Below are 60,948 nucleotides of genomic sequence, written 5' to 3'. Positions count from 1 at the left end.
CTACGAGAGAACATAGAGTTCAACGAACACTCTTTTGGTTGAGATGAGGTCACCCTAAACACAATACCATTCTCACCATTTCAAAACCAAATAATAAATTTACCATAAACCGGATTAGAGGTCGAAAATCACTTATTCCGCTGTGCATGTATATGCAGTAGTATATTATTCGAACCTTGTCAGAGGAGTCCTAAAATGTATTTCTGAGCTATTGTTCTCATCTTACAGTTTCATTTTATCGTCAGAACTTTACACACTAGCTTAAACAGATTCAACAGCACAATGGGCGAGTTTACCCCACCCGCGAAGGAAATAAACTTTACTTAATGACGATATTAAAATCTTTACATCCACTTATGAGTAAATAATCACAATATCACAACTGTATATTTTTACTGTCGTTGCATGATTTAACTCGGGAGTATGGTTATGTGTTTTGGAGGAAACCTGTGTTCCAGGAGAAATCCCATTTGTTCAGATTGTTGGCCACAAACTAAACTCACATGCGGCCTGGACAGGAATCTTACCCGGTACGCCTATGTGAAAAGCTAATGTGCTTACCACTGCGCTAACCGCAACTTTTCTATATGCCTAGAAGAGCGTACCTAATTGATTGTAACGCAACGTTACTTAATTGAAATTGTGTTTCAGCCCTGTGAGTTTTAACATAGAAGCAGGCTCAAATTGATATGTATACTGTTTGAAACAGTGACATATCATTTTTACATCACTTATAGCTTAGTATAAACATAATTATTTTACAACGATTGTTAAACAAGTTATTACAACATTATATCAATCACTCTCGTTGGCACGATTTAACGCGAGAGTGTGGTCTTGTGTTGTGGGTGAAACCGGAAAACCCGAAGTAAACCCACTTGTCCGGCTTGGTGACCACAAACAAAATTCACATTCGCCCAAGCCGGGAATCGAACCCGGGTCGCCTAGGTGAGAAGCGAGTGCGCTAACCACTGCGCTTACCGGACAACCATCACTTATATACCCCTATTAACCATTGAACCAATAGAAAGCATATCGTAATTCATAATATTAAAGAAAACGCGTCAGTTTACATTTCACTTGACAAAGATATAATATAGATAAACGTACTGCAAACTGGAAGTCGATCACCGTGTACAAGAAGACATTTGTGATCATTAATGTGTACGGTAGCTTGTTCTATAATCTTCAGCTTACGCCACTGAACAGTGTTATCCTTTTGTGCTACTGGGCTTTCCATTATGATACTAGATACGGTAAAAACCATTTGGTAATTTATTTAAATCATGGTGTTAAATGAATAATGACGTAAAATGAGATATATACTATGTATTGATTTCAGTGTAAGATCGTTATTTTGTTTTTAGAGTGGCCATAGAAAAGAGTGCTTTCCCGGATGTGACGACAGACCTCGTGAAAGGCCTCCTTACGAAGGGAAGTAACTGCTACATGTTGTTTAATCCAAAACGCACGAGCAGTAGGTATATTTAAATCTTTTAACAGGTTTATTTTTTGCATAATAAAATCCATAAAATGGACCACAATTATATTTGCCACTTTAAAAACCTAAGTCGCATCGTTGATGACATAGTGATACATTTGACAGTGTTCAGCAAAATTGAAATTTTAGATACTTTTAACAGTTTATATTTAGTTAAAAGTCGTTTTTCTGAAAGCTTACCTTTGTTTTATAAGACAGTTTCTTCCCTTGTCTTAACATTAGCCACTAAAGATTGACTTTCTATTTGCGATATCACGGGCATTTCATTTACAAACGAGTTTTAATCCTATAAACTTGGACATATAAGTTAGTAGTTCACCTCAATCTTAAAATTAGAATACTGAAATAGCAAACACAGATTATAATTACTTTAACGTCTTGTTCTACAGTTAAATGAGAAAAAAGTGCTGAATCACGCTTAATTTTAGCGATAATAATCACAAGTAATCAAAATCAAATTGCAAGCAGAATGAATTACCAAACAAAAATGTAAGCCTTCTTGGAATAAAGAGCGCATATGGCTTTATTCATAATTATGTTCCTTGCTACTATCATGGATGAATGTCAAAACCAGCAAAGTCCCAGAGAAAAACAGAGTTCATGAATGAAAAAGGGAAATAAGCTTCAATAATCAGGTAAATTAGATACTAGAATGGTTTTAATTAAAATGTCGTAATCATTGAAACACATAAAATTCGTTCGCACATACAAATAACCAAAGTTGTAACCAAAATCTGAATAAATATTGAAATAAGGGAGAATTCAAGCCGGAGTGAATATGATCAACCAGTAGTATTTGAGCCTTTACTTTTGTATATAATAAACAGTTTGGAAGTATGATCCCTAGCATTTAAAAGAGCAAGCATTGACCTCGAAGATGATAAGTCTATGCTAGATGGAGTGGTTGTTAACCCAAGTTGTATTTTACAAACGATTGTTGGCCATTATAAAACATGAATGTATATGAAAATTTTACCTTATGTTAGATAATATTTTGTCTAAATTCATTGTTTTAAAAACCTAGAACAGAAACTATTGTATGAAAACAATAATAGTTTATGTTTAAGAGAGTAAAGAAACAAAATAATTGTATTGGACTATTCTACAGTGTATGCTGTTTATGAATACCTTTGTTAAATTTACCATATTGAAATCCTGTTATCCATTTAACGATCTCAAAATAAATAGGGTCCATCTGCTGGTCATAATCAACCTGCTTTACCAAGCCTGCGATCCCATGGATCCTTCAGATTGCTAAATGAAGAACAAATAAAAACATTTTCCTTAATTTGTGATGTCTTAATCCTTGTTTACGCAGTTTAAGCAGTTATGCATTCATTACTACAGAAGCAAAACTCATGCATGTCCCTATATACTCCAACGAATCTAACTTATTTCGAAAGAGATACTCCGTCGGTTAAGAACATTGGAACAGCAACATAGCTTACTTTTGTAGCTCGGCCATATGACAAAGCTCAACTTCGTGGCCTGATCATCTGACAATTCGTCGACATTGGTGATCGGCCATATGACATAGCTCGTCTTCTTTCACAGCCATCCTACAGAGCTCGCCCATATTACTCAGAAAATATTAAAATCTATGTTTGACATTAGTTAGTGTTGTTTTTTACATATTTGATTGTAAACAACTCACAAAACGAGTATATTTCCTCGCGCAGATTGGTACCTGTCAGCCTATGAATGTATTCGTATATTGTAATTAGTTCTAATTGCGTAATTGACAAAATTGCCCATGTGTTGAACATGATATTATATTCCTCACGGATGTTGCATTGCGTTTTTATGGAAACATTCTGATTATTATCTCGACCGCATCCGGCTTTTCCTAATAAGCTTTTAAATTCTCACCATTTAATTGATTCAGATGTAGCCAATACCTATTCGACAGCACGCTGTGCTGTGTATAAATACTTCTGAATGTTTTAAAACATCCAGCTTTAATATTGAGCGTTTAAGAATAAATACTTTATAGAAATGAAGCTGCCGGTGCTTTGTTTGTTATTGTTGTCGGTGTGGGGTGCCGTGAAGGCTCAGGATAGGCTGATTTACGACATAAGTTCAAAGGTAACGTTAATTTATTATTATATCATTATATGCATAACTATTAATCCAGTTCGTTTATGCAACGAATCTTTATTTGTATGTCGATGTTTTGTTTTGGAAATGGCACGTATAAAAAATAAAACTATACCATGACCCTAAAGCATGCGATTTTCAGCATGAAAAAATGTTTTGTGAATCTAGCGGTCTTGTACGGAATCTTCGTTGTCTTCGGTGTACTATAACTGCATTAGTTATGCATATAATGCGTTTCGCCAATGATTGATTTAACGGTCTTCCACAGTACAAAAGTGGGTACGGGAGGGGGTGGGGGAAAATAACAGTGTTCAAGTTCTATTTACGTTTGATGATCAATCTTTTTCTGTAGTAAAACATGCATCCTTTGCGACTTGTTTCGCGGTAATAAGCTGTAAACCAACTTTTACAAAGACAATTTTAGTAGATGTTGGATCAAAAAGCATTTGCAGTTTTTGGGAAGAAGTCTTTAAAAAAAAATATTAGTATTTTTTGTGTAAAAGTGCTCGAGACTACCGAGTCAACAATGTCTTGTTTGTTTAATGTTAAGTTTTCTTTTAAGACAAATATTCAAAAAATAGTGGATATGATTCATTTCCTCTATCAAAAATGCAAATATATTTCTTAACAAAAAAGCATTACCACAAACCCCACGTCACTGTTGGTAGCGTAGTATTGATTATTATTATACGCACACAAATTCAATTTGTAATTTAAATAAAGTAATTTAAAAAAATGCAAATGCTTTTTGATTGAAATTTGAATTTTATTTTGGAAAGTTGCTTAACTCTTTATTACAACTACACATGTTGCAAAGGATGTATGTATTATGATTGCAAAATAATGAGCCTAACAACTAAATAAATAAAATGCTATTTTAAACGTTTATGTTTTAGTCCTTCAAACGACTCTAGCAATATGGAAGACCCTTAAACATGTATTTGTTTGTGTTATCTATGTTGTAGATTGTCGATATGTTGAAATATTCTTGTCATCATACATGGATACTTTGCTTTGATTTTTTTGCAAATAAACTCTAAATTCTATCAATTATTAAACAAACATGCTTTCGTGCTTAAAGTTATTACCTTTGGTTTCATTGTACTGTTTCCTGTACATTTTGCTTGTTAAAGCCTGAGTATATAAGATTATCATCATTAAGTTGATAAATAAACTTAATCTGTTTTCAGTCAACCTTTGAGCATTGATAAACTCATTCATATTTCCATGTCAAGTAATTAACTGTGACGCTGCAAGTTTTAATAACGTATCACCGCGTTATCATGTATGCAGGTATATACAGATGAAATACAAACAAATCTTCACAAAGCTTTACGACCAAAATAATCAAATGAAAAAAAGAAAAAAAAAAGAGTTGATGTGAATATTGTCTGTGTGAAATTACTTACAATTCTAAATGTACAATGCTGTAGACAACATGATAACTCAACCTGTTTCTTCATTTTTCAAATATCGAAACAGTGGATAAACCCTCAGCTGTAATATTAGTTCAGTATAGAGAGCCGACAAAAAAGCAATAAAAACGGTAAAAAAGGTAAAAAAATAAATTTCTGTCATATTAAGAAGTGTTGTCTTTAAGGTCCTCTCTATATGAACGGTAACAAATGAACGGAGCTTAACCGTGCAGTTACTAGCGTGCGAATTTATTAGAACACAATTCATTTAAACATAAGCTATTTATGAACTTTGTCTAGGAGAAAGGCTTAAAACAGTACCTTTACCAACAACCGAAGTGATTTGTGTAAACGACTTTAGTTTCGTGCTCCTTAAAAATCAAACTCATGTAGCAGTTGAAGCAAATAGAACAGGACCCACAGAAAGAGATCATATACAATAGTATACATGTATGATCAATTTTCACGCTGCTTTAAAATAACAAAAGTCTTTGAAGTATACTTTGCGACTCTTGAAAATCAATCTTAGAAAACAAAATTATAGTTTTTACTATTTTAGCTTGATTGTAATGTTAGCTAAAATATTACGCGTTCGAGTTTAATTTCTTGTGAACTCATATGCTTTTGTCCTTAGTGATAGGTTTATTTCGTGTAAAACATCTTAACCACAACATCGCTACGACTCACCTTCGTGTTAATTTTGTTTTGTTCTAGCCTAAATGCACGGTAGTCAACCGGGGACCAACCAGAAAATGTCAATGGGCCGCAGGACTAGATATGACAGATCTGGCTGTAGAAAGGGGCCGAATCGTTGCCTACAAGATCCGTTGGTTCAGTGGAAGATGGTCTGGCTGGTATGTCCCGGGACTTAACGATATCGACGAGAAATTCAACCCCAGCTCAAAACCATGTCCTATGGCATACAAAGCGAACAGTATGAGACGAAGATGGGCCAACTTCTACGACCATACGCACGAGTTCATCATTTGCAAACCCAACTAAATTACACAACATGTTGCCAATGATGCAGTACGAGAACTACTTATACATATATTGGGTCTTAAAACATCTTCTTGTTACATGATGTATAATTATTCCGTAAATGTCACTTTATCATTTCAAATATTAAATGATTTGAAGTCTTTCAACAAACCCACTGGAAAAAGAAGTTACATACTTCAGTCTGTATTTACTTTATTGATTGATATCAACTAGAGTTGCCAATAAAAGTTAAGAACTGCATGTAGGCCATTACTTTTTTGTATTAATTCCTTTTAAAAATGGTATTAAAAAATGCACATCCCTGCAATAAAATTTGTGTTATTTAAAAAAACTACAACATTAATCTGATAAATATAATTATATAATTAGCTTAATGATATAATGCTTATGTAACCCCGGGTTATTCAGTCAGAAAAGATTAAGATTGAATTACATGAATAACATGTTCGTGGTGTTTATTGCTGGGATATACAAATAAACCATTTTTTGTTTTATCACAGTACCTGATTCGAGTTATAAATTAACCCTAAATGAACGTATAAAGCAAAAACGCTTCGAAATATGCATGCATGTCAGACGGCAGTAAAATTTATTGTTTTACAACATCTCTCATAGGTTTCAAGATGTATCTTTTTTAAAATGCAGTATTAGAAAATTGCTGTCCATGCATATATCTAAAAAATAGTACTATTTAAGAAACATTTTGATATGAAATGCTACTTTGACGTAATATTTAATATTCAATACCGGTTTCTTTTGTTATTCATTTTCCTTTATATAAGTATATTAACTTAACTTATCTAGACTTAACCATGTTTCTTAATCAAAAAGTCTGAAAGTCCCTATTTTGACGTACAAGTAGCGCCTCCTGATCAAAAAGAAATGCAAACCAAACATGGAACTTATATATTCCAATGACAGATAAATTCTTCAGCAAAATTTATCTTGCTAATCTGTTAGAAACTGGTTTGTTTCCCTTTGACTTGCATTAGATTGAAAGATCGAAACAGAAACTCATCCGATTTCTCGTTTACGTTTGCTTAACTTTTGCATTTTCTACAGCCTTAACTTGGCAATATTCTTTTCTTGATTTACCTTTAACAACTGACTGACTGACATTTGCTGAACTGAATTTGCATTTTCGGAGACATTATTGCGCTACAATTTGACAAAGATTGTGTGAAACAATCCAAAACTCACTATCCAGACACGATGAAGTATATACAAATAATCAGTTTTCTTTTTGCGTTAAAAACCAAAATGGTGTATGTCATGCGGACTTTACAAACCGTCGACGAGTTGCGAATAAGCAATCAGTTGGGTCAGTAAATAAATCTTCAAGTTTTAAGCTCTGAACAAATGCTAGACTCAGACTGACTGCCAACAAAAATGATGACAATGCCACCCAAACGTGGAAAATATGCAACTGATAAATGCCTTTTAACACAGTATTCGTTGTTTAATGGCGCCATATGTGTCTCGTTGAGTGTCTTTCAGGCATCAACCATATGCCTTTCAACAGGGTCATCTGCAATTTTATGTTCCGTAACAAAACTGAGAGTAGCGTAGCAATCAGCTATTATTTTGCCTGGAATGGAAAAATAATATACTACAAAAGCAAAAAAAATTAAGAAGGGAAAAATATACTAGTATAAGATTTTTGCATATTCTATCAGCGGTATTCACAAATTGCATGGTCTGCATACTCTTTTTGTTTTTCGTGAATGTTGTTTACATATTTTCCTACTGTTCCTTTAATTTGTTTGTTATCATTGTATACTACTTCACGCACGTAGTATTTCAGTGTATGTTGTAAACAACTCACCAAAATGTGGTGTAGTTTTTACATGTAATACGTGCATTTCAACCATTGTTTGTATTCGTATAATGTATAATACGTCTGATTGCGGTAGATTATTTAGAAAAAAAAATACCGGTGGTTGCTGAAAATAATGATACTGAGGTAAATATTTAAACTATAACTTGTTTATCAGTTCACCATTTGATTTCAAAACAATTTTGTGTTTTGCATTGACATATCGAGATTAAGTCTAGACCGCATCGTTAATAAATTAGGACTTTCCTTGAACAAAACGCATTTAAATCCTAAAATATAATTGATTATAAGGTAGTCTATCACTAGATGGCAGTCTGCTGTGTTTTGAATAAATACTTCTCAATGTTTTAAAAAATAAACTTTAAAGTTTAAGCGTCTTAGAAAAACATATTTTGCAGAAATGAAGCTGATTCTTAGTTTGTTACTGTTGTCAGTTTGGAGTTTCGTAAAGGCTCAGGATAAAATGATTTACGACACGACTTTACAGGTACTTATAAGTCATTATTTTATTTATATTCATTAATAGTAAAGCAGATTTTTCTGAAACAATCTTTACTTATATTTTGATATTTTTGTTTGGCAAAAACAGCAAAACGGCACCTTTTTGATTGCAAATTGAATATAACTTTTACTGCACATTATATTTTATGATTTCTTTTTTTGTGAATATAAGTCTAGTGTTTCTTTATAGTATAATATGTACTGTGTTGTTTGTCGATTTTTGTGCTGCTGTTTTAAGTTTCTAGTTTGTGATTGTTTGTTTTTGTGTTCTAATTCTTTGATGTTTACCCTATGCATTTTTTGGCTACCGAGTTTGTTTCTGAAGTTGATCGTATAAATATTGTACGGATACATGTTTGTTTCTGTTTAACCATTACTGCATTAGTTCAATATGTGATGCGCTTCGACAATGATTTTGAATTCAATAAATAATTATCGCTTTAAATTGTTATTTTCTTAAGTAGTTGATGTTGTATATTATACGTTAAAATATGTTTGTCAATGCCTCGATGTATTTGTAAATTAACTGTTTACTCTATAAACAATATCACAAACATTCATTCATGCTCCAAATACATTTATGCGTTGCGAACAATACACCTTGTTTGTAAATGTAAATTAATACAGTAGCTGGAGGTATTATACAATATGTAAAATAATGAATAGAGGAAATGTTTTAAATTGCACTTCACAATGATCAACAAGAAAAGGAAATTCAAACTCAAGGTTAAAAAGATCATTTTGATGTCCAAATGCATGTTTATAGTGACACTCTTATTCAAAATCAATACATACACATGTATAACAAACATACATTTTGAGTGATAAACCTTTAACTACTTCTTTTTGGAAAATAATAATTACTGATAACAAGATTATGACCGTTAGTTATTAGCTGAAAATGCAAAAATATTAAATGATAGGTGATTGCTATAATATCTACGCTGATCTACTATCATTTCATGTGGTAGAAATTCCGTGTTTACTGCATCTTTCCTTCAAATTAAACTCGGTTTCCCTCATAAGAACCATTGTTTTTGACAGTTATTCATCCTTTTTGGTATATTAAAACAATTGTAGTAATTTTGGTAATTCTATTTGGGAGTAAGAGTGCATCTTTCACCAATATCGACAGCAAATAAATCAATTTCATAGCCAAACAAAAGCATGTGCATTTCTTATATAGACTAATCAGTGCAAATTCGACCATATGTTGACAACCATACAGCCCATTTAGATTCAAAAGTGAATATCTTTTTGAGACTACGCAATGCCAATACGACCAACTGTTGGCAATCATGAAGCGCATTTAGAGCCAAATAAACTCATCTTTACTCTGATTTCGACTTCTCAGTGCCAAAAATACCACATTTTGTCACCATGTTCAACTCTTAATTAAAATAGTCAGTACCACGCCTTATGTTGCCAACCATACAGCCCATATAGAGCAATGTGTAAGTCTAATTTAGATTACTCAGCGCCAAAAAGACCCAATTTAGCCAGCCATGAAACCCATTTAGAGCCACACATACCCATCTGTAATTATTATTTAGAATATTAATTACCTTAACTAACCACATGTTGGCACAATGAAACCCATTTAGAGCCAAACAAAGGATTTTTGTCAACTCCAACCCGCAAGATGCCAGCTGTCCACCCTCGCTAAAAATTGATTGCAGACATCCCCCGACATGATCGGTTATTTTTCGATAGATTAATAAACAAAATAAGTATTCAGCAAATCTCCGGAAATAGATAAGCTTGTTTAACTAACGATGTAGTTTAATAACGTTATACGGTATAGTGGTGTATAATGTATTTGTTCAAAAAATGTCATTCTTTTTTATGAAAGGATAGTAAAAGGCGATTTTATTTTTAACCCCGGCATACGTAGTCTTCATACCACATTTCTTCAAAGGTGCCGACTTTTATGTAAATGTGAATTAATTCACATTTTAAGTTCTAAAAATCTGTAGATAATATCATTAATTAACAACTTCCGTCCAGCCATAGTCTCTATCACGTCAACTGGCTTGGTGTATTAAGTTTTAACTGGATCACTTCACTTTCCAACAAATAAGCGAGAAGTTAACATATCGGTTATCAAAACACTGGATGACTCAAATTTTCTATTACTTCAAAAGCTAAAATAATAATCAAGTAGGTCAATAATTACATGTTTATGCACCAGTGAATTTTAACCATGGTAGGTTAGAGGGGGGGGGGGTACAATTGCGTGTAGTTACAATTGACTGGTGCGTTACTAACTTTTCTTTTATGTCCATGCATTGACCCCTAGCTTAGGATTGCCAGCAGTTTTAGCTCGATAATAGTGTTATCTGAAAATTTACGCGTTTGTTTTCTATAACGATAATATACTCTTGTCCTTTTTGATAAATTTCTTTCGTATGAGGTAGCCATCTCAACTGGGAAACTACAGAATATTTAAATTAAGAACTGCGTGCTATGTGACTAGCCTGATAGTGGTTTCAAGAGAGGATCTTAAAATAAGACTTAGATTTCAATCTATGATCACATTTTCAATATAATGCCCAATTTAAGATTTCAGATTAAGTTAAGACAGAATCTAAGGGAACGTCTCAGATAGATATTGCATACGTCCCCATATTTTATTGTTGTTTTTCGTTGTTGTTTTCAGCCTAAATGCACGTAAGTCGAGAGAGGAGCAACCAGAAATTGTCAATGGGAAGCAGGACTAGATATGCCAGATCAGACAGTAGAGAAGGGCCGAATCGTTGCCTACCAGATCCGTTGGTTTAGTGGGAAATGGTCTGATTGGTATGTCCCTGGGCTTAACGACATCGACTTGAAATTCAACCCAATTGCAAAGACATGTCCTTCGTCACTCAAAGCAAATAGAGACGAGTATGGGCCTACTTCTCCGACCATTCACACAAGTACATCATTTGCAAACCCAACTAAATTACGCTTGATGTTACCAGTGGCTTATGACAAGGACATGATATATAATTCATAAACGAGATATAGGTCATAACCTGCCATAACGTTAACATTGATCTTTGGAACACAATCTTATTGGATAATTTTGGACATTATGTTTGTTATACTTGTATTCTTAAACAGGACTTCCTTATCATTTCCAATGTTAGATGATTTGTAGTCGTTCAAGAAAGTAATTTGAAGCATAACGTGTTCAACGCTTAGATTACTTGATCATTCACTTAATTCAATAAAAGTTTAGAACAATAAAATGTCATTATGTATTGTAAATGATGTACCCATACTTTTTTACACACCGGTATTTAAGAATCACATTCCTGCTAAAACTTTGTGCTATTTAAAATCAAACTCAAAATTATTGAGGTAACGTGGAAGGTTTAGGATAGGTCTCAATGTTGTACCATGGAGGATCACGTGATGAAAATGCACCAGCCAACATCATTATTGTAAAATTAGACTATAAAATATGTTTGATAAATACACAACCTTTATGGCAAACAAATTTATATCATCACCAAACTCGAAGGCTAAAGTGTTTTACAGCTTAGCGAAGCTTAGGACGTTTACAAGGATGGTTTGCTTATTTAAAATAACCCGATGATTAATAAATGGCTACTTTAAACGTCAATGTCAATTCATTACACATAACAGTATCAATGGTTTATTGTAGTAACTGTACGTTACCAAATAATTACATCTATATAGACTCACACGATAACCCGTCAGCCAATCAAATCGCAGGAATTTCAGTCAAGATACTTCCGGTTTGAGTTTACCCACAAACAAAACTTGCGGTGATATGCTGAATACTGGCATAATCCATTATATAAATCGGATTTCAAGCAATGGTGTTAAGGTGTGCTTAGGGAACCCGCAATACAGATGAACGGTACCCGGTAAGACTGAAAGATTGAAACATTGTTCGTTTCCCAACGCCTAAACAGAGCATCGAGTGTAAGCGTTGGATCAAATCATACAGAAGACGCGTGAACTCCACGAACAGCTGAATACTGGTCGGATTGTCGGATAAAACTGTATGTACGAAGATAAGCCATGTGTTTTGTTATTGTTAAATTTTCGTATTCTGTTATAATGTGTCATTTGTTTTCGATGCTGAAATTGGTCAGACACCGCCCCAATTTACCTGTTGAAGGAACTCGCTCATGTTTTAGGACAAAGCATTAGCTTTCCCGGTAATGTATCTGAAAACACTTTTTTATCATTAATTCAATCTATGATATCGAAATTGCAAAAAAATACAGTTATAATATAAACTGAAATTCCTTCCCCACAAAACCGAAACAATGGTATAAGAAGGCGCTGTTCAGATCATAGTACATTAACGTGTGTTTCCATTTACAATAAGGGGAACTCACTTACGATGTGGTGTGTAGTGGACTGGAAGCTGTTCGTCAATGTTTTCTTCACTCGCACGAGCTTCAACCTCTGTGGAATTTTCATAGATATACGTGCGTTCTGAAATTAAAAAAAGAGAAATGCATAGATTTATTAAAAGATAATGATATATTTCATACTTAGTTCGTTAGTTCTTCTCTCTTCTTAAATAGTTTAATGTAATCAATATGATCAAATACTGACGTATATAAAACTATTTACCCAATATTTCATGCAATTCAACGAAATGATCTTGATGTTAATGGTGTCGAAGCGGTTTGGGTTGAAATACATGTATGCCAGCGCAAATTACTTGTGGGCGGAATCTATCGACCTCCTAACTCAAACAACACACAGTGGCTTAACATGGAACATTCACTCGACCAAGCATTCAACCAGCATGTTGACAACATACTTGTAGCAGGTGATTTTAACATCAACATTAGCTTGAATTCGTCAAATAAAATGTGTAGATTGATAGACTCCCTAAATTCTGAACAGCTCATTAACTCACCAACTCACTTCACCGAGCACTCTAGTTCACTTATTGACCTCATGTTCATTAAACACACTAATCAAGTTATTTCAAGTTTCGTCGCAGATCCTTTTGTTCCAAATCTTGTCCGGTTTCACTGTCCGACTGTTGCTGTCTTAAAATTCACAAAACCTAAGCAGACTCACTTTCAGCGCCAAATATGGTTATATGACAAAGGTGATTATGTAAAATATAACGATAAACTCAGATCCACCGACTGGTCGTTCATCGAAAACAATCAAAATCTAGATGCTACGGCAGACACAATCGCTAGCTCAATCTTAAAATCAGCCTCTGAGAGTATTCCAAATAAAAACGTAACTATTCGTCCAGGCGACGTTCCTTGGATAAACAAAGAGGTAAAACAACGAATCAGAAAACGTAACAAATTACACCGAAAAGCTAAACTTTCAAATAATGCACTGGCTTGGGAACAATTCAGAAACTATCGCAACGAAACAACAAATATAATTCGAAAAATTAAAAAGGAATACGAACATAAAATAATAAACAAAATTAACTCTGATAACATAACAACTAAAGTATGGTTCAAACTAGCTAAACAACTAACTCAAAAACAAACATCTTCACCAATTCCAACTCTTATTGATGGAACAATTAAGGCAGAGTCCGATGAAGAAAAGGCAGACCTTCTAAACTCATACTTTAGCAAACAATCAACCATAGAACCCCAGCAACATCCCCCTTTTACAGTTGAGAACGTTCCATCCACTTTCCTCTCACAAATATTGTTGACAAGCCAGGACGTTAGAGATGCAATTTCCTGTATTGATCCTAGTAAAGCCAGTGGTCCTGACTCGATTAGTCCTAAACTTATTAAAGAGGGCAAAGACGAACTTGCTGTGCCTCTCTCGAAATATTTTAACAGATTGTTGGCAAACTCTACCTTCCCTTCTCCATGGAAGTTGGCGAACGTCTGCCCCATTTTCAAAAAATCTGATCCATCTAGTCCCTGCAATTATAGACCAATATCACTTCTAAGTTGTATTGGCAAACTCATGGAGCGCTGTATCCACAAACACCTCTACAACTACGTCATCTCGAATACAATACTTACATCCTTCCAATCTGGTTTCATTAAAGGCGATTCTAGCGTCAACCAGTTAGCTTTCTTTTACAACGACGTCAGCAAAGCCTTAGATGAAGGGAAAGAAGTAAGGGCTGTCTTTTGTGACGTTTCAAAGGCGTTCGACCGAGTCTGGCATCATGGCCTTATTCATAAGCTGTCATCCATTGGTATAAGTGGTTCACTTCTCCATTGGTTTTCCTCTTATCTTTCTGACCGCAAACAACGGGTAGTCCTATCCAACTCTGCTTCAGGAATCCTCACTATCAACGCTGGTGTTCCTCAAGGATCTATCCTTGGACCATTGCTCTTCCTTATTTTCATTAATGACATTGTCAATGACATTAAGGCAAACATACGCTTATTCGCAGATGACACCAGTCTTTACATTATTGTCGAAGATCCCGTATCTTCTGCAGCCGACCTTAACCATGATCTATCTCAAATATCATCTTGGTCGAAGAAATGGCTAGTAACTTTTAATCCATCCAAGACATGAAGTGAAGTACTACTTGCTATGTCAACAAGAGCTCCCTTTCATGAAGTACTACTTGCTATGTCAACAAGAGCTCCCTTTCATGAAGTACTACTTGCTATGTCAACAAGAGCTCCCTGTCATGAAGTACTACTTGCTATGTTAACAAGAGCTCCCTTTTATGAAGTACTACTTGCTATGTTAACAAGAGCTCCCTTTCATGAAGTACTACTTGCTATGTTAACAAGAGCTCCCTTTCATGAAGTACTACTTGCTATGTTAAAAAGAGCTCCCTTTCATGTAATGACAAACTAGCTTTTTAAATATGTTTAAGTCGATGATTCACTATTTACTGAATGTTGAGCTTAATAAACATAACTCGATTTAAAACTCTAATTACTTAATATATATTATGTAAAGCACAAGTGTCGCAGATGTTGCTTTAAGAAACCTTTCGCCGAATGCAACTTAAAACCATAACAGATCTAATTATCATGGCAACGATACTTTCTCCAACAGATGCAACATGTGTTAAGCGTGTTATCTCTTTCACTTAAATCTCTTAAATATCACAATTGAATTACTATCAGAATACAAAATTAGAACTTGGCTATACGATCGTAAATATCCTTGTTTGCCGACGGTGACAAAAGCAAGGAACTCTTTATTTAAATAACCATGTATTCAAGCATAAGTCAAAACCAGTAGCATGGCTTACCATTATCTCCACTTTTCTTTAATAGCAATCGTTCCGTCAGTTCACGACTAATACCATTCCAAATTGTTAATTGATAGTGTCCATAGTATCTTTTTTTATTATAGTAAGAAAGCTCGACTGTCCATTGTTAAACTTGGACGAATCATGGTAAAGGTATAGGGTATGCTAAAGCAGTGTACATAAACGTCGCATTTTCATTAACTGAAAAGTAAAATACAAGCTTCACATCCACATTGTACGCGCGTCTGACCGAACCTAAAAGAACAAAAATAAACCAAATATTTGTGTTTACGACTTGAATACATGTGATTGGTAGTGCTTAATATAACATGTATAATCTGATATATTTGGAAGCACACACAACATCCAAATTATGTAAAGTGCAGTCTCGGACTGATTAAGACTTTGACTGTAGGTTTAACACGGACAAAACCCCTTAGCACCCACGTATGTGGTCTTCTATTTTGGGAATCATTAAATCATATTTACTTAGTGACAAATATTTAGAAATTAATTTTAAACACTATGAGTTATGAAAACTTGCAGTTTACAAGCATTTTAAAGAGTTCCTTTGATTGGTGATTGCGGTTGTTTCTGTTTGCACTCGTACACGAGTAGAGACCTGCATTTAAGCATGACACATTAGCTATAGTGTGCGTCAGATTGCTTCCATTGTATACTACTTTAAGTCTTTCGTTGCCTTTTGTAATTCTAATTTCAGCTTTGAGTTACTGTCAACCACAAACACACTAGTATTACTGTGTCGTTTCCTGCTTTGGTAACACTATCATTGTACTCCGAACCTATAACAGCAAAGTATGTCACTGTTGATTTGTCTGAAATGGAAAATAAAGAATATTGATGATCGTCATGATAGTGTTTTGATGATAAAATATTGTTTTATATAAATCTGAAGTGAGAGCCATTCGGATAATAAATCACATAACATATGAAAACATCAGATTTGACTTCATTTATACTTTTTATTCATGCATTGACAATAACTGCCAAACCTGAACAGTAGTCTCTTAAAAGAAAATTCAATGATCTGGAACTGTTATAAAATACACACTTGTCACACTTGTGTATGAGTCACTTAAATTATATTTTATCATCTGGAAGGACCAGAACAGACAGATAACACCTGTTCAGTAGTCTCTTTAAAGTATGTGCAATGGTTCAGAAGGACCTGAACGCAAAAGTCAATTAACCAGTTGGGCCAAAACACAGGTCAAACCTGTGCAGCAGTCTACATAGTGTATTAATATCCAATGACCCAATAGGACTACAACATTCACTATTACTACTAGTGTAGCTATACACTTACAATGTACATTTAACTGCATTGTTCCGTTACTGCTTCCATTCACATAAATCCATTCAGACAGTACCACTTCATATATATATGTCATCATCCTACCGCTGAACAGACGTAATTTGAAGAACAGTATCATCCCAACGTTGATTGTTTAATGCTCTGGTCCATACAACCGATGATTCCTGCGGAGGGTTGCCATGGTTATATTTGCATCTAAACGACACGTTACGCCCTTCTCCAACAATGAGTTTCTCCGCTATGTCGACAACGGGGCCATCTATTTGTTGAAATAATGTTGTTGTTTTTTGTAACTGCAATCTATGTTTTATCAATCACAACAGAAATGAAGATTTAAGCAGAAGTTTTCACAACATTGGCCGTATTCATAAATCATCTTAGTGAACAGTTTTAATTTACAAGTGAATTGTGAAAGTGATTTTTGACGACTATATATATATATATATAGATATATATATTTAATATAGTGCTAGATAAATATTGATGATAAAACATTCATTAAAGATGCAAAGGTTTCAATTACTGATGATGACTGTGAATGAAATATTTCGAAATTCATGAACTTACACTTTATGTCTAATATTTTACAGGTGACTTTTATATTTCCGTAAATTGTAGACTTTTTACGATAACATATTTCCTTTCCATTCCAAGTCTTGTCTACCTTCAATATAGAAGCTTTACTGGCGAATGTTTTTGACGTTTGGTTAAATAAATCCTCGTGAACGGCATCAGTGATTGCAGGGTTGTCAACCAATATTGCAATCAACGCTGGTGGTTGTGTTTTTGACACCTCGCAGCTGAGTGTTGTATTTTCATCGTGGTTGTATTTTCGTATGTTCAAAATAGGGTCTGAACCTTTCTTTGAAAATTGAGAACAATATTTGAAATAACATTTATACGGTACTGTTTCAAAGATAAATAATCCCCGTATGTTAAACTGATAGTTATGATTTACTAAAGGGTTAACTTATTTATATCGTGCTACCTATAAAATACTTCATACTCATTATAATACACACTTAGTAATAAACTATCATAACTTTTGGTTCATTCACTCAAAAAGTATTTGCAAAGCAATTATCCCCTTTATGACATATAAAAACAACTTTACCCATGTGACACAATTTAGTCCAGCTTTTCTGATCATAGCATCGTTGGAGATTTTACAAGTCGCAACATCGCCATCATGGTCCCGCCAAATGTTTGAGTCGAGACGTACTGCACATTCCCATGATTCTGTGTCGTCCCCTGGCATTTTTACTTCTATTCTCCCAATAAAAAGCGTCACGCGAGTTTTTCCCGTCAAACGACTTGTGTTGCAATAAATGGTAATGTCTACATTGCCAAATATGCAATCATTCCATATTGGTCCAATTAGCTGCTTATCTAAAAACATGAGTTAAGTGCTAGTTATCATTTCCAAGCACTATATTGAAGTACATCAGACATATTAAACATGTTTCATCTGTCATAATCACTCAGTCTTTTAAAACAAAAATAGTCGAGACTTACCCATTATATGTATGCTTAACCAGTTTGTTGTAAATGCATTTGAATTTTCACATTTTTAAGGGTAACTTCCAGCTTCAGTTCCCATAAAATTGTATATGTTAAAGAGTGTACACATAATTAGACATTTTCCTCTATTTATAAAAGTCTTGTGTAAGATTCACAGGCTGTTAAAACCCTTTTAACCATATACGTTCATTATATAAATTATTCACAAAGGCCAATGAAAGGTCAGAAGGGTAAGAAGCGATTTCAACACTTATTTCATATTTAATGTCCTGGGAGAGGAGAACTAGTCTCCCTCACTCAGTTCTGATTTCTGAAATTAAGATTTTTCAAAGGTTACTATTTCAAGACTTAGATTTGGAGTTTATCAAATCAATACAAAGGGCTAACGATAAATCCAGGACGTTCTAGTAAGCACAAAAATTAACCATTCACCCGTATAAACATGACCGATAAAACACCATATGTATACATACCATGTAAGTGTAGCTTTACTGTGATTGATCTTGTGATCTTCATAACATTACTACATTCAATGTGATAAATCGAATTAATGTATGACTTATCCGCAAAGAGCAACATAGTATCATAGTATGGCCCATAATGAACAGTTGGTCGAACATGTCCCTCCAGGATTTTTAACGTTTTATGCCTAACGTACCTCTCCAGGCAATGTTTGAGATCCATCGATGACGAGGGAGAAATTTCAAGGTCACCTGTCTGTTTACGAACGTCGGCTTAATAATGGAAAGTGTTCCACAAAAAAAGATCATTCGGAGCTCCTCTGCCATTTTATCGAAAACAACCTCGGATGTATGCCGGTACATCAGTTGAAGTAGTTCGTAAAATTTTGAATTATATCATTAATTAAATGCTGTGTTTTAGAGTTGTATTTATTGATCAAAGTTTAAATTGATTGCCATTGAATTGTATTATTGCAAACATAATTAAGAATCCCAATAGTTAAATCACAAAGTTTAACTGCTAAACAAAATTACTACGCGATCTACTTGCAGTGGACGTACCACTTTTTGAGTATGTAAACCGTCCAAATACATCCGAGGTTGTTTTTGAAAATGAATGGCCGAAGAGTTCCGAATGAAGAAGTGATAAGCACATGAGCATTTCCGGAAATAACTAGAATGATAACGAAAAAGCATTAGACATATTGTGCAACAATATTTTGCGAACAATTTGATGAATGATAGTGCGATTTGAAGGTGGCGTTTTTGTTGAAATACCAATCATTTAACAAATGGGATTGCTTGAAATAGCAAACATTTATACAAGCCGTTATATGAAAATACATGTGCAGAACATTTAAAAAACAACATCAATAAGGTTATAAAAACGTGTTTCCCAGAGCATTGATGGCAAACTGGATTCCGGCAGAAGATTGAATGAACTGTGCTGTTCATAATTAATTTGAACAGATACGGTAGAAAACATTATTTTATCATATTTACACCTCAAATTGCATTTCTTAAATGAACGGCCATTCGGCAATTGCTATTGCAATAATCCTCCGATGAACGCAACGTCTTCGTATATTTGAATCAACATGTTGAATAGTGTTAATTTTATTTGTTATATTACTGTTTTCACTAGGGTTTCTATTTTTCGTTAAAATAGGTAGGGTCGTTCTATTTTCCGAATGGGTTTGAAAGAAGTACTGAAAGGTTTTCTTAAATGAAAAAAGTATTCAGCATCCGGTATAAGTTTGCAAATCCGGTTTACTTGCAAACTTAGTTTTTTTATTATCTTAGATATCAACTTCAAAAGCGACACATAGAAAGTTTGCCCATTAAATAAGAAATATTTTGAGTAAAATTAAAAAAAAAGTTTTAAGAAATATGAAAATTTTAATTCCAAAATTGATTTCTCCCGTTGGCCACCAATTGGATTTTAGGTCCCCCGCGGGGTTTTGGCAAACTCCAATTGGAGAATTTTCCATATGAGCCGAAACGGGGGAAAAAATCAGCAATTTGAAAAAAATCAAATATTACAATTTGGAACAGAAAATTACATTTCTATGTATGTCTGTAGTACTAGATTCATAAGCATAATTAAAATCGAATAAATAATCAAAAATTATGATTTTGTAAAAACGGCTCTCCAATTGGGGAAAATTCCAATTGGAGAATTCCACAGTCAATTTCTATAAACAAAAGCCACCAATTGGAGTTCACAGAAGTTGGTGATCACAGAAGTTGGAGGAATCACCAGTTGGAGACTTTCACCGTATAACATCTGCAGGGGAGAAATAAAGTTGTGATATATACATGTCATGATATTATTGCTCATTAATTTAATATTGTAGATTATTCAAGAAAATAACATTGCAAGATGTTACCTGATTTCGAGTATTACATCGGTGTTTTCACTTGTGACGTTGTGTGCAATCTAAAACAGTGATCTTAAATACAACTGCGTCAGATTTGCGAATTATTTATCCTTTTCTGAAGCCTTCTGGTCCTAGATGCTCGAAAATATTAAATACTTTTAAAAAGAATAACTTACTAATTTTCATTTCCTGGTGGGCTCAATTTGTCGTAAACACTAATGATCATAACATTATTCGCTCAAAGATCATAATGTTTATAAACTGTTGTCTGCAGCTTGAACTCTTAGAAAGGAGGTTAAAAACGACGTTCATGGCTGCTTACAGTGTTGACAATGTTGCGGAAAATCAACTCCAACATTCAGGCATATGAAGATTTCAATACTTTGATTCAAGCATGCTTGCTTTTGCCAATGTTTTAGCCAACCATATGGTGATTTCACTGAAAGATTAGTTCTGGGCGATGAAAAATAGCCTCTACAGTGGTTGAAGAATGTCAAGCTCAATGTTTGAGCTCACCATTTATAATTATTTTGTTGTGACAGACTGTCATTGAGTGATGTTAAAAAAGACTAATGCTTTAGATAACCATATACGTTTTAACAGCATTTAAAAGCCCAAATTTATGATAACTGCCACTCGGAAGAAAATTATTATCACTTAATTGTGATGAGAGTGGGTTTGTTTGCTTGTCTGTATGGGAAGTGTTTTAAAGTACTATGGGAAGGATCTATGCATTATTTGATCAGTCATTTGTAACCACGGTCCCCCCAGGTCTGGGGATAGTCGGGAAATTGGCCGTGTTTTAACTTTTAAGGTAGCTCCGCAGTGCCAAGTGAATGTGTTATGCACCAGTCAGTTGTATCCACAGCCCCACCAGGTCAGGTGGTATACTGGAAATGGGTCATGTTTTTACTTCTATGTGGCCCCGCAGTGCCGGAGGAATGCAGTGGTTTTGTCTGCGCCATAAAAGGTGGAATTTGGCCTATCCTAGGGTCCCAGGGGCGTGGGCATTTGGCGGGGATTTCACTGAAGTTAATGATAAAGATAGTTTATATTGAAAGCAACACTATATAATCAACATGTTTATACAAAATATGTATATACATCGAAAAAACTTACTCCCGTAATAATATAAAGGTAAAGGATTTTGTTGGTTAAAAGTTTTAAATAAACAAATGTAAATGTTACAGATGGGGTCAAGTGCAAACATGCTGATTGATTTTAATTTTATTATTAGTCCTCAAATATCGGCAAATGGTAAATGCAGTGCCAGGGTGAATGCCGTGGTTTTGTCTTCGCGCTAAACATAGTGGCGAATGGGCCTTTAACCTAGTGTCCCCAGGGTTCAGGGCATTTGGCGGGGATTTTACATCAGTTCATCCCCACAGGGCGGGAATTTGCACCCAGGGTTGGCTGGAGCGAAAGTCAGTCCCCGCTATTCCCCGGACCTGGGGGGCGGCGTGGTTACAATTGACTGATGCATAACATACACTGGGAGTGTGAAGAAACACCTAAAGGAGAATGTCAGGACACTTTGTCTGCCGGGCATAAGTGTGGCCAACAAAAGTTTTTTCTGAACAGCAGAAACATTCGAAACCACCTTCTAAGGGCTAGAAAGAACATGGACCAGTCGCCTAATGATCTGGAGAATGTAGAAACATATGCTAGAAAGAAACTGGAAATGAAATTTGTCAAACAAAGGACAATATATCAATAATAACAAATTTACAAAGAAAATGATAGAATGGAAGGTATAAATAAAAGGTTACAGCTTTGACAGGAATTTTATGTTGATGTCGGTAGTAATCATGTTGGCAGTGAAAATTAGTTTTCCTACCAATTATGTAATGTACTATCTGCATTGATGATTCACCAGACAAGAAACTGTGAAGCTCGATGAAGTGGATGAAGAGGAAAATAACAACAAAGGAATGGAATTAAAGAATATAATTCAAATAGAAGTATTCACACTAGCTTCGTTGTTCAGATGTCCTTGCTACCTTACATGTATGGTATCGTAATCACATATTGTAAGAGGTAAAATGTATTATTAGCCGGATATTTTCCCAACTTCACTCACATGAGGAGCAGGCTCAACAACATTTCTTTGTATACCTTCTATTCATGTTTCAAATTATTGCTTCAACTGTTTGTGATTGTATACTGTTCCCCACATTTAGAATAAGAAAAAACAAATTTTGAATTTTATAGAAAACAATTTTGGGTAACAGTTTTTTCTATGATCTTCTTTTCATTTGTAATTGATAATGATACATTGGTATGCTTGATTATGCTTCATATCATTTGATACTTTTCAGAAATATTCTGTTTTATAATGATTTGTTTTAAAACCAACATACATAATATTGTATTTTCAGATAAATGTTTAACTACTGAGAAATAGCAGCCATCATTTCATTTCACATACATGATACATATTTCTCTTGAATTGTTATTTTTTTGTTTAATAAAGTTAAAATTTCAGAAGCATCAGAAATTCATGTTTCTGATACAAACATAGCAAATGAAGTATCTGCTACATAAGTATGGAAATAAAGTGACCCGGATGGACATTTAACTGGACTATAAAAAAATCTCTAGTTTAAATCCAGATTCTGTTAATATTTCCATTGTCTTTATTTTTCAGAGGTTTTAATCCATACTGACATAGCAATTCAAATTAAAAAGATAAATGGAATAATTGATACTTTTATTGGAACATATTTTTACATATATATATAAATCATTCTTCAGGTTTATTGATTTTCTTTAGGAATTAAATCATGCAAAAAGAGTCTTTTTTTATTTCAAAGTATTTCACACAAATAATCAAGTGTTTCTAATGTTCTTTCAGGAGGAGCTATAGCCATGCCCTGGAAGTCCTGATGCTTTCTGGTATCCTGAAACACAAACAAAAGAAGATATAAAGAAAAATACTACAAATTTCCATTAGTTTGGCAGTTTTGGTCCATTCATGTATACTTAAGTATATACTGTCCATTTTGGTTGTTTTTGCATTGCGACATGTAAAATAAAATCTCAATGAGATTTATGTCTAATTTGTTAATGAAAATGTTCTTGAAAAGCACTGTAATTTCTCTATCAAAAAACATTTTTGCTAATTTTTGTTCAAAACTAAATTTTTAATATATATATATGCGAATCATGATGTACAATACCTGACTGAAACTATTTTCTGTAATTCAGAAAGTCAACGTCTGCAACTTGCCAATGTGCTCTTATCTGACGATATCATCCGTGAGTTGGAACAAACATTCTGTAAATATAGAGCAGAACATGACTTGCATGTGGCTATATTCCATGCTTGGAAGATAACAACTTTTGTAACTGATCACTTCAAGGTTATTATGCTCATTTATTTTTTGACTGACACTCTTTAAAATGCAAACATTTCTTTCACAAATACATGGATGAATAGTATAAACCTTTGGCCATACTGTAGACGAATGAACCATTACAGAATGCGATAAGGGCCCTGAATGATTACACATTAATGACTAAGGAAGCACTCAAAAGACATGTCAAAAGTCAAATGAAATGTCAATAATTATTAAAGCTAGTAATATTAATTTTGATAATAGAATCTTTATGGAACATAAATAAAGAAAAAGTTAATGATGCATTAAGGTATTATCAAACAATCAGGTCTTTTTAAAAAGCCAATTGCAATGCTTTAAGGATGAGAGCCATGGTTGCTATAGAAACATGAGAATAGTTAAAGTATTAAATCTTCAAAAATTGTAACAATTATCTCCAACGCCCAAAGTTGCACAATGTCACTTGCACATCTGCATACTATTTTTTCAAACAGCAACCTAGCAGCCATTTAACATACCTGAGTAAACTAGTTTCTGCACTGCTGAGTCTCCAACTATTTCCCAATACTCAGAACATGACATTGTTGGTGACATCATGAAGTATGATATTGTATAACATCTAGCCATTTCTCATTACTAGGAACTGTACAATCTGTAATAAAATCAAGTAAATCAAATATTGCACTTAAATATATCACCATTCAGAACGAAAAAGTCACAAACGACAGAAAAATAGAGTTACTGACCGGCTAATATTCATCACTCAGAACGTAAAATTCATAAATAACAAAAAAAACATTATTAATGACGGTCTTTTGTTTATAACTCAGAAAGTTATAGTAAAAAACGACAAAAAATAGTAATATTGACTGGCTAATGATCATCACTCAGAACGTAAAAGTAAAAAACGACAAAAAATAGTAATATCGACTGGCTAATGATCATCACTCAGAACGTAAAAGTCAAAAACGACAAAAAATAGTAATATCGACTGGCTAATGATCATCACTCAGAACGTAAAAGTCAAAAATGACAAAAAATAGTAATATCGACTGGCCAATGATCATCACTCAGAACGAAAAAGTCACGAACGACAGAAAAATAGCATTATCGACTGGCTAATGATCATCACTCAGAACGTAAAAGTCAAAAATGACAAAAAATAGTAATATCGACTGGCCAATGATCATCACTCAGAACGAAAAAGTCACAAACGACAGAAAAATAGAATTATTGACCGGCTAATGATCATCACTCAGAACGAAAAAGTCACAAACGACAGAAAAATAGAATTATTGACCCGCTAATGATCATCACTCAGAACGAAAAAGCCGCTAACAACAAAAAATAGAATTATTCACCGGCTAATGATCATCACTCAGAACGAAAAAGTCACAAACAACAGAAAAATAAAATTATTGACCTGCTAATGATCATCACTCAGAACGAAAAAGTCACAAACGACAGAAAAATAGCATTATTGACTGGCTTATGATCATAACTCAGAACGAAAAAGTCACAAACGACAGAAAAATATAATTATTGACCGGCTAATGATCATCACTCAGAACGAAAAAGTCAAAAACGACAAAAATAGTAATATAGACCGGCTTTTGATCATCACTCAGAACGTAAAGAAGGAAAAGACAGAAAAATAGTAATATTGACCGGCTATTGATCATCACTCAGAACATAAACGAAGGAAAAGACAGAAAAATAGTAATATTTACAGGCTATTGAACATCGCTCAGAACGTAAAAGTCAAAAACGATAAAAAATAAGTTTCAAATTGACTTTTGATCATCACTCAGAACTTGAAAATGAAAGTAGCTACAGTATTTACTTTAAAAGTATAGTCATCTCCAATACTTAGCAATAACGTTGCTGTCAAGCTTAAAAACAGAATACGTAATCCAGTTACTCAGTTTCTTATTTGTTCAACTCACCTGATACATTAAAGATGTTCTTGCACATCCAAGAAATGAAAAGAAACATTTAACGTACATGTTTATGGTGGCAGACAACAATTTTAATTGCAATTCCATCTGTATGATCTTGGGTTGTGTCAATTCGGTATTGGTATGATCTTTAGCGCTTACCTCAATTTGTGTCTTTCAGTTAATCGAATAGGTTAGAGAACACCATCTTATATTGTCAGTAGGTACATTAAGCTATGTTGACTTAGTGACAAACTTAATTTGATCACTCCAATTTAAAGAAAAAAACCTTTCGATGTGTATCTTTTATCCTATGCAAAAGTGGCTTCTTTTTATTATTTCGTTTCCATCACTCACGGTATGTTATTTTTCTTGTCATATGAAATGGGTACATATATGTATGATAGCACTATCACGAACCTATTACCAGTATAGGTTAAACAATTATTTATAAGTCAGTGATATTATTTATAAATGTTCTATAACATTGTGTATTGACTTAATACTTCGTAAAAAATAAGCTCAACAATCATTCTTTGTTTCAGAATTCATCCATTTCAAATGATTCTTTGAAAAGGAGCCATTATCTCGGTTCACTTATTGTCAGGGTTTAGGAGCTGTAGCTAAAAGCAGTGACGAAATTCGTTTACACTCTTAAATTGTGCTCAGTTACATTGAACACCTGCCGTAACTGAATGATAGCTTTACATTGATAAATAAGAAGTAAATATATCCAAATACTATTGCAAGGGGTATTTTTTTTTTGCAAAAGTGTATAGCCCTTCACGCAATTCATGATAGTTTAAAAACTCATGTCTTGAATGACATTATCTTTGATCAAGTATACGTTCTAAGCATTAGGAATGATATTGTTCATATTGTTTCATCCTGCTACCTGTTTGCATGTTTTTGTTCGTTTATCAAATATACGCATGTACTTTGCTTATCAATATCATGTCCACGTGTTTGTGAATGGAGGATAAAGATACTGTAATAATGTTTCAAAGATGAATATCGTTAAACACGTTGATTAAATATTAACATATTTTTAAATCACATTTATGAGAGTTAGGCGAAGATTTTATATTTGCTACTGTACAATAGGGGAGGTTACTGCGTAGGAGACGAACATTTCTTAAACCGGTTTAGCATCAAATCAAGTAGGATCTACTCCGGTGACCTCAGACGAACATTCGTGTAAAAAATGGATTGAAATGGACAATCATAAAATTTTGGGCTATGGACTTATTGAAGACAACTGTATGGTAAGTCTAAATGCCGTTTGTTTTCATGATGGTTTAAATGATAAGAATTGTTTGTTATTTTTGATCACGCACAGGTATGCGCCCCCCCCCACATAGTGACATTACTCCGCAAAGCTTTGTCTGCTTTTTCCCCGCAAAATTTCTTCGGGAATGGGCGTAACCTAGGTTCCCTTTGGTGCGAGGACATTTTACCATCAGTTCATTCCTGCAGGGAAGGAATTTAAGCGGGGGTTAGTCCACCTAAATGGCCTTCAGTCTTTTGAAGATTTTTAGACTATGGCAGACTCGAGACAGTGATACATAATGTAGTTAGTGTCGGTTAGAACCAGCCGCCCACCCGGGTAGCCGTGTTGGTTAGAGCACCATGCTAGTGTTCCGGCGGTCGTGGGTTCGAGCCCCACACCGGGCGCACTTTTCCTCCCAGGTTAACTTTAATAACAAATGTCAAAATAATAAAAAAGTATCCCTGATTGCTAATTATTGTAGCTTTATAAAGCCGGGGTTGGCTTAACTAAAAATCTCACTATTCCCCCGACCTGGGGAGGCCATGGTTACAATTGACTGCAATCATTTTTTTGAAGAAAAAAAAGGTAAAAAAGTGTTAAAAAAGTGTTATTGTTTATCCTTCAAACTAAATTCAATTGACGCCAAGTCTATTGCTAACTATTGCACCAGTCAATTGTACATAGAAACAGTGATTCGTCACAATCATGAGCTTATTTGTTTGTCATACTGTACCAAATTATTTGGGAATATTGTTAGCACATGTTTTAATAATACCATTTTACCTCAGGACAATTTTTCAATAAGAACTCGGTCAAGTATGAAATATTTCCATTTTGGAAGAATGCTGTAGATCTTTTACATTTGAAGATTTGGAAATTATTATTGGTTATTCTTTAAAAAGTGTCAAAATTTGAGTAGATCTATGGTAATACAATTAGTAGCTCAAAATTTTAATCCTTCAATTGTTATTTTAAAAACTGTTTTACTTAATGATAAAGGAAAATTATTCATTTTATTAAACAGATGTACACAAGAAGGTATGCAATTCTAATTTTGTTAATTTTATCCAAAATTGAAAACTTATGACTAAGTATCTGTAGATGTTGATATATATTATATATACAATTGACTGTTTTTATTGCTTATTAGTGTTGGGAATCGGACTGAAATATTACTATAGATAATCGGTTTATGAAAACAATGATCGATTATTAATCGTTTTAATCATTATTTAACTATCTTAGGTCATCATATATAAGGCATATAGATAAACTACATGAACCAGTTTAAGAAAAAATGTTCCCTTACAATATTATTTGTACATTTATTTGTATAAATTACATTATTTATTCAGAACACAACTATACTTTAGTGTTTTCAAGTTACTATTACAGATCATGAGACTGCAGGCTCTAAATTTTGTGTACGGTATTGAATACATGTGTAAAGTAAACACAAAGAAAAATATCAATTTCGTTTTGATAATCAGTCAGTAACAAGTAAAACAAACAGTTGAATATTCTGTGTTTTACAAGAACATTTTCTTTCAGAAAACTGAGAAAACTAAATTATTACATGATATAAGAAGTAAACAATACCGGTAACATTTTAAAACCACAAAAGTGTGATGTTGAGAACCAATCCTTTTGCAGTTAAATTACAAAGAAAATTTGTAATAAGGTACTGTAGTGAGCTACTGACATGATAATATGACTAGATAACACAACATAGTACCACATGAACATTTCAACATTAACATGTATTGACCAGAAACAAAATATATTTTCAAGACAATCTTTTAACTGGTAGTCGGTAGTGGTTACGTCTCTTGTTTCTATAATCGATTGTTCAAATTTCACTATCGATTGTCGCTGATGAAGGCCTTTCCGATCAATTGTCGATTATAACTGATCTTCGGCACAACACTATTGATTATACTTCAGCGTTTTGAGATTTCATTAAGTTTCAAGTAATATTTTTCATATACTATATCAATATAATTTCCATGTTCTTTTTTTTTAATAATGATATAGATAGACTATACTAATTAGTGATGTTCTGATGATCAATTATAATGAAAAAATAACTGGTATGTTCCTGAAATCAGTTTTTCTTCTTTCATCTTGTCAATTTTGTTCAGTTGTAATCATTAACAATATGGCTAAAGCAACAACAACATTAATAGTGTTTTTTTTTGGTGAAATTTACTGCCTTACTGCCTTCTTCCCTAGTGAAAACTTGTCCATTTTTCACCATATTTTATGTTTTCCAAATTTGATAAGTGGAGATTTCATAACATTAATGAATAAAAAATCTTGAAAAGACTTACTATAAATTAACAAAATAATATATGCATAAAAATCTTTAAAACATGTAGTATATAGAATATTTTAGCACAAGCCCACAATCCTGCACTGGTGAAAATTATGTCATCGGGGCTTGTTCTAATTCTGAATTTAATATAGCAGGGCTTGAAAAAAAAAATATGCCAAGCAATAGAGTAATAATTCAGGCTTGTTCATCCCGAACTCCAATTTCGATGATATATTTTGCCATTAAAATCTAAATTAGATATTTAAGCCTGATTTTTTATTTTTCCCAATGTCAACTTTTTTTCCCAAATTGTATTGTACAGGTGGTAAAAATAATTCCATAAAATACACTAACTAGATATTTTCAATCCATTACCTAACATAAGTAAAGGATGATGAGTTTTTGTACAAGAATAAAATTACAAGTACGGTACCAGGTATTGTCAAAAAATATTTCTTCTATTAATAAACAGCAACGTGAGTGGAACCTATTACCAATAGTCAAACCAGTGTGTGTATACCACGTGATAAATTACGTCATATATGCTACGTCGGAAGGCAACATTTTGCTTAAAATGAACACTTAAATAAAAGATACCTTTTCTTTTACACCACCATTATAAATGAAACAAAGGGCAGTCTATGCCGCTTAAAGAGCCCCGCAGTTGTTTTATTACCGACATTTGATAAAGTCATTAGTTTCATCAAACGCTTCGCCCGTTTTCAAAATCATGTTTTGACAGAGCTCCGTCTGACGGCCGTATTGTGAAAAGGTTTGTCGAAGTGTTTAAAGCAATTAAACTCGCAATCAAACTCTGGTAAATGGCCGAAAGCAAGGCTCCGTAGGTGGCGTAGACTGCGCTTTGTTTCATTTAAAATGGTGAAGAAATAGTAAAGTTATCTTTGTTTAAAGTCTTTTTAGCTCACCTGTCACTTTGTGACAAGGTGAGCTTTAGTGATCGCCTTTTGTCCGGCATGCATCGTGCGTCGTCCGTCAACAATTTACTTAAAAGACATCTCCTCCTTAACCGCTGGGCCAATATTAATAAAACTTCATAGGGATGTCCCTTGGGTGGTCTTCTATCAAAGTTGTTCAAAGAATTCAATTCCATGCAGAACTCTGGTGCCATGGCAACCAAAAGGAAAAACTTTAAAAAAAATTCTCCCAAACCACAAAGCTTAGGCCGTTGATATTTGGTAGTTAGGATCACCAAATAGTCCTCTACCAAGGTTGTTCAAATTATGGCCCTTGGGTCAAAATTGGCCACGCCCCGGGGGGTCATGGGTTTTCTCTATATGTTTATAGTGAAAACTTAAGAAATCTTCTCCTCTGAACTTACTTGGTCTAGAGATTAGATATTTGGCATGATTCATCGTCTAGTTGACCTCTACAAAGTTTGTTCAAATTATGGCCCTGGGGTCAAAATTGGCCCCACCCCGGGGGTTCATGGGTATTTGCTATATGTTTATAGTTAAAACTTCAAAAATCTTCTCCTCTGAACTTACTTGGACTAGACCTTAGATATTTGGCATGATTCATCGTCTAGTGGACCTTTACAAAAATTGTTCAAATTATGGCCTTGGGGTCAAAATTGGCCACGCCCCGGGGGGTCATGGGTTTTCTCTATATGCAGGGTTGTCATTAATATTCATTGTAGAAGGCTGAAATATTATTTGAGGCGGCTGAACGTCCGAGCGTCGAAGACGCGAGTTTGCTAGGGGGGTCCGGGGGCATGCCCCCCCGGAAATTTTTCAAAAAAACGGTGCCAAATCGTGGCATTTGAGCAGTTGTGGGCCCATTAATCGTCCGAATTTGGTCTCTAAATTTTACTACTTTTTACTTAGTTTTCTGGGTTTGTTATACTGAAGAAAAAAACCCAAGATGTCATGACTTTGCAGGGAGAAGCATGCCATCTCTTGGAAAATTTTGAAAATAATGATATGCACTTCTGGCACTAGAGCGATTTCGGGTACAAGTAACAACACTTAATAACTACTGTACCTGTGAACTTTACTTTAAAACTCAGTTTTTGATTATTATTTGTTTAAGAACTTGAAGTATTACCAAACTGCACAGTCACAAATCAGGAGAGTTTGGGGCTCCAGAGTTCCATTTATCCTAATGAAACTCTGACCCTCCTGTGCAGAGAAATGTTGCAAAAGAATTGTACTTACCTTGCTGACTTTCATAAAATATCATCGCAGGAACAACGAATAGTTAAAAAAACGAACGATATCAACTTCAACAGTTCACTGAAAATAATATGAACATCATGAACATGCAAAGTCAAAGCACGCTTTCAACATAAATAGTTAAAAAAACCACACGGATCCAAACTGAACATAGTGTAACACTGTAAAGTATGTTCTTACTGGACACACGGGCGAAAAAATCGTCAATCTTTCTCTTTTTCATGTTTGTATTTTTTTCATGTTTGTATCGTCGTCTGTTATCTGCCGCAGTTCCGTATTATGTTACCGAGTTCTCCATTGGGCAAGCGAAACTAGTCAACCAATCAGAAGATACTTTACATACCGGTTCTTAGGTTACATCCGGTACAGTCCTTACAAAAACGAATGAAAATATGAAAAATATCCTCGTCGTCACGATATTTAAAAAAAAAAAAAAAAAATCCCCCAAGATTTGAGCCGGCGCAAATCTTGATTGAAACGGTCAATTTGGCCGGCGGCCGGCTCTTAATGACAACCCTGTATATGTTAATAGTGAAAACTTCAAAAATCTTCTCCTTTGAACTTACTTGGACTAGAGCTTAGATATTTGGCATGATTCATTGTCTAGTGGACCTCTACAAAGATTGTTCAAATTATGGCCCTGAGATCAAAATTGGCCCCGCCCCCTGGGGGGTCATGGGTTTTCTCTATATGTTTATAGTGAAAACTTCAAAAATCATCTCCTCTGAACTTACGTGCCTTAGAGCTTAGATATTTGGCATGATTCATCGTCTAGTGGACCTCTACAAAGTTTGTTCAAATTATGGCCCTGGGGTCAAAATTGGCCACACCCTGGGGCTGATGGGTTTTCTCTATATGTGTTATAGTGAAAACTTAAAAAATCTGTGCAATATATGACAGGTGAGCAATTCAGGGCCATTTGGCCCTCTTGTTTTAAATCAAAATATTGCCTTCTGACTTAGCATTTATGACGCTATTTATCACGTGGTTTACACTCACTGCAAACAGGAACTGATTCCCAACACTTTAGTTCTTTAAGCATTCTGTGCAACTCTCCAAACTTGCCCCAGGGTCTGAAGTAAAAAAAAAAAAATGACCTAATAAATATTCTGCTTTGTGGCATGTTATTAAATGCTTGATCAACACATATCCACTGAATATTATATATATCTTAAAATGTCTGACCTCATCAAATGCAAAAGAATCAGTTACTACAATTCAAAAAAAGATTTTGGTATTAATTTTCTGTCACATAGCTTAGACTTTAAAATTCTAATTAGCTCTTAAAACATGATTTAACATAAGTCATATATGCACTTGCCACTTGACCATTACAAGTTAAAAGGCCATAAATCACTGACTGTGTAAATCACTGATGGTGCAATCAATTGGAAACAAATGGAAATATTACTAGATTTTGATTGGATGCCTCCATTCAGAGTTTATTATATATCAGGATTTTAATCCAATCACATTGTGTGTTATACCTAATCTGATGACAAAACAATTTTTAGGCGGAGCTAAATTAGTCCCTCACCCAATCAAGAAAGGAACATTACTTTGAATTTGTGTCATTAAGAAACAAAACTCTTCCATATTTCTGTATATTTTCTAAGCATTCTCGTTCATTAAGAATGTCAAGTGTCATCTTTGATCCCATTTCTAAATGTAAATAAAATCCCGTATTGCTGTTAGCATTTCTTATTACATCATCATATCATTTTATGTTTAAATAATTGCTTTGCTTATTTATTAGACTAGTTAATAGTGAAACAGACAGTGTTTCTGTAATGAATATGGAATTCTTTATAATTGGAGATTTTGGAAATGGAAATTTAAGGGGTTTGCTTTAAGAATGAAGGCAATGAAAAATAATAGATTTTACATAAAAAAAGTTGTTAAAATTCAAATCTAAATCATACTCTTTACCTGAAAAAGATTTTATTTATTTATTTTTTTATTCTTGAAGTAGAGATATATATGTCATATTTTCCATTTTAGAATTTTTAAAGAAAGTTGAAGAACTTGAGAAAAAGAAATTTTAGAAAGAAAATTTTCAGTCATATGATTAAGTGAATGTATCAGTTAGTCAGAGACCTAATGTTCTACTTTGCTTTGCAAATGCTTTGTCTTTTTAATTGTAGTGCAGTGAAAGTTGTGTTTCTTTTATGAATATATATGGTACTCTTTATAATAGATTTTACTTAATCATACCCTCATTGAACAATTTCTTATAATATAAGGGAATGGTTTCTGGAGGAAAAATAATTAAAGTAATAGATTTTATAGTATCAAAAAGGCTATTGATTGAAAGTATTAAATTAAATCTTTATCAAACTCTTCACTTTGATAATAATTTAAAAATTGAATGATTCTAAAAATATCGAGCTATATGTAATAATTTAAACAAATTTGAAGAGCTTGAGAACCAGAAATTTACAACTTTTAATATTTAGTGTAGCATCTTTTCTGTACTAGGTAGTGTCAAGGTTTTTTCTGCAGTCCTACTGTGGGGACATTTAAAAGTGTCTGACAAGTTTATGATATACACAGAATGGTGTCACTGTTTCCCACAAGGATCATAAAAACAATGAAAAGGCCTTTTTTCAAAGAACGAAGTCATTCAATACATAGGAAAAGCAATAAATAAGGCCATTTCATAGTAACTTAAATTTAGACTTAGAAAAAGAAAACTTACAAGTATGGTGGTGCCTAGAATTATGCTATTTAAATGACTTATTAGTATGTGGAAAATGCAGCTATTATAATTTCAACAACTTTAAGGTTTAAATGACAGTATATTAATTATAAATTATTATTCACAAGTAGTTTTAAGGTCAATATGTTTTAAATTTTATTGGGACTTTCCTTAGTGGCGGTGGGGGACAATATTGTGCGAGTGTTCTTCAGGGTTGGAGCTGTGGAGGATGGTATATTAACGTTGACACACTTTAATAATTGTTGACACTCAAATAGGATTATCAAATATATATTTTGATATTTAAAATATCCAATCAAGTTCCATTTCTTGAAACACATATATGATATGTAAACGTGAATTAATCGCCAAATTATAATAAATTAAAGCTGCACTCTCACAGATTTACCAATATTACAACTGTTTTTTTTTATTTTTGTCTTGGAAAAAGCAAATTTTTGGTAAATATCTGCAAATCAATGATTGAAGATTGCTGACAAAAGCTAACATCAAAGATTGGCATATTTCGGTCAGAAATTAATAATTAATGGCTTAAGCCTTACTAACGATTTAAGAAAACTGCATAAAACATTAATATATATGTGTGGCATGTTAGTATTAAAAGTTTAGCAACTAAAAAAGAACACAAGTCATGCATTCAGTGACATATAAAACAATAAAATTGTATTGTTCAGAATTTAAGATATAAAGAAGAATATAATAAAATTAATGTACATTTTTATTTATTTTTAATTCAATATACATAAATCACGGACCTATAAACCATAGTTTATAGGTCCATGACAATATATCATTGAAGGCTACTGACCCTGATCAAATTTTGATAAGAAATTTTTCAGTAGCAAATTTCTTATCTTTGCCTTCATCTAAAAGCACCAAGTATTGTCATGGTAACTGTCTTTACTGTGTATAATTAAGATCTTAGTTGGTCATTTTCCTACTGATATTTATTAAATATAGTCAATTTGCCTGCTAATAGTTTAAATGATCTTATTGACAAAATAAATTGGAATGGTTGAAAAAAGCATATCATTAAAATTTGCTGTTGGAATATATTCTGTGGAATAAATAATAGAATTATATAGAGATATATATAGTTAACTTAAATAAGTTTTGTTTTTAACTAAAATTACATAAAAAAATGAATTGAACTGTTGTTTTTTCACACAAAAAATATTTGTTCATTCCTGGATCTTTTGATGAAAAAAATATGTTTTAGATCACCTGTATCATTGTCATAAAAAAACATTAGCCTATTCAGATCACTAAAACTCAAAACATGTTTAAGAAGTGAAAGCCCAAAATTGGCAAATACTGAGACAAATGAACTTGGTTTTGTTATATATCAGGCCAACCTTAAAAAATTTCTTGTTTGGAGTAACCCTACCCAGATTTTTTAAGGTGGGTAGGTAGGTAGGTTTTTTGTTTTTTTTCTCCAACGACAACTGGATCTTGTGTACAGTACATTCACTACATAACACTAGTTATTCAAGGCATTGTAATAAACTTTTGAACAACAAACATCTTAACTTCTGATCCTTTATTTTTTTAATTTCAAAGAATTTCAATCTACTTAAGACTGACACAGAGATGAACTCAACAAAACAAACTTATGACACTCAAGATAAGCAAACGAAAATGTGAAACAAATTGGTTTACATACAATCATACAATGGCTTTGTGTACTTGTAGTTCACTTGATTTTACATTGTAAAATGTTTCATTATGTTTTACCAAATAAAATCAATTCTATCGGAATTTTCATTCTCCATTAAAATATCAAATACATCGTACCATGTGTAGTCGACATTGAATTTTCTTACAAAGTTGTTTTTAATTTTTTTATTTAAGTAATTTATTGTCACACAAAACGTAATTTCGTTCGGTTCACATTCGACAAACTTGCAGTCAGCCATGTTTTCGAAACGCTCATTGCGATCAGCGATAAAAACCGAAGCTCTACGAGTGTGTCTACAAATCGAAAAGAACCGAAACAGAAGAAAAGAGCAGAAACAGAAAATAGTAGCGGAAAGGCGTTGAAAAAAAAAATTCGCGGATCAAAATGCCAAAAAAAAATTTGAGTCGGCAACGATTTTTATGGGTCGGTCGCGTTACTCCAAACAAGATTTTTTTTATTTTAGGCCTCAGTGTGTGTATATCACATGATATGTGCAGTCACAAATGCTGCAACAGTAGGCAATATTCCTTTGAATGACTTAAAAGTTAAAACAGAAGGCAACTTTTATTTTTATTCACCATTTTGAATTAACTAAAGGACAGACTATACAGCTGCAAAGAGCCCTGTATTTGTTTTCTTACCGGTGTTGATAAGATGATTACTTTTCTCAAACACTTTAAAGCTGCACTCTCACGGATTTACCATTTTGACAAATCTTTTATTTTTTGTCTTTGAATGAGCCAATTTTTGCCAAAATATCTGCTATAAGTGATATAAGACTGCTGACATAAGATCTGACTAAACTAATTTTAATGGCATAAAGCATTACTAACAGTTTAAGAAAAATGCACAAGTATCCATTTTTTAAATTAAAATCGGTGATCTGATTTTTTGTCAGCACTCTTATATCACTGGTTTCCATTCATTTTCGCATAAAGTGGCTCATTCCAAGATAAAAAAAAAACTTTTTCAAAACGATCAATCTGTAAGAGTGCAGCTTTAATATACCTGTAAAGACTTGTCATAGTGTGCCAAGAAACTAAACTCTCAATCAAACTTTGGTAAAAGATCAAATGCGGGGCTCTGTGTGTGCGGCATAGACTGTGCTAATTTTTATTTAATATGATGAAGAGCTAGTTAAGTTATCTTCATATGAAGCAAAAAAAATGTTTCAATACCCTGTATGAATTTTCTTCACCGGATATTGATTCATAAAAAAACTTGCTGTAGGGTGTGGAGCTACTTTTCGCTATATGTCTAAATGGAAAAATCTTCTCCTCAGATCCTGCTGGCCTGTTTTCCAAATAATGTCACAGAAATGTTCCTAAGGTTACCATCTGTCAAATTCCTTTACCATATGTTGATCCATAAAAAATATGGTTTCAGAAGGGGGGGATTAGTGGGTGTGGTAGTGGATCTTCACCAAAAGTGTTCAAATGTCCCTAAAGTGAAATATAGCCCTGAGTTATTTACACCCCATAAAGTAGTAGTCTTACACATTTATTTGTTCATGTTCTGTCAACAACTATGCCGTGTTATTTCAATTTTTATATAAATTATATTGTATTATGAAATATCATTGATAATATAATTATGTAGGATTTGAAAAAACAACAACTGCATACTGTTATAAATAAAATATGTATATTTTACCAATATATTATCGATGTTGGCCTGTCCAATTTGTATTTTTCCGAGAGTCAATTTTGTTCCCCAATGTGCAAGGCACAAGCGGTGAAAATAATTCCAATAAAAGTCACTAATTATTATTATTGTTATTATTATTAATAAACTATTACTGTTTCAGGATATAAACAGAAACACAGAGGTGCTATACATTCTGATGGAAAAGACAACAAAAGCATCTCCCATCATTTTGGCGTGGCTCAGATCAAGAGGAGAAATTTAAAAAAGGTAATAACTGAGCAACTAAGAACATGCAAGTTGCACTGGTTAGAGTGTAAGACCCATCTCGCTTCATGAGAATTGATAATCATCAATGTATTAAATCAAGAAATTGAATGTAAGTGTCTTGTCTTTTGCAGTGTTTTTGAAATAGAATTTATTAAAAAAAAAAACTAAATTATTTTTTAATATGATTGTGAATGTGTGATGTTTTCTTCTGATCATTCTCTCTTAAAACCAGATATAGCAAACATATTTCAAGTTGTAGATTTTTTTGTTTTACTTGTAAATATAGTTCTGAGGTTGTATTTTAGGCAAAGCCTTTTTATTCTGCTCAATACAAACTTATTTTGTAAGAATTATGGCCCTTTGTAATTTTTAAACAAATACATTTTTTTTTATGTTTTTGTAATCCCATTATAAAGGGACATTTAATATTTTCACCAGCTGCATTATAAAGTCAAACCTAAAGTGTCCAGTAAGTGTTCAAACAATAACTAATTTAGAATCCTTTCTCAAATCTGGTGAGCAATATATATAGGGCCATCTCTGTGTTTGTCTGACAAAAAAACAATAATCAATATTTGAGTTAAATTGACAAATATTGTTGTAAAATGTTTTGTGAAGACATACAATTGGATTACTTTTGGGTTAATAGGATTATGGTTTCTGCACATAAAAAATATTTAGAATAATATTTGGGTCAGTCGGTTCATGTTCAATATTACTGATAGTATAAGTGGAAGCAGTGACTTAAAATAAATTACCAAACAGTTTATGCTCAATTGCTTTGAGTTAACATACAAGATATGACACTTGGAATACTAGATCTTGGTGGCATAAATAAAAGACCTTGTTTTGTCACATTAACTTGTAATCAAGCACTAACTTCCTCTAAATTCTCTTCAGGTGATGGTTGGGCACACACAAGAAGACATAGATCACAGGCGTATAGCATATAAGTAGACAGGAGTTTCACACTCTGCCAGACTTACTTCCTCAGACGAGCAGATTTAGGCTTCTCATGATCAAGCACTGCACACTAAGACATAGTTTTTGACTACAACAAGGCCTTAGGGGATGAAAGTACAGAGAGGTCCAATTGAAATCAATTCTGTGCTGCATCATTTCTTTATTCTAGAGGTTGATGGACATGATTTATGGCATCAAGTGTGCAGTTTGTCAACTAACTATCAACACAGCAGTCTTGTTCACCAGCTGCTCAACTTGAGCTTTTAGCTTTATTGCTTGAAGCCACTGTATAAGAGGAGGGAAGGTGCAGACTCATCAAAAAGTCTCAAGGTTGAAACTAGGAAGAGAAGTTTGTCAAGAGTGTGAATATTTGCTTTGAAAACAATTGTTACAATGATTTGTTTCCTTTGAATGAATTGAGATGCTTAAATAAAGAACCACTATTCAAATATCAGGAAACTGCATTTTTCATACTAAATTGGTAAATGATGTCACCATTTCCTGTATGTATTTAAATAAGATATGTTTCCACAATTAATATTTTTAGGGACTATTTCTCAACGTAATGAAATAGATTAAATTTGTACAGCGTTATATGAGCTTAATATGTGTTTTCTGTTTCCTTAAAATTGATGAAACATTGTCAGAAGGTAATGAGACCAGTATCCATTACTGCAATCATACAATAAAAAATACAGGGACAAGCCCACTGCTCATACAATATGATTAAACCTTGTTTAGGGGCATGAGGCAAACAGAGTTACTTTCAAATGTTAAAGATGCACTCTCACACTTTGGATGTTTTGACAACTGTTTTCATTTTTAGCTCTACTGGCCAAAGGCCAGAAGAGCTTATGCGATGGTAATGTGTACGTAGTATGTGCGTCTGTAAACAATCCTCGTTTACATGATACAGCCTACAGTTCCTTTCGAAAACCAGCCAGATCCGCCCATGTATGCCTAGTTTATGGGCCTTGATAGTATACAAAAATCAGTGTGTCAGTAGGCAATTGCTCGTTAACATGATACAGCCTTTTTGATTGTATCTCAATGAAACTTGTACAGTATCTACATATCCATATGAGCTCGGTTCCTTTCGAAAACCAGCCAGATCCGCCCATGCATGCCAAGATTATGGGCCTTGATAATAAAGAAATAGTGTGTCAGTAAACAATTGCTCGGTAACACGATACAGTCTTCAGTTTTGATTGTATCTTGATGAAACTTGTCCAGTATATCCATTAGAGCTCAGTTCCTTTTAAAACCTGATCTGCCCATGTTTCCTGAATTATTGGCCTTGAAATTATTAGATGATGGGCCTTGATAGTATAAAAAATGCTATTTTGTAATAAATGCTTGCGAATATGATACAGTCTTCAGTTTTGAGTATTCAGATACCCATAAGGGGTTGGTTCTTTTCGAAAACAGTGATGTTGACCACACAAACCCAGCCAGTAGAGCATAGGCCCTTTTGTGCCTCTTGTTTGTTTTGGATTGGTACCATCCAGTCTTTGCGAAAAATGCATGGAAACCAGTAATATAAGACTACTGACAAAAAATTCAATTGCAGACTTTTTTATTTAAGTTAAAACATTGATGTTTTATGCACTTTTCTTAAATAACATTAATCTTCGAAGGAAATATGAAATCTGGGATTTGATGTTTTGTCAGCAATCTTTTACCATTGGTTTGCTGATATTTACGCAAAAATTTGCTCATTCCAAGACAAAACAAAAGTTGTTAAAACGGTATATCTGTGAGAATGCAGCTCTAAATGTTTTGGCAAACATGTTTTTGATTTGGCAGCACAATCAATCTTGAACATTGCTTGATTTTACTGCTGTATTAGAAATTACAGGGGTAATGGGGGATTTTTTTTAGTGTTTTTATTGCTTTTTGTGATTCATACAGTCATACTTCATTCCCCAGGGCACAACTTACAAATAGACAGAACAGGAAAATGGTCATTTCAAAAGGTCAAGGACAATGCAAGTTAAACAATCATATTGTTCATGGCTTGTATTTTTGGTATATTTTGTTGCATATATGCTATAAAAAAAGTTGAAAGTTAAAAATAACTTCATAGTTGAAATGATGGCTTTGAATGGTTTTGTCAGTTGAGAAACAGCACTATTAAGAAATATGTTAATGGTACTTTATTATTTTAATCAATTTTAGATATTTGTATGAAAATTATTATCTTATTTTGTACATGAGACCTTTTAAACAGTTATTTATAATTTAACAATGTGTAAATGATCAAAACTTAAAGCTGCACTTTCACAGATTGTCATTTTAGACACTTTAAAAAATTTGTCTCAAAAGCTGATTTGGTTATCATTCCTTTAATTCAGTCATATTAGATAATTCACAATAGAACCAATCAAAAATGTTTGGTAAGACTGCCGAAAAGTTCATTTACATTATATTGTTCGTAATGCTAATATACCCATAAAACATCATTTTAGCCATAAATATGACAAAATGCAATCTGATCTTATTTCAGCAGTCTTATATCACTTAAAATTGGGTCTATGCAAAAAATGGTCTATTTATAGACCAACAATAAAAGAGTGCCGGTAGTCAAAACGATCAATCGGTGAGATTGCAGCTTTAAATACACCTTTTTAAGTCCGCTGTAAAATTCCAATGGTTTGCCTCAATCTTTAAAGCTAGCATACTGTTTAATTGACAGCCATACTTTTTGTTTAAAAGTGTCATGATATGTTTGTACAATGTGTTTATATAATTCATTAAAGAAGTCAAAACAAATTTGTTTATCATGTAATTTGTTTTCTATTATTTAAATGACCCAGACGAAAATTGGGAACGTCAGTGCTAGTTCTTTTACTGCTAATATTCAATGAAGTTTCTATTGGTGTAGCAGCAAGGAGGTGTTACATTAAGGATGCATCATATAAACCAAATTATACATTCATATGCACAACATACAGGCGTGTAGCCGCCTATACGTGAATACGCGGCTGAAAAAAACATGGTTCTGAAAAAAAAAACACTGAAGTAGCAGTATGCGAACTTGACTACATGATCCAAAAACTGGTTATTTTCCAGTACAAAATAATGCACATCGAAACGCCCAGAATGCACTAGATTGCACCATGGTTTTCAAAATTTTCTGCGGGGGGCATGCCCCCGAACCCCCCAGCACATTTATGAATCCACATGAATAGAGGGGTAGCTACGCCCCTGACATTATTGAAACCACAGTGTGGCTAAACAACACTTGTATGATTAACCCACGCAGTGATCTCCCATGGAAAATGCAATCGTCAAAGAATCTAAAGGGGGTGTTTATATGGACTAGATTTGAAATACACCAAGTGTTTAAAAATGTTGATTTCAGTCACGAAGAGAATCAACCATACTCCTCACTTGTTGGAGTAAGATGAAAAGTCCACTTACCGCGGGAAAGAAAGTACATTGAAAATATTCATTTGATTCAATTGACTTTATCTTTTTATAAATATGTTGCAGTACATAAAATACGTTATTTTTTTTTATAATTGTTCACCCTTGTTGAATTTTATTTGGCAAATTTATTAGAGATTTATATATTAAGAAACTCAGTTTTTTAGTATATGAATGGTTTGGACCGGCTTCCTCAGCCGCTAAAGGGATATGTTTATGACAAACTTTTTTAAATCTTTCTCACTTGAGTATTTGTGTGAATTTAAGTGAAGCGTACGGGGTTTTGAAAATGCATCTTTTACTTGGACTTTATAGCTTGTTATTACGAAATAAAGTATTGTGAATCAAACTAAGTGTTAAAGCTAAGCTATTGATGGCTGGAACCCTAAATGCTGATATGTGCTAAAATATATAGTCTTTGAAGTCCAAAATTTTGAAATGCGTTACAAACACGATTCAACAAAAGGCTGTTGCACAATCAATTGATTGGCATAATCTTCGAGTATGTGTTATCTGCACCGGCATGGGCTTGCTCCCATCTTTTTTTTTTAAAAATGCAATTGAAGTATAAAAGAAAATCAACCTGGTTACTATTATTTCTGCAAATTCAGTACCAAGGAGTGAAATAAATATTAGTGTTCAGATGCATTACGAGAAAAAAATATGTCTGGTGTTAAAACATGAGAGTCTCTTTAAACAGAAAAGTTTTGGCAGATAGTCAGTCAGATGATCATAATTGTATAAATAATAGCTTTTAAACGTCGTCATTCCTGTTCATCAGAGGTCGGATGATAAATATAATGCATAGCATCATCGCACTGGAGTACGAGAAAGTTGTATACAGAGTATGTTTAAACTGAACATGCGTCTGTTTATTTCGATGTCCTAAAACGTTTAAACTGTTTAAAGGAACTATAACATTATGAAACAACAATTCTGATTACAGAAACTCATTGGCTCAATCTTTCCACATCCGCCCCTCCTTCAGAACAGAAATTGAACGGCTTAAAATGTTGGGCCGGGGTAGGTGTACTCCTCTAATTTATAGTCCGAAATAGGGCATTTTTATCTTAATATTGTATTTTCCCCGATATTGACTAAGAATGTATAAACGGACGACTGACCCCCCCCCCCCACCACTGAATCTGCAATTGAGTACATGCATTAATACCGTCTCCGTAGCCTATTGGTTAAGGCGTAGCCTATTGAAGTCGTAGTCGTGGGTTCATTCCATGGTCCATTTAGCTCGATCCCTTTGCCGCGTGATGCCTGTCTCTCGGTACTTTAAGGATGAAAGTGGTTTAATGGTGTAGGTTTCTGCTTCTTACCCATGACTATGTGGGTTCGATCCCTACCAGGGGTACTATCTCATGGATGGCCTCTCAAAAATGACACAGTAACAGTTTCTAGCCAGGAAACGGACTAGAGAGTGATTTTATCAGCTAATCACCTTTAGCAAAATCGAGTTTTTTATTTTAGTTAGATTTAACCAATTAAATTGTACGCCTTCTTCGGTGCTTTGAAAAATAATTAAAGGATCCTGTTTGAAGCAAGTGCTTGCGCTTTCACGGGTAATCCTTGACCGAGTGGTCTTAAGGAATACATTCAGTGTTCTCTAACCTTAAGGTCGATTAAAATTTCAATATTATAACCAAGGGGTCGGTGGAATTACCGAAAATCCGAAAATCCCGTAAATACCGAAAATCCCCGTAAATACCGAAAATCCCTTCCATTCTCTGAGGTATATAGCGTTTTCTTTAATACGCCCGGATTTACTACTTAATTGTGTTCGAATGTTGTATGCCGTAATTGTTGGAGGTTGGAGAGGGGTGGGGAAGCCTGGGGAGGGTGGGGTGGGGGTCGTGGTGACTAAAACCCGGGACCCCTTTCATTTTACATCGAGTGTGCGAGGTGGTTTGTACGCCGGGAGTAATTACTTATTATTAGTGTCATCGCTTGTATGCCATAGTTGGTTGTAGAGAGGGGAAGGGACGTCGGTAGAGGGGTGTTGGGGTGACTTAAACGTATCAAAACCAACGAAGTATGTAACAAGATTTATTCATTCAGTTTCGTTTATGAAATTGTACTGCATTGGATGACACCGCACAGCAAGACACTTAAATGTGTTATCTGATAAGATAGCAGACGGTAATAAAGATACACAGAAGTTGTGTACTTTACATGGGCTGGAGTTATTTTGTTATCGTAGATATTGATATTTAATGTTTTAACTTCAAACTAGTAATTCAATTGATATCACATTATATTTTTTTCTTGATTTTCTGATTTTTAATATGTCGTACATTGATTGTTTAATAGCTTTTGTATTGATATTGCTTGTAATTAGTTACCAGTTTATATTGTTGAAAGCGCCTTTGAACGTGTATATAGAAATGGTGCTGTATAAGTTAATCGATAAATAATAATTAATTGTGTATTGTGAACAAGTTGTGTGTCAAGAAAGGTGAATAACTGGTATCAAGCGGGAGTTGATTATACAATTGTCCTTATGTGTATCATAACGAATTGTATGTGTCTCAACTGTTATGTGGAATCGCTTGGTATGTTTCATTGCACAATCTCGGGAAGAAAGAAATGCAAATTGTACAATTTCACTTAAATACCATCACTGCACCTAAATACGAATCATCAACATCATATTAACATTGGTCATGATAGGAAAGTGTTATTAATGAATAAAGGCATAATCTAATAGTTTATATCGTAAAGCATACCGTTTAAATACTTACATGCAATACTCGTCTCAATATCGATATGGACATGTCATTGTGAGATATTGGTCCATGTCTGTTATCTATCAGTAATGACACCCCGCTGTGACAGATTCTTATCGTGCGGTCAGTACCTGGAACCATGCTGTCACTGATGACTATAATACGATGTGTATTGAACCCCAATCAATGGCGTTCTGGTTCAAAACGGAATGCTCCTGTGAACCAGAAATTAAATCTTGTATTTACACGGAGGTAACAAGTAAGAGTACGCGGTGTATGAAAGAAACATCGGAAGTCTGAATATTTATTTCTTAGTGTAATGCAGTTCAAGAGTACGTTGCACGTCAGTGTTTACGATATTAAAGAAATTTAATATAATACACCACTGAGGGCCATATGACATAATAAGGACAGGCCATTTACCCATCGAAGGTGTATATGGACCGAGGCGTAAGCCGAGGTCTGTTCACCTTCGGGGGCTGAGTAGGCGGTTATTATAATGCCATATGTCCCGAAGTGGTATATTATATGAAAGAGGGTGGTCTTAAGCGAAGTGATATTGCTAATTTTCGACCATATGAGAGCGTTCAGTTATGGCAGGATGAATGTGGACTTGAATTGGACCAAAGATTTGTATTATATATATATATTTTTCTAATTTAGATGAAAAACAGATTGTTCATTCACCGTGCCATATCCAGGCCACCCACGAGGAGGCGCTCTCGTCATGGCCCATCCCCCCCCCCACCCAAAACCTACCCTCATTTAGTTGAAGAAGTTACGTACTACAGCTTTAGAGAACATTGAAATGCAACAGCATCTTCAAAAAATCATAAAAAATTGGTCTAATTAAAAATAACCTCCCTCCCTTATGGACTTTCACTTTTATCATAAAGCGATGATTATGGAATAATCCATCCCAGTAAATGTAGTCGACATCAGCTAACCGTATTTATTGCTGGCCGTTTACAAAAGGAGTAATTGCATTTGCGACGCGAGTTGCGCTGAGAGATATGCCACCTCAGTGAGACTGAAGTTTCCCTACAATGGGATTCACGGCGGGTCTCTGCAGCAACAAACTCACGCGCTTAAAAGGGTCTCACCGATTGTCTAGCTCTGACATAAATGGTACACCCCAAAATTGAATTTACCATGTATATCGTTTGACATAAAAGTGCATGTTGACATCAGCTAGCCGCTATTATTGCTTATTATTGGCGCATGGTTTTCGACGACGACAAAAGGTTAACGCAATTTGGAAAAAGGAGTAGTTGCACTTGCGACGCGAGTTGCGCTGAGAGATTTGCCACCTCAGTGAGACTGAAGTTTCCCTACAATGGGATTCACGGCGGGTCTCTGCAGCAACAAACTCACGCGCTTAATGGGTTTCACTGATTGTCTAGCTCTGACATAAATGGTACACCCCAAAATTGAATGTACCATGTATATCGTTTGACATAAAAGTGCATGTTTGACATCAGCTAGCCGCTAATTAATTGGCTGTACGACGGGTTTAACGCAATTTGGAAAAGGAGTAGTTGCACTTGCGACGTGAGTTGCGCTGAGAGATATGCCACCTCAGTGCGACTGAAGTTTCCCTACAATGGGATTCACGGCGGGTCTCTGCAGCAACAAACTCACGCGCAAGCACTTCAAAAGGTATGACATGTTTTACACAGGAAAGGCTACCGTGTTGGCCCTACCATTGAGTGGCGACTTGACCCTTTTCACACCTGTCAAGTGTTAATGACATTACTACATGTTCCTATCTGGATGACGTACTGTATCATTTGCATATTATAGTTTCCCAAATAGACGATTACTCATATCGACATATAGACGTTGCATATATCGACACGTTCAATTAACGTTAAATAAATGTACTTCGTAATATATGACTATGTACCTTGGTATACGTTAACTTCAAATAATGTTCGGCCCTGGTTATTCATCTTGTGAGTTACGGTTGGAAGGCGCTGGTGCAAAAACAGCTTATTTTTAGAACAGCAACAACATGTAAAATACAAAGTGCACATTGAGGGAGCACATCACTAATTGGCTCCATTTAAAACTTTGATCAGCTTGTTAAATTCTTTAAGTATATCATTTTCTGGGTTCACAATCAGAATTTAAAAGATATTTACCGTCAAAAAAGCACTTTTATTTCAATTTGAATTACCGTACACCATCTCCCGAATGACAAGATCAGTCCCTTTTTATTATTTCTTGCAAAATTATAATAATTATACGAAGAAATATTTGATTTCAGAAGTTTAGAGCAACAAATATAATGGAACTGTACTTAAATGGCCATTTCAAGTTTAACTAAAATTGGAACATCGATATTTAGACAAAAACAACACTATCTTGAAATACTCATGTAGTTTAGTATTAAGAATTGTCTTCTGAGAACATTATGCCAAAATATCGAAATGTTTAACCGTCTCATTCTTAACAAATTAAGTTGGTGAATCCCAAACATCTATTTCAGCCGTAATTGCGAGTTAAAAAACGTCACAGAAGCTAATATATTAATATGTGTAAACATATATCTCATTACTTTTAATTAAAATACAATTTGAACTTTTGTATAGAAATGTTAGGTAATGAAACCAAAAATTAAAATAAAAAATTGCAATGTGCTTTTGGCTGGATTCGAACCACTATCACGAAACCCTCAAAATATTCTTAGTCCCTGTGCTTAACACTACAGGCTAAAGCATTGAGTATCGAGTGGAGGTTTTATTAGGGGTGTGCTACCTTAATGGTCGCATACTTCAGGAACTGTACAAATACATTTCTATATTCCCCAATGTTCTTTCATATTATTTGTACACTGGTGACACGTCATCTTGTTTTGAGTAATAGCTGGATTATACACTCAATTCGCCCATTCTTAATCATCATGATTTAATTTCAGCTCATATAACTGTTTTAGAAAACAACATTGCAGGGAATGTGTATCGGTTTAGTGGCAGTGAACTGCTACTACCATTCTTCTTTGTGATTACGCTTGGCTAGAATAATCGCGTTATTAATCACAAGCTGAGGGATTTCGCTTTCTGTACGGCAAAATGGATTCGCACGCACGCAAGCACGCACGCACGCACAACTGCTTTGACTGTATCAGTGGCAAAAGTACAATAAATGAAGACAAACTTCATTCCAGATTAAAAGTGTTTAATCGGGCATATAACAGTTTTTTAAGAAGCAATCCTGCAATGTTTATCAACATGAACAGATACAAATTAACATTATTGACGAATGAAACGAGCACAATTACATGTACCGGCACACTGCCGACCTAATTCTATAAAACAACTTTTTCAGTCCCTTCTCATTTAAATGTACTTTGTCTCGCATGAACTCGGCTGGAAAACGTATGTGGGGAAGCCGCAAAACTTCAACGAGCTCTCTCTTCCCCAGCAACTGGTTAATTCGTGCGCGCTGGCTTGCAAAAGACCTGTACCCCAACCCGTCCCGGAATGCTCCACGCTCCCAATCTCCAACACAAGGATGGTAGATACACCACTGTCAAGTAAGTCCTGGGTAATGTCAAGTACGGCCGCCACTATGTCATTCAGTACGGATGCAGTTGTGATATCATTGCCGCCCAAACTCACTACCACCAAGTCCGCCCCGTACATCTTCACCTGTTTCAAAAGTCCTGGTTTGTGTTTGGAAGCTTTCATCCCGCCCGCACCAAAGAAACGCACCTCCATAGGCACCTAAAAGAATACATTTAATATTGTAAATGGCTTCACAGTCGTTGCCTTTGTAATATTCTTTTCAATTATCACCTCATTGCAACATTGTTTTAATAATTGTCATCCGTATATATTCAATTGAAGTAAAACATAATATATACAAAACAGAATATATATGCGGCCTTCAATATAGAATTACTACACAACTTATGACTGTAACATTTCACAGTGTGCAAAGTGCTTAAACATCACATATGAATACATAATATATCATTGTACATTCAGACCTAATATTTAGTACGCTTAATTAGGTTGAGTCATTAAATCGTGACAGTAGGTGTTTACAAAAAGTCTACAAGCTGCACTCTCACAGATTGACCATCCTAAAACTTTTTAGTACGAGTATATTGGCATGTCGTTATATGACAACTAGAAACAACCACGTATAAATCGCCGATGTAAGCTAACTAAATAGGAAGTTAGGTTTTACTGTACATAGTGAGTGGACATGAAAAACAACGCACCTTGAGGTCCTCATTGCAGAATGCGCCTAGTCGCCAGACGTGACTGTCCCCGAAAATTGCAACTTTCTTCATTTTTAATAACAAGAGTGAACACAACATACATGCAATATATTTGAACACACCTTTATATATACTGACAATCTGACGATTGTGCTCAAGCCATGCCAAGGTGTTAATTCTGCTACAAACACTCATTACACGGTTCTAACTTTGATATATCAACAAGCGCTTTCATTAGGTACTGCGAATTCACACCTTTTTACCAAACACGTGAAATTTAACATATCACGTTCTCAAGGTGTTCCGACTTTAATTAGCCAATTTTAAAATCCATATTCGCTTTCAACTATTCCCCAAATATATTCCTCGCCTTTCTTTTTAAAAGCAAATGCTTACAACGCTTTTCCTAAAATGTATTCACTAAATCTATATTGTACTATTTTATACCAAGAACAATACGAATATTATTGATAAAACATACATATATATATATAAATAGAAACACTGACGTGCAATGTACTCTTGAACTGCATTGCATTAAGAAATAAATATTCCGACTTCAGATGTTTCTCTCATACACCGCGTACTCTTACTTGTTACCTTCGTGTAAATAGAACAGAACAGATATTTTATTAAGACTTGTACAACGTACATCATCTTCTTAACCACAAATGAATAATAAATAAACAAACACATGGTATGACATAGGTTATACATAATATGAAATAGAATCATAAATACATTCAAAAAAATATTCACATCTGGTGAGGATGAACAAAACTATTATAATTATAAGTCAATATTTAAAGTTGATCTTCAAATACTCCTTTGTGTAAATACAAGATTTAATTTCTGGTTCACAGGAGCATCCCGTTTTGAACCTGACCGCCATTGGGGTTCAATACACATCGTATTATAGTCATCAGCGACAGCATGGTTCCAAGTACTGACCGCACGATAAGAATCTGTCACAGCGGGGTGTCATTACTGATCATCAGGTATCAGACATGGACCAATATCTCACAATGACATGTCCATATCGATATTGAGACGAATATTTCATGTATGAATTTAAATAGTATGCTTTATGATATTAAATCTTATATTAAGCCTTTATTCATTAAATACACTTTCCTATCATTGTCATGACAAATGTTAAAATATGTTGATGATTCTTAAATTTAGGTACAGTGATGGTATTTATGTGAAATTGTACAATTTGCATTTCTTTCTTCGCGAGATTGTGCAATGAAACATACCAAGCGATTCCACATAACAGTTGAGACACATACAAATCGTTATGATACACATAAGAACAATTGTATAAATTAGGCACACAATTGTTAGATATTCTTTTTCTTATGTACAAGTGATTCAAAGGTAATATTTCTACTATTGATACAACCTTATTCATTGTGATTTGACTATAATGTTTTCTGGCTTCATGTGAATGACCGTCCGATATTCGTATTGGGTATCATATGAATTGTAGTTAGAAATTTACATTCTATCTGCCGCCATGTATATATGTTTTGTATAGGACCTCATTTGCCATGTTTATGGTATGAGAGAATAAACCGTGTTTGACTTTGACTTTGAATATAATCAACTCCCGCTTGATACCAATTATTCACCTTTCTCGACACACAACTTGTTCACAATACACAATTATTATTTATCGATTAACTTATACAGCACCATTTTTAACCACACGTTCAAAGACGCTTTACAACGAAATAAACGGATAACTTATTACAGGAAATATCAATAACAAATAATACACCTTTAAAACATTCAATATACGATATACTTAAAATACGAATAGCAATCAAACACAATGAAATGTGATATTGAACTAGTCGTTAAAACATTAACATATATGAAATTAAAGGACTTCCCGGGATTTAGCCATCCCCCTCGTCCGACTTCCACCCCCCCCCTCCACCCACCAACAACTTTGGCATACAGGACGACCAAAATGAAGTATTAAATATCGGCGTACACACCCTCGCATACTTTTTTGTATACGGTAAGGTACGACCCTACCCTCCCTTACCTCTACAATTTGAAATGAGATATGTGGAAGTAGTATTTGAGACTTCTTCGTAGCCACCACCCCCTCCTCCGACTCCCCCACCACTCTCCAACCAACCTCAACCACGACATACAACTCACTTAAACACAATACAGTTTTAAACCATACTGCATACTCTTGTGTATGTACTTAGAAATATGAACGGGGTTCCCGGGGTTTAATCACTCCCTGCCCCACCCCAACTACTCCGACTCCCCCACCCCTCTCCAACCACCAAGATATACAGCATACAACCCACTAAAACACAATGCAGTTTTGAAGGAACGGCGTAAGAACCTCCTCGCATACTCTTCTTTTGTACGAACTTTTGAAAATGAAAGGGGGTCCCGGGTTTTAGTCACCACGACCCCCACCCCCACCCCCACCCCTCCCAGGCTTCCCCACCCTCTCCAACCTCCAACATTACGGCATACAACATTCGAACACAATAAAGTAGTAAATCCGGGCGTATTAAAGAAAACGCTATATACCTCAGAGAATGGAAGGGATTTTCGGTATTTACGGGGATTTTCGGATTTTCGGTAATTCCACGACCGATAACCAAGTACCACCAGGAAGTATCTTTGGAAAATGCAAAATTAAGCAAACAGTTTGATTTTTTAGATTTATTAGTGAAATATGCATTTTGACAAAACAGTTTTCTGAAAAGGAATAATAAAACTACACATCTGACGCAGTTGTATATAATAAACTGCTTTAGATTACACACAAGTTGAAAATGCCGATGGTATACGCGAAATCAGGTAACAACTAACATCTTGCATTTGTTATTTTCTTGAATATTCTATCAATATTAAATGAATTAGCAATTATATGATGACATGTATATATCCCAACTTTTTTTAACCCAGCAGCTGTAATACTGTGGAAATCTCCAACTGGTGATTTCTCCAACTTCTGTGTTCTCCAACTTCTGTATTCTCCAATTGGTGAATTTTATCAATAGAAATTGACTGTGGAATTCTCCAATTGGAAATTTCTCCAATAGAGGAATTGCACGAGCGGTAACATTTTTACCATAACACCGGTTGATCCGCCATCTTGGAGGCTCTCGCGTAATTTCAACTTTCTTCAGCAATTTATCGCACGATTTTCTTCAAATATATCGGTAAATCAATACAGATGCAGATTTTATTGACACAACATGTCTAAGAAACTTTCATTTGCTACGGAGTATAAAGATAGCCTGGATAGTGTTGCCAAAAAGCGCTACGAGCAGAAGATAACCATAGTGGGTGGGGTAGACCCTTACGCAACTGATTTGGTTTGGTCAAAAGATGTGGCGTGCCTACCCTCAGTAACGCATATAGACATCGTTCACTATTTACTCTTTACCCCTAGTCCATACACGAAAGAAGATTTGAAAGCTTGGAAATCACTTGATGCTGTAAACCAACTCTGCAGTGGATGGGTGCAAGAGAGATCAAGTTACAAGACAAACAACCATGTCATAGTTACTGCAAAGGTATATAACTCAGCATTAACTATAATAATGTCTGTAAAACAGTGTAAAATTTTGAATAAATTGTTTTATTTCACTCACATTTTTATGTGTAATAATAGGTAAGTTGGCAATGTAGTAAACTAGGGGTCCAGGAAACAGTGCACCCGACATGGGATGCAAACCCATGACCACGGTATTACCAATGTGTTACAACATTGATCTGTCTACCCACTGAGCTTGCGGGCCGCCTGTCTTGAGTCAGTATCGATAGTCACTACACTCCTACCAGCTTTATTTCTCGGTAGGATCATATTCTCACCCAGCCGCCTCTGACTGCTATAACCAGTAAAATTAGAGAAGAGAGTTTATCTCATGTGGGCTCGAACCCATGATCCCCGGTATAACCTGTTCCTTGCTACTACCGAGCTAGCTGGGCACCTGTCATTACTTATTAATATAATATTATCATGGATTTCTTTTCAGGTATTACATTCACAACGACTTAGAGAGAAACCACTTAGACCCTGGGTCATAGTGAAACCAGATGGTGTTGTGGAGGGGGCCCACTGTAATTGTATGGCTGGTCTTGGAGAAGCATGCACCCACATAGCAGCTCTTCTGTTTTCAATATCTGCAGCTGTGCAAATAAGAGATTCCCAAACGTGTACCCAGTCCGCAGCATATTGGAAGATTATACCAGCATCAGTGAAGACCATAAGGTATAAAACTGTAAGCAACATAAACTTTACCTCAGCAAAAACTGCCAAAAAACATTTTGATGATAATTTGCAGTGCATGAATAATGGAGAAATCCCAGTTACAAACACCCCTTCAGTAAGAAAAGTTAAAACACCTAGAGCATCAGAGGCAGATTTCATGTCATTCTGTCAAAAACTGTCAGTGTTAAAATCTAAACCAGCCGTACTATCAGTCATAGAGCCGTATGCTGCAGATTATGTTCCAACATGTGAGAAACGAGACTTTCCTTTAATACTTAGTGAACTGAAAGATCCGGATATGATTGGTGAGCCATTGTGCACAGTACAATCTAAATGTAAAAACATAAGGGTTTCATGCAGCAAAGAACAATCCGAAAATGTTGAGGTTGAAACTCGGCTGCAGTCAAAATCAAAGCTATGGAACCAGTTCCGAGCTGGTAGAATCACAGCATCAAACATGCGAAGTGTGGTTTTTACAGACCCTGACAAGCCATCGAAATCTCTTGTAAAGAAAATATGCTATCCAGAGACCCAGTGTTTCCAGACTGAAGCCATGAAGTGGGGAACAGTGAATGAAAGAGTGGCTCTAAAGCAGTTTGTGGAGTATACCAGCCCAAAGCATGAAAACCTGCTAGTGAGAGAAAGTGGATTTATTATTTCAGAAGATCTACCCTGCATTGGTGCTTCACCTGATGGTATAACTGCCTGTGACTGTTGTGGCAATGCATGTATTGAAATTAAATGCCCCTTTAATGCTAGAAATGATAAAATTGATGAGAACACATGTGATTTCTTAGTTTTAAAAAATGATCAACTCCATTTAAGTGAAAATCACAAGTACTATTACCAGATACAAACTCAATTAGGTGTATGTAAACAGGAAATGTGCTTCTTTGTTGTTTGGACATTATGTGATTTATTTATTGAAGAAGTGAAATTCAATCCAATTGTTTGGGAAGACATATGCAGCAAGTCAAAAGGTTTCTTTGAGTGTGCGGTTTTGCCAGAATTAGTTGGTAAAGTATTCACAAGCTTGCCAGTGCCAGCCAAACAGCCAGTATTGAATACTACTGATAATGTCAAGCAACCGGTATTAAAAGCAATAGAAAATGTTCAGTGTTCTGATACCCAAATGAAACCTGTCTTACTATCAGACTCCGAGGAAAGATATTGTTATTGCGACCAGGTTGAATCTGGTAAAATGATAGCATGTGACAATAACGATTGTTCAATTGTTTGGTTCCACTTTACTTGTCTTAAGTTGGAAATTCCCCAAGAGGAAAGTGGTACTGCCCAGACTGTAGAAAGTTACCTGCATTCAAAAGACTCAGAAAGAAATGAATTGTTGTCTGATTTTTAACCCTGTACTGATTATGGACCCATGGATAGTGTGTGATGTATAGGGCTTGTTGGAAAAATATTGATATATATTAAATGTGTGTATCTGAAATAATTACGCACAACATAATTATTTCACATCATGTACTTATGTTCATATCATTTATATATCTGACTGTAAACATGTTTGTTGCTGTGGAGTAAAGAGCTAGATATAATTTTGAAAGGTTATCAATAATATATCCAACATAATACTCAGGACTGTTTTATTGTGTTGTACATTATGTTCATGTGTAATGACTTATTTGCTGAATGCTGTATAACTATGTTTGGTGTTCATTTTCAATGTTATATTTATTGCTATCAATCTATAAGTGAATTAATCAATTATACCAAGCTGGATATATGTTTTAGATGCAATATTAATGGTTCATAAATTATTCACTGCAATAAATAGTATCAAAAAACTCTGTTTGTCTTGGTGGTACATATACATTAACTACCCAGGTCATTATTAAAAATTTTAAGTTTGATATTATTGTAATTATTCCAAAAATGAAAATTAATTAATTTAATGAATTGATTCTTATGTTCAGTTATCTTAACCAAATGTATTGAACAAAATCATTAGTCATGCTGAATGTTTTCCCTTGTTTTTGGTGTTTGTATATTATATAGCGAACAACTATTTTAATAATGACCTAGGTAGATTGTGTACAGATACTGGCTACATAAAACTGATTGCAATCAAACAGGAAATAAGAATAATTACTAGAATAAATTATAATTTTATTTCATCAGTTTGTAATAGTACAACATAAACATGTGACACAAGTTATAAAATTGACAACTGAAATGTCATCACTAAGACATGTAATGTAGCAGACATTAGGGACAAAAAGAAAATTCCTGGATGTGCTTAATTGTCGTCAACACACATTTAAAACCCACTATAACCCTCTACTCAATAGAGAACTCATCCATTTACATACAATACACTGATTATGAAAGTCATAGAGTATATTAGGCATTTGTTCCGTAGCATAGAATTAAACCACGACTCCATACATGCATTATCATTTTACTTTCATCCTTCAGATCTTAATCTACAGCTACAATGGAGTCATTAAAATTAATCAGGGCACCGCATATCAATGCTATTTTGTCTATAGTTGACACATCATTTTCATCCTTTTGCATCAGAAAACGAATAGGAATGACACCATTCAAAAATGTGTACTTCTGGCGAACAAGTCCGATCACTCTTTCAACATGGATTCTGACATTTGCTAGTTTGCGTGTTGTTTCAATATCAGCAGCTGAAAGTTGATTTTGGCCTCGAGTGAACGCTGGAATATGAACATGACCGGCATGAGACCCTACACTTGCACCTATATCAAACCCACGGTCAGCTAACACTAAATCTCTGGCATGATCTTGAAAAGAAATCCACAGTTTTCAGTCAAATGTTTATCACTGGTGCGACCACCCCAAGCTTTAGAAACAAAACAGACAGTGCCCTGAGGAGTTATACCAATTAAAAATTTTACAGTGTGGTGATGCTTATATGAAGACCATGTCTCGGCCCTGGCCTCTAAGCGGGAAGGTCGCTCGATGAAAACCTCGAAACAATCAATTATGACTGCACATTTTCTGCCAAAATGTTTCCTGAATTGCATCGGCATTGTCTTCTCAAGTGTTTCCCGGGCTGGCCAGTATATGGATGGATGCAGTCGTTCATACATAGCATCTATTGTGCTAGAGAAAAGTCTTGACACAGTCGATGGTGACACTTGGAATAAATACGCTATGAACATAGATGAAAGATTCAATCTCAATCTCATGAGTGTCATAATGAAAATTTCAAACTTTGAAAGTGACTCGCTGCATGGTAAAAAGTTAGCAAGATACTCAAATACTACCATCAACACAGCATATGTGTTTATACCAGTCAGTTGTTTCACTTTATCATCATCCTCCACAAAGAATTCTTCGTTGAACAGCACTGTTTGTTGCTTTTTAATGCTTTCAAGTTCAGAACGAAGACTATTTATTTCACATTCCATCCCATTGATAAAACTAAATGTAATGTCTGTCTGCACACCTGTACTCACAAACTTGCTGTTGACATTCACATCATCGAAGTCTTCTATCACACTGTCAATTTCATCTCCACGTATCTCTTCTGAATACAACCTGCGCTGGGTCCGATTCTTGATTCTGTTATAGCGGCTTACACTTGGAGTTTCTTCAGGTACTGCGAGGATCTGTGCTCCACGAAGACCTATGCTTGGTGCCCAGTCGGGATTTAGTCTGTCATGCAGATCTGCTTTCTTGCCTGAAAGTTTTCAATATACCATGTGAGTTTCATGTTGTACAGACCGTTATAACTTGACAATAATTATGAAATAATGGGGTGGCATATTTTGGTAGCTTGAAACACTCTGGACTACTAATCCTGGGGTGCATGGTTTGAAACCTGCCTGGGGCACTGGGGTTAGGGTTATGGTACTTTTCGACTAGCGATGAATTGGTTCGACACACAATATGCTCGGATGTATCGGCAATAGAGACCACTCATGTTAAAGAAGGAATGGGTCTATTGGAAAGATCTGGGGTATCGCACCCAGACTCCTTGTATCACACATCTGTCTCTCCCTTGTGTATACCTCTCAGGCCATTTGCAATTATCCTTCAGGGAACAATGCTTATTACCTGCCAATAATACTTAAAGAGGGTACAACAGTACACGTCATGGAAATTTATAATATAAAAAATTCAGCTTATATATATATACTGCATGTACATTTGCAACTCATTACTGAAGTTTATCAAGCTACCAGCACTATCAAGCACAGTAGTAAGTGTCATACAGTCAAGTCATTATAATGTTAAATATAATGTAGCAGCTTTTCTATTTCATCACATACCGCTTATGAAGTGAGTTGAACATATTCTAACATTGGTCAAATTTTTCGTGCTGAAGTCTTGGTTAATTCTTGCTAGCCATTCTCTTCTTCGGTCTGCAGTAAGTTTTTTCCCATTCAGCGCCTTGATTTGTAATTACTGCAGGTAATCTATAATACTGCAGGTCTTTTTCACGATTTTTTCTGTGATTACAGCCATAAATCGAACATTTAAGTACCATTTTTATTGACTAACGATTTGTTTACATCGATCAGCTGTTCGGATGTGTTAATCACCGGATATTCCGTACTGCGCATGGGCCTCCAGGATGGCCGCCGGCAAAATGATTACGTAACATGAAATTCGTCTATTGGAGAACCGTTTTTACAAAATCATAATTTTTGATTTTTTTTTAGATTTTACTAAAGTTAATAACTCTAGTACTCAAAACATAAATAGAAATGTAATTTTATGTTCCAAATTGTAATATTTGATTTTTTTCAAATTGCTGATTTTTTCCCCCGTTTCGGCTCATATGGAAAAATCTCCAATTGGAGTTTGCCAAAATCCCGCGGGGGACCTAAAATCCAATTGGTGGCCAACGGGAGAAATCAATTTTGGAATTAAAATTTTCATATTTCTTATAACTTTTTTTTTAATTTTACTTAAAATATTTCTAATTTAATGGACAAACTTTCTATGTGTCGCTTTTGAAGTTGATATCTAAGATAATAAAAAAACTAAGTTTGCAAGTAAACCGGATTTGCAAACTTATACCGGATGCTTAAATAATTATTTTAAATTATCAATTCTGGATTTAAGTAATGAACAATGTGTGTGATTGATGTCATTATCGGGGATATGAGCGCAGTTGGGCTGGTTATAGTAAGGACTCCACACACTTTAGCCACCCTAACTGCGTTCATACTGCGATAATGGCATCAACCACGCAATTAATTCCATAAATAAATACATTCTCGCAAAGAAACAATAAGAAATGTGCTCCGGGCGAAACACATATCGGACAGATATGGTTTGGATCACAATACAAATTGTACAAATGTAAAAGACTTACATAGAATACTTTAAAGGAGGAACCTAGACATGTACTTTTAGAAAACATCTAAAAGTACATGATTAGGTTCCTCCTTTAAAGTTTTCTATGTAAGTCTTTTATAATAATATGAAGGCATATATTTAAATATCTACCCAATGTATCCGAACTGCTCTGATATTGGCATTTGTCTTTAACAGGTCTAAAATGATACACGCGAGTCCATTTCGAAAGAAAGGTAAAAATAGTCCATTTCACAATATAAAATATAACGTTAATGGTAAGGTGTTTGATGCAGTTTCTACTGCGTATGTGTGCGCAATATATATTACGGACTAAATTTCATAAAATATTGCCCCCCCCCCCCCCCCCCCAAATAAAAAAGTTTGACTTCGGAACAATTTGTAGTGCATTTTGATTGACTGTCATAAAATAAAATTGTCAAATTAAATTAAGCGTTAACTAGTTCTATCCAATTTACTTTACATATCAAATTGATAACAAAACATGAAACATTTCGCGTTTGAATCATAATATACAATTTACGTGTCAGTAATAGTTTTTACATACATTACCTGCTACTGGTTTCAACGTTTACTTCTCATACTTATACTACTACCTCAAAGAAACGTTAAACATACAAGGTCCTAGTTCAAAGTGTTCACGAGTTATACAACTAACAAAAAAAAAACGTTTTTGAATTAATGTGCAGACACGTCTGCAATGATAAGAAATATGATAATTGGTGAATGGGTTGGTTCAAAGTCAACTTTGCGTGTCTATATGAATTGAAATTTATCTGTTGAAACTGTATACTAATATTTGGATGTACGTACGTGCAAAAGCAGTCGCACACATAATAATCACACACGAAAGACACAATTTTACAAATCACATTCCTGCCAGTATTCATGGCACTATTTAGTTTATAAGTGCGGCATACAATATTCGGAAGTTTAGATGATACAAACTGTGCGTTTGTTGCTAAAGAAACATTTATTTTCCTTGATATTATTCCACTTTTGTGTGGATGCTTTGTATGGTTAATGTGCTGGTTTCAATAGAACACATTGTGCGACTTTTTCTCTACGGCATGCCAACTTCTGCAAACAAGTGTAACTACAAAGCATCGATAAGATACTGATGTGCTTAGGCAAAAGGAACTGAATGCTTTAAATATTGAGACTGTAATATTTGAAATGTAAATCTTTCCAACAAACTAAAATTATTCATCTACTCAAAATTGTTTTATATTCGGAAAACTTGACTCAGACTTACAGATTATAAATTTTAAACCCCTGCATTTATTCAATCAAAGCGCCGCAAGCACTGAGGCATTCACTTCGTTGTATGACTATTGAACTGTATTGAATTTGTGAATATAATTGCGACGTTTTAAAAGTCGCAATTATTTCTTCATTTCCAGTTATAAATGTTTGATTTGTTTTATACAATTGACCTGATTAGAATAATGTAAAACGAACAATCAGATTGATTGAAACATATTTAAATTTCATTTTCGCATGCTTTGCTCTGCGACTATGCGTTTCCGCATTTCTATTCATTTGTTTGTTTTGGACTGTTTGCCACTGTTTCTACATGTTTTCGAGCTGTCCGGATCCATGAAAACCGTGCATTGCACGGCGATTGGGCAGTTACCTTATTGTTAAAATCGAGTACATGTGCAATTGCCAGATGTGATTAAAATAATGGAACGTAAATTAGATCGCGCTTACTTTTCTGTTTAGTAAAGAACGAAGCGACGAAATGATATAAATAAGGATATTGTGCTTTGGTAAGATGGAATTGAGATTTTGAAATGACTGATTGATCTGACCGTTTGGCATTTGAACGTACCAAGTTATATCGACGTACTTATTGAAGCCACTTGTAAATTTGAAAATTGATTAAATAAGGTTGAGTATTCA

At 34.4% G+C, this 60,948-nt stretch overlaps 1 protein-coding gene and 1 long non-coding RNA gene across 2 annotated transcripts; one reads left to right on the top strand and one right to left on the bottom strand.

The window, feature by feature from the left end:
- The first annotated feature begins 3,426 nt into the window (after window positions 1-3,426).
- LOC128206075 (uncharacterized) lies at window positions 3,427-6,255 on the top strand. The gene is made up of 2 exons (XM_052908220.1): window positions 3,427-3,586; window positions 5,728-6,255. Exons 1-2 carry the CDS (start codon window positions 3,497-3,499, stop codon window positions 6,013-6,015), a joined length of 378 nt encoding a protein of 125 aa, XP_052764180.1. The 5' UTR covers window positions 3,427-3,496; the 3' UTR covers window positions 6,016-6,255.
- Window positions 6,256-23,440: 17,185 nt separating this feature from the next.
- On the bottom strand, window positions 23,441-26,151 carry LOC128206154 (uncharacterized). The gene is made up of 4 exons (XR_008256403.1): window positions 26,028-26,151; window positions 24,600-24,733; window positions 23,923-24,020; window positions 23,441-23,643 (listed from the first exon to the last, which is right to left on the bottom strand). It is a non-coding gene; the product is annotated as an uncharacterized LOC128206154 (long non-coding RNA).
- Window positions 26,152-60,948: the final 34,797 nt, after the last annotated feature.

Source organism: Mya arenaria, chromosome 10 (genome assembly GCF_026914265.1).
Source record: "Mya arenaria isolate MELC-2E11 chromosome 10, ASM2691426v1".
Lineage (NCBI taxonomy): Eukaryota > Metazoa > Mollusca > Bivalvia > Myida > Myidae > Mya > Mya arenaria.
The sequence above is the reverse complement of the archived record's forward strand: the minus strand, read 5'-3'. Positions and strand labels throughout refer to the sequence as shown.

Bases quoted from the DNA above. Each gene is read 5' to 3' on its own strand.
- LOC128206075 (XM_052908220.1), top strand. From the start codon at position 3,497: ATGAAGCTGCCGGTGCTTTGTTTGTTATTGTTGTCGGTGTGGGGTGCC. The intron at 3,587-5,727 runs GTAACGTTAATT...GTTTTGTTCTAG, and splicing joins TTTACGACATAAGTTCAAAG to CCTAAATGCACGGTAGTCAA.